General features: G+C 37.3%; 1 long non-coding RNA gene across 3 annotated transcripts; it reads left to right on the forward strand.

Annotated features, from left to right (window-relative positions):
* The first annotated feature begins 29547 nt into the window (after window positions 1-29547).
* On the forward strand, window positions 29548-59111 carry LOC127950698 (uncharacterized). Of its 3 annotated transcripts, XR_008152518.1 has the most exons (4): window positions 29548-29700; window positions 33426-34260; window positions 44495-44756; window positions 58816-59111. It is a non-coding gene; the product is annotated as an uncharacterized LOC127950698 (long non-coding RNA). The 3 variants fall into 3 exon arrangements; XR_008152519.1 differs by lacking the exons at window positions 44495-44756; window positions 58816-59111 and adding an exon at window positions 44757-44919 and having other exon boundaries at window positions 33426-34522; XR_008152517.1 differs by lacking the exon at window positions 58816-59111 and having other exon boundaries at window positions 44495-44919.
* The last annotated feature ends 12978 nt before the right edge of the window (window positions 59112-72089 follow it).

Genomic DNA, 72089 nt, shown 5'->3' on the forward strand with positions numbered 1-72089 from the left:
GGCAGAATCCTGCAGCTCGAGAGATACATGTTATTCTGCCAGTCGCGCTTTCAAATAGTCTTGCACACTTAAACGGGTCACAAACACCTGCATTTAGCTCGTGTTGTGTTATAATGGGTGTATTGTGTGCATTTATGACGATATTCTATTTGAAAAAGCTCTTAAACAAGAATAAATTCGTTTGTTTTGAACTTGTGACACTGTGCGCGCTGATCGGAGGCAGTGATTTCAGATAGGCAGCCGCGAATATTTCATTTTCACACAAACAGTTCAAAAACATCTGAATTTAGCTCCAAGTGTGTTCTAATTGGTGAATTGTGTAATATCGCTTTAATATTTTAATTTTAAAAGCTATAAAACAAGAATAAACTCGTTTTCTCTGAGCTCATCATTCCACACGCTCCTGCTCAGAGCGTGATTCATCTCTCGTGTTTCTCACGTATCACTGACCACACATCAATTATTAATGAGCCCTGACCTGGTAATAATCATATATGTTGGTTTAGCTTGTCAGTGTGAATTAAATCTAAGTATTTATTTGTATTTTAACCGATTTAAAAATGAAACTAAAAGAGAGTCTCCTCCCTTTCAGTCGAATTTCCCTTTCAGGAATTGCACCTGTAGGGGCGCATTTTCTCTCAGACAATGTAAGTCTCAGCACATAATACTCAAACAGATGGACAGAGTGAGATGAGATGTCTGACAGTTTTTTAATTTTCTGTTATCCATACAGTGTTGTAAAGTCGTGAAACTATCCATATTTACTCAGAATGACTTTTTTTCTGTATGAAAAAAGGTTTTGAAGTGTTTGGAATTTAAAAATGCAGGACAATTAATAATTTCATTTTTACTGTCATTTAAAAAAATCACCACGACAAAACCGTTCAAGCTATCCAAAATCCTTTGGCAATTTAAGTTGTTTAAAATGTTTTGGCATCATGTAGACAAAGTTTGGTGTGTATAGTGTTACTCTCCTCTGAGCAGTATGCATTAATTCACAGCTAAATGTAAAAAAAAATCCACATTCAAATCAAAATAGCTGACTTCCTGTTGATCGTAGCTGATGACTGTGAATTAGAAAGTTGTCCGTCTTGATAAGAACAATTTTTGTACCGAGTTTGGTGTCTGTAGCTAAAACTAACCCCCCCACTTTTGACAAAAGGTGGCGCTATAGAGTGCCTCTTCCACGCCCTCTTATGAACTTTTGCCAGTGTCTAGTTATCATAAATACTGATATGTGTTCTGAATTTCATTAAATTCTAAGTATGTTATATGCCTTAAAATCACCTGAGAAGTATTCAAGTTTGACATGTTGCCACGGCAACAATATTTTTAGATATCAATATCCCCCTAGCAGATTAATATAGGCTGTGTTTTAACATTATTCTGATGAAGTTTGAAGCAAATCGAGTAAAAATAAGATGCTGAATACAAAGCATTTTGAAAATGACACACTTCCTGCTGCCAGTTGGTGGCGCTATAACTTTGACTCCTAATAGTCACATATATGCGATCGACATCATACAAAGAATAATCTGATGAAGTTTGATTAAAATCAGGAAATGTATGTGGATGGTATTAGACACTTCCTGTTTCTCATTTCTCGCCATAATTTCAACGCCTCGCCACGAGCAAACCGTTTGAGATATCAAAAATCCCCTGGCAATTTTTCATCCCCAGTGTCTTGAGATCATGTTGACCGAGTTTGGCGGCAATCGAGTAAAAAACCTATGACAAGTATTTCAAATTCCAGAGCATGCGCTTTTTACATAACTCTAAATAGCTGACTTCCTGTTGGGCGGAGCCTATGACATGCAATACGCAAGTTGTTCGGCACGATGAGATCTATATGTGTACTGAGTTTCATATTAATACGTGCAAGTATGTGTGAGCTATACATCAACATTTATGACTGTGTTCCAGGGGGCGCTGTAGAGCCCCTGTGCCACGCCCGTGTCCCAGCCTCTGCAGGCTCCTAAAGGCCACAGATTCCAAAGTGTGCGCAAACTTTCAAGAGTTTTTGAGTATGTTAAGGACCCCAAAAGCCCCCACAACTTTGACGACAAATATGAATAATAAACCCCAAATAGCCAACTTCCTGTTGGGCGGAGCCTATGATATGCAATACGAAAGTTGTTTGTATTGATGAGTTCTATATGTGTACCGAGTTTCGTACGTCTACGTGCAAGTATGTATGATATATGGCCCTCCATATTCCAGGGGGCGCTGTAGAGCCCCTGTGCCACGCCCGTGTATCAGTCTCTGCCCGGCCCTAATGGCCGCAGGTTCCAATGTGTGTGCCAATTTTCAAGACTTTTTAAGCATGTTAAGGGCCCCAAAAGCCCCCGAAACCTTGAAGAAAAATAATAATAATAAATAATAATAATAAATATAGCTGCAAGCAGCGATGGCGGGCTCAAGCCACCAATGCCATCGCCACCCCGGTGGCATCAGGTAAACTGTGCCCAGCGGGCACATGCATTCACAATATCCCTCTGGCAGTGAGGTTTTAAAGGATAGAGGGGAGCGTAGAGGGGAGCGTGCATTTGCAGTGGCTGGGCCACGACTCTGGAATACCCTGCCTTTAGAGATCAGACTGGCCCCTTCCTTGTCTATTTTTAAATCTTTGCTAAAAACTTTTTTATTTTCCTTAGTGTACTGACTACTGTGTTATGCTACATTTTGAAATGGGTGGTTTTAAATTTTTTGTCTGGTCTATTTTTATGTATGTGTAATATTCTTGCTCTTATGTTAAAGCACTTTGGTCAGCCAGGAGGCTGTTGTAAATGCGCTATACAAATAAATTGAACTTGAACTAGAACTTGAACTTGATATGGCAGTTAAAGGGTTAATCCGAATCATCTAGACTTTAAAATCACATTCACAGAACAATATATATATATATATATATATATATAACTTTAGTAACACTTTACAATAAGATTTCATTTATAAACATTATGTTAACATGAACAATATTTATATAGCATTCATTCATGTCAGTTAATATTCCAAACTTAAACATTAAAACATTGTTTTATTGTGATTTTTTTCCAAGCACATTTTACCAATTCCAAACCATATCAATCTTAATAACTACCATTATTTTTTATTTAATCATTTATGAGTGCTATACAATAGTCCAGGAAAGCTGGAAGAGAAAAACAGGTCAAGAAGAACTGACAAAAGAATTGCAAAAGAATTAGGAATTAATGTGAAGATTAATTTTTAGTCAATTCTGCAAGACAGACTTTCAGGAAAGGAGGTGGAATAAAAATGAGCTCCTAAATCTTAATCCCAGATTCTGGAAGATATATTCCTCAAACCATCGGACAAGAGAAGGTGGTGCTGGTCCTTCACGAGTCACTCTAATCTGTTCATTAAGCCTATATATAAAGTCTTAATATATAGTATTTCACAATACTTCATGGTATTCTAATTAAATAATTTTTTGGAATCTTAGATCTCTCAGAACCTGACACATTGTAATTCTGAGACTCCAGGAAAGTGGCAGTTCTGTAAAATGTTGGCGCTGGAGACTAAATGCTCACTGATAGTTTCACACCTAATTCACTTAAAACACACACAAACACACACACACACAGTGACAGAGGGACAGAGTGACATCAGATGTATGTTTTTTAATTTTCTGTCATCCATATAATGTTGTATAGTCATGAAACTATGCATATTTCCTCAGAATGACTTGTCTTCTATGTGTACATTTTTTTGAAGTGTTTAGAAGCTGCACTTTTTTTTACTGGTTCCTTTTTTACTATTATTTCAAAAAATCACCACGACAAAACCATTCAAGCTATCCAAAATTCATTCACACCTGTTCTGTAAGATTAATTCTTTAAACAGTGGTAAAAGAGGATGTGGTGCTGAACCTTCAAGAGTCACTTAAAACGTATCTGTCCATAAAGCCTATTAAGAATTATTCTTAATATACAGTTCACAATACTTCAGCTTGTTATTCTAATTAAGTGAGGGTCATTTTATCAGTAAAATTCCTAAAATACATATTATTTTATTTGAAAGATTTCTATAAATTATTTAAATCATACTCGTTTCTCCAATAATTATTTAAAAGTAATCCTATAGCTCCCTCTGGTGGCCATTATAGGTACTAAGAATTGCAAGCTTGATTTATAAGTTATGATAGTTTTAATTTTATGCTGGCTCTTGAAAATGATAAAGCTATGAAACTTACTGTGCTTCCTTCAAATGAGGACTTCTACTTATATAAAAAATTATGAAGAGTTAGAATGAAAAATTTTAAAGATATAGTAAAATAACTATTGTATTTTTTATGTTACTTTAATAAATCTCTATGGCAACACCATTTAAGCTATCCTAAACCCATTCACAATTTAACATCTCAGTATATTGGCATCATGTTGAAAAAGGAGTATGGAGTAGTATGAGGAGGAGTATGAATTCATTTACAGGCTGATTTTATCATAAATCCACAATAAAATTTCTGAGTTCTGTATCAATCTGTGTTGTTGTTTGTTTATTTTTATCTTTTATTTTTCATAGGAAGATAACTGACCCTTTACTCTCCTTTTTAATAAATGTGCTTATAAACCAAGGACAAGCTATTTATAGCTGTATTTATAAACTGCTTACTACTGACTATTAATATTGGGACAAGGCTTTATAAAGCATGAATTGACTATTTACTAATGAGTGCAGTTATTATAAAGTGTTATCAATGAATTTGCTAATGTTAACAAATTAGACATTATTTTACAGTGTTATCAAATCCTTAAATGACTCATAAGCATTTGTGAAAGTTCTGCTTGCATTACAGCTTAGTATTGATCTGTGAGCTGAACAGATTTACTGTTACATCTATGAGATTATGTAAATTCAAATAAATATAATGTCACAGGATGTCATAGGTCAGTATCAAATGAGTTTGAAATTATTATTTGCAGCACAAATAAGTTTTTTTTAGGATTTTTAAAAATCCCTAAAACTGACAGAAAAAGGTTAAGGCCTAAGCTATTTCTATGTGAGTGGCTAAATTTATTTTTGTTTTCATAATTGTAATACACAAACTATGAAATTATACAAAATGTATAAAAAGGTAAATAAATAAATACGCACACATTAAAAAAGCAGCCAAGTCGAATGAGTTTCCTTTTTTATATAGATTAAAATTGAAGACAGAAGCAAGTGGTACATGTGGTCACTTTAATATTCAAATCCAGTAGATCCAGTTTATGTTCACGTGGCTGTTTTCGTTTATATTCGCCAAGCTATTATGTATTTTGAAATAATCTTGTCCGTGATGTGTTCGTTCGTACGACGAAAGACAGAAACCTGCAGCTCGAGAGATACATGTTATTCTGCCAGTCGCGCTTTCAAATAGTCTTGCACACTTAAACAGGTCACAAACACCTGCATTTAGCTCTTGTTGTGTTACAATGGGTTTATTGTGTGCATTTGTGGTAATATTTTATTTAAAAAAGCTCTTAAACAAGAATAAATTCGTTTGTTTTGAGCTCGACACTGTACGCGCTGATCGGAGGCGGTGATTTCAGATAGGCAGCCACAAATATTTCATTTTCACACAAACAGTTCAAAAACATCTTAATTTAGCTCTTGGTGTGTTCTAATTGGTTGATTGTGTGATATCGCTGTAATAATTTATTTTTAAAAGCTTTAAAACAGGAATAAATTCGTTTTCTCTGAGCTCTTTACTCCAGACGCTCGTGGTCACAGCGGTGATTCATCTCTCCTATTTCTCACGTATCTCTGGCCAGAAATAATTTATCCATGAGCCCTGAACCGGTAATAATCAGATATGTTGGTTTAGCTTGTCAGTGTGAATTAAATCTAAGTATTTGTTTGTATTTTTAACCGATTTAAAAGTGAAAGTAAAAGTTCGGGAATTGAACCTGTAGGGGCGCAATTTCTCTCAGACAATGGAAGTCTGAAGCACATATACTCAAACAGAGGGACAGAGTGAGATGAGATGTCTGACAGTTTTTTAATTTTCTGTTATCCATACAGTGTTGTAAAGTCGTTAAACTATGCATATTTCCTCAGAATGACTTTTTCATCTGTATGAAAAAATTCTTTGACGTGTTTGGAAGCTGCAATTTAAAAATACAATAATGATTCCCTTTGTAAGGTCATTTAAAAAAATCACCACGGCAAAACCATTCAAGCTATCCAAAATCCATTCACAATTTAAGTTCCTATCAGAAATACTGATGTGTGTTCAGAGTTTTGTGAAATTCTAAGTATGTTATTTGCCTCAAAATCACCTGAGAAGTATTCCAGTTTGACATGTTGCCATGGCAAAATTTTTTTAGATATCAATATCCCCCTTGCAGATTTATATCGGCTGTGTTTTAACATTATTCTGATGAAGTTTGAAGCAAATCGAGTAATAATAAGATGCTGAATTCAAATCATTTTGAAAATGACACACTTCCTTCTGCCAGTTGGTGGCGCTATAACTTTGACTCCTAATAGTCACATATATGCGATCGACATCATACAACGAATAATCTGATGAAGTTTGATTAAAATCAGGAAATGTATGTGGACGGTATTAGACACTTCCTGTTTCTCATTTCTCGCCATAATTTCAACGCCTCGCCACGAGCAAACCGTTCGAGATATCAAAAATCCCCTGGCAATTTTTCATCCCCAGTGTCTTGAGATCATGTTGACCAAGTTTGGCGGCAATCGAGAAAAAAACCTATGACAAGTATTTCAAATTCCAGAGCATGCGCTTTTTACATAACTCTAAATAGCTGACTTCCTGTTGGGTGGAGCCTATGACATGCAATACGCAAGTTTTTCGGCACAATGAGATCTATATGTGTACTGAGTTTCTTATGAATATGTGCAAGTATGTGTGAGCTATACATCAACATTTCTGACTGTGTTCCAGGGGGCGCCGTAGAGCCCCTGTGCCACGCCCGGGTCCCAGCCTCTGCAGGCTCCTAAAGGCCACAGATTCCAAAGTGTGCGCAAATTTTCAAGAGTTTTTGAGTATGTTAAGGACCCCAAAAGCACCCACAACTTTGACGAAAAATTTGAATACTAAACCCTAAATAGCCAACTTCCTGTTGGGCGGAGCCTATGATATGCAATACAAAAGTTGTTTGGATTGATGAGATTTATATGTGTACCGAGTTTCATACGTCTACGAGCAAGAGTGTATGATATATGGCCCTCCATATTCCAGGGGGCGCTGTAGAGCCCCTGTGCCACGCCCGTGTATCAGTCTCTGCCCGGCCCTAATGGCCGCAGGTTCCAATCTGTGTGCCAATTTTCAAGACTTTTTAAGCACGTTAAGGGCCCCAAAAGCCCCCGAGACGTTGGAAAAAAATAATAATAATAATAATAATAATAAATATAGCTGCAAGCAGCGATGGCGGGCTCAAGCCACCAATGCCATCGCCACCCCGGTGGCATCAGGTAAACTGTGCCCAGCGGGCACATGCATTCACAATATCCCTCTGGCAGTGAGGTTTTAAATGATATGGCAGTTAAAGGGTTAATCCGAATCATCTAGACTTTAAAATCACATTCACAGAACAATATATATATATATATATATATATATATATAACTTTAGTAACACTTTACAATAAGATTTCATTTATAAACATTATGTTAACATGAACAATATTTATATAGCATTCATTCATGTCAGTTAATATTCCAAATTAAACATTAAAACATTGTTTTATTGTGATTTTTTTCCAAGCACATTTTACCAATTCCAAACCATATCAATCTTAATAACTACCATTATTTTTTATTTAATCATTTATGAGTGCTATACAATAGTCCAGGAAAGCTGGAAGAGAAAAACAGGTCAAGAAGAACTGACAAAAAGAATTGCAAAATAATTAGGAATTAATGTGAAGATTAATTTTTAGTCAATTCTGCAAGACAGACTTTCAGGAAAGGAGGTGGAATAAAAATGAGCTCCTAAATCTTAATCCCGGATTCTGGAAAATATATTCCTCAAACCATCGGACAAGAGGAGGTGGTGCTGGTCCTTCACGAGTCACTCTAATCTGTTAATTAAGCCTATATATAAAGTCTTAATATATAGTATTTCACAATACTTCATAGTATTCTAATTAAATAATTTTTTGGAATCTTAGATCTCTCAGAACCTGGCACATTGTAATTCTGAGACTCCAGGAAAGTGGCAGTTCTGTAAAATGTTGGCGCTGGAGACTAAATGCTCCCTGATAGTTTCACACCTAATTCACTTAACACACACACAAACACACACACACACACACACACACACATTAACCACAGTGACAGAGGGACAGAGTGACATCAGATGTATGATAGTTTTTTAATTTTCTATCATCCATATAATGTTGTATAGTCATGGAACTATGCATATTTCCTCAGAATGACTTGTCTGCTATGTGTACATTTTTTTGAAGTGTTTAGAAGCTGCACTTTAAAAAAATAAAAGACATTTACTGGTTACTTTTTTACTGTTATTTCAAAAAATCACCACGCAAAATCATTCAAGCTATCCAAAATTCATTCACACCTGTTCTGTAAGATAAATTCTTTAAACAGTGGTAAAAGAGGATGTGGTGCTGAACCTTCAAGAGTCACTCAAAACGTATCTGTCCATAAAGCTTATAAAGAATTATTCTTAATATACAGTTCACAATACTTCAGCTTGTTATTCTAATTAAGTGAGGGTCATTTTATCAGTAAAATACATAAAATACATATTATTTTTCTTTGAAAGATTTCTATAAATGATTTAAATCATACTTGTTTTACAATAATTATTTAAAAGTAATCATATAGCTCCATCTGGTGGTCATTATTGGAACTAAGAATTGCAAGCTTGATTTATAAGTTATGATAGTTTTAATTTTATGCTGGCTCTTGAAAATGATAAAGCTATGAAACTTACTGTGCTTCCTTCAAATGATGACTTCTACGTATATAAAAAATTATGAAGAGTTGGAATGAAAAATTTTAAAGATATAGTAAAATAACGATTGTATTTTTTTATGTTACTTTAATAAATCGCTATGGCCACACCATTTAAGCTATCCTAAACCCATTCGCAATTTAACATCTTCAGTATATTAGCTTCATGTTAAAAAAGTTTGCTGTGAACTTGTGTCTTCTTGGAGGAGTATGAATTCATTTACAGGCTGATTTTATCATAAATCCACAATAAAATTTCTGAGTTCTGTATCAATCTGTGTTGTTGTTTGTTTTTTTTTTTTTGTTTTTTTTTTTTTCATAGGAAGATAACTGACCCTTTACTCTTCTTTTTAATAAATGTGCTTATAACCCAAGAACAAGCTTTTTATAGCTGTATTTATAAACTGCTTACTACTGACTATTAATATTGGGACAAGGCTTTATAAAGCATGAACTGAATATTTACTGTTTGAGTTTGAAATTATTATTTGCAGCACAAATAAGGTTTTTTAGGATTTTTAAAAATCCCTAAAACTGTCAGAAAAGGATAAGGCCTATAAGATTTTATGTGAGTGGCTAAATTTATTTGTTTTTATAACTATAATGCATAAACTATGAAATTATACAAAATGTATAAAAATGTACAACAGTTATTCTTTTCCAATGTTTTTTATTTATTTATTTATTTAATTTTTTTTTATTTTATTTACATTTCAAAACATTTGCCTACTGCAATCATTCTAAACAGCTTGAATAAAACCTGTCAATATTTATTATAGACCACTGTAACTGTGTATAATCTAACAAACAAGTTTATTATGAAAATAAAAGTGTACACCAGATAAATTGGACGATAAAGAAATTGCTAACAATAGTATAATAGAGCATGTTTTAGGTTTTTAGGCGTTTAGATGCAGAAATGGACAAATCAAATGTAAAATAAAATGTAATTGATTTAATTAAATATAGATTAATTCTTGTTAGAGCAAAATAATAAATAAATAAATAAATAAATAAATAAATAAATAAATACGTACACACATTAAAAAAAGCAGCCAAGATGAATGAGTTTCATTTTTTATATGGATCAAAATTGAAGACAGAAGCAGTTGGTATATGCGGTCACTTAATATTAAAATCCAGTAGATCCATTTCAGATTTATTTCTCAACAGTTTATGTTCACGTGGCTGTTTTCGTTTATAGTCGCCAAGCTATTATGTATTTTGAAATAATCTTGTCCGTGATGTGTTCGTTCGTACGACGAAAGCCAGAATCCTGCAGCTCGAGAGATATATGTTATTCTGCCAGTCGCGCTTTCAAATAGTCTTGCACACTTAAACGGGTCACAAACACCTGCATTTAGCTCTTGTAGTGTCACAATGGGTTTATTGTGTGCATTTGTGGTAATATTTTATTTAAAAAAGCTCTTAAACAAGAATAAATTCGTTTGTTTTGAGCTCGACACTGTACGCGCTGATCGGAGGCGGTGGTTTCAGTTAGGCAGCCGCAAATAATTCATTTTCACACAAACAGTTCAAAAACATCTGAATTTAGCTCTTGGTGTGTTCTAATTGGTTGATTGTGTGATATCGCTGTAATAATTTATTTTTAAAAGCTTTAAAACAGGAATAAATTCGTTTTTTCTGAGCTCTTTACTCCAGACGCTCGTGATCACAGCGGTGATTCATCTCTCCTATTTCTCACGTATCTCTGGCCAGAAATAATTTATCCATGAGCCCTGAACCGGTAATAATCAGATATGTTGGTTTAGCTTGTCAGTGTGAATTAAATCTAAGTATTTATTTGTATTTTTAACCGATTTAAAAGTGAAAGTAAAAGTCCGGGAATTGAACCTGTAGGGGCGCTATTTCTCTCAGACAATGGAAGTCTGAAGCACATATACTCAAACAGTGGGACAGAGTGAGATGAGATGTCTGACAGTTTTTTAATTTTCTGTTATCCATACAGTGTTGTAAAGTCGTGAAACTATCCATATTTACTCAGAATGACTTTTTTTTCTGTACGAAAAAAGGTTTTGAAGTGTTTGGAATTTAAAAATGCAGGAAAATTAATAATTCCATTTTTACTGTCATTTAAAAAAATCACCACGACAAAACCGTTTAAGCTATCCAAAATCCATTGGCAATTTAAGTTGTTTAAAATGTTTTGGCATCATGTAGACAAAGTTTGGTGTGTATAGTGTTACTCTCCTCTGAGCAGTATTCATTAATTCACAGCTAAATGTAAAAAAAAAATCCACATTCAAATCAAAATAGCTGACTTCCTGTTGATCGTAGCTGATGACTGTGAATTAGAAAGTTGTCCGTCTTGATAAGAAAAATTTTTGTACCGAGTTTGGTGTCTGTAGCTAAAACTAACCCCGCCACTTTTGACAAAAGGTGGCGCTATAGAGTGCCTCTTCCACGCCCTCTTATGAACTTTTGCCAGTGTCTAGTTATCATAAATACTGATATGTGTTCTGAGTTTGATGAAATTCTAAGCATGTTATATGCCTCAAAATCACCTGAGAAGTATTCCAGTTTAACATGTTGCCACGGCAACAATATTTTTAGATATCAATATCCCCCCAGCAGATTTATATCGGCTGTGTTTTAACATTATTCTGATGAAGTTTGAAGCAAATCGAGTAAAAATAAGATGCTGAATTCAAATCATTTTGAAAATGACACACTTCCTGCTGCCAGTTGGTGGCGCTATAACTTTGACTCCTAATAGTCACATATATGCGATCGACATCATACAACGAATAATCTGATGCAGTTTGATTAAAATCAGGAAATGTATGTGGATGGTATTAGACACTTCCTGTTTCTCATTTCTCGCCATAATTTCAACACCTCGCCACGAGCAAACCGTTCGAGATATCAAAAATCCCCTGGCAATTTTTCATCCCCAATGTCTTGAGATCATGTTGACCGAATTTGGTGGCAATCGGCAAAAAAACCTATGACAAGTATTTCAAATTCCAGAGCATGCGCTTTTTACATAACTCTAAATAGCTGACTTCCTGTTGGGCGGAGCCGAATGACATGCAGTACGAAAGTTGTTCAGCACGATGAGATCTATATGTGTACTGAGTTTCATATTAATACGAGCAAGTATGTGTGAGCTATACATCAACATTTATGACTGTGTTCCAGGGGGCGCCATAGAGCCCCTGTGCCACGCCCGGGTCCCAGCCTCTGCAGGCTCCTAAAGGCCACAGATTCCAAAGTGTGCGCAAATTTTCAAGAGTTTTTGAGTATGTTAAGGACCCCAAAAGCCCCCACAACTTTGACGAAAAATATGAATACTAAACCCTAAATATCCAACTTCCTGTTGGGCGGAGCCTATGACATGCAGTACAAAAGTTGTTTGGTTTGATGAGATCTACATGTGTACCGAGTTTCGTGTGTCTACGTGCAAGTATGTATGATATATGGCCCTCAGTATTCCAGGGGGCGCTGTAGAGCCCCTGTGCCACGCCCGTGTATCAGTCTCTGCCCGGCCCTAATGGCCGCAGGTTCCAATGTGTGTGCCAATTTTCAAGACTTTTTAAGCATGTTAAGGGCCCCAAAAGCCCCCGAAACCTTGAAGAAAAATAATAATAATAACAAATAATCCTAAGGAAAACAATAGGGCTCTCGCCCTCCAGGCTTGAGCCCTAATAATAATAATAACAAATAATCCTAAGGAAAACAATAGGGCTCTCGCCCTCCAGGCTTGAGCCCTAAATATAGCTGCAAGCAGCGATGGCGGGCTCAAGCCACCAATGCCATCGCCACCCCGGTGGCATCAGGTAAACTGTGTCCAGCGGGCACATGCATTCACAATATCCCTCTGGCATTGAGGTTTTAAAGGATATGGCGGTTAAAGGGTTAATCCGAATCATCTAGACTTTAAAATCACATTCACAGAACAATATATATATATATATATATATATATATATTTAGTAACACTTTACGATAAGATTTCATTTATAAACATTATGTTAACATGAACAATATTTATATAGCATTCATTCATGTCAGTTAATATTCCAAACTTAAACATTAAAACATTGTTTTATTGTGATTTTTTTCCAAGCACATTTTACCAATTCCAAACCATATCAATCTTAATAACTACCATTATTTTTTATTTAATCATTTATGAGTGCTATACAATAGTCCAGGAAAGCTGGAAGAGAAAAACTCCTTATATTCATGTGTGCAGAATCATTAGGCATGTTTTCTTTTACAAATGAAATGCGCTAAAAAAGAGTTTTAACTCAAACTGTTTTAACTCAAAGTCGAAAATTATGAAATACCCATGAGAAATATCCAACACACATGCAATGCAGAAATGGATAAGTTAAGACTTGACCATTGTACAAAAATGCTGACTGGGTCATGAGGTCAGAAAAGAAGAAGAAAAAAAAAAAACAGGTCAAGAAGAACTGACAAAAATAATTGCAAAATAATTAGGAATTAATGTGAAGATTAATTTTTAGTCAATTTTGCAAGACAGACTTTCAGGAAAGGAGGTGGAATAAAAATGAGCTCCTAAATCTTAATCCCAGATTCTGGAAGATATATTCCTCAAACCATCGGACAAGAGAAGGTGGTGCTGGTCCTTCACGAGTCACTCTAATCTGTTCATAAAGCATATATATAAAGTCTTAATATATAGTATTTCACAATACTTCATGGTATTCTAATTAAATCATTTTTTGGAATCTTTGATTTCTCAGAACCTGACACATTGTAATTCTGAGACTCCAGGAAAGTGGCAGTTCTGTAAAATGTTGGCACTGGAGACTAAATGCTCCCTGATAGTTTCACACCTAATTCACTTAACACACACACACACACACACACACACACACATTACCCACAGTGACAGAGGGACAGAGTGACATCAGATGTATGATAGTTTTTTAATTTTCTATCATCCATATAGTGTTGTATAGTCATGAAACTATGCATATTTCCTCAGAATGACGTGTCTTCTATGTGTATATTTTTTGAAGTGTTTAGAAGCTGCACTTAAAAAAAATAAAAGACATTTACTGGTTACTTTTTTACTGCTATTTCAAAAAAATCACCATGACAAAACCATTCAAGCTATTCAAAATTAATTCGCACCTGTTCTGTAAGATAAATTCTTTAAACAGTGGTAAAAGAGGATGTGGTGCTGATCCTTCAAGAGTCACTCAAAACGTATCTGTCCATAAAGCCTATAAAGAATTATTCATAATATACGGTTCACAATACTTCAGCTTGTTATTCTAATTAAATGAGGGTCATTTTATCAGTAAAATACATAAAATACATATTATTTTTCTTTGAAAGATTTCTATAAATGATTTAAATCATACTTGTTTCTACAATAATTATTCAAAAGTAATCCTATAGCACCATCTGGTGGCCATTATTGGTACTAAGAATTGCAAGCTTGATTTATATGTTATGATAGTTTATTTTTATGCTGGCTCTTGAAAATGATAAAGCTATGAAACTTACTGTGCTTCCTTCAAATGATGACTTCTACGTATATAAAAAATTATGAAGAGTTGTAATTAAAAATTTTAAAGATATAGTAAAATAACTATTGTATTTTTTTATGTTACTTTAATAAATCACTATGGCCACACCATTTAAGGTATCTTAAACCCATTCGCAATTTAACATCTTCAGTATATGGCTTCATGTTAAAACAGTTTGGTGTGAACTACTTGTGTCTTCTTGGAGGAGAATGAATTCATTTACAGGCTGAGTTTATCATAAATCCACAATAACATTTCTGAGTTCTGTATCAATCTGTGTTGTTGTTTATTTATTTTAATTTTTTTATTTTTCATAGGAAGATAACTGACCCTTTACTCTCCTTTTTAATAAATGTGCTTATAAAACCAAGAACAAGCTATTTATAGCTGTATTTATAAACTGCTTACTACTGACTATTAATATTGGGACAAGGCTTTATAAAGCATGAACTGACTATTTACTAATGAGTGCAGTTATTATAAAGTGTTATTAATGCATTTGCTAATGTTGACAAATTAGACATTATTTTACAGTGTTATCAAATCCTTAAATGATTTGTAAGTGTTTTGTAATGATTTTATTGACCTACAAGCATTTGTGAAAGTTCTGCTTGCATTACAGCTTAGTCTTGATCTGTGAGCTGAACAGATTTACTGTTGCATCCATGAGATTATGTAAATTCAAATAAATATCATGTCACAGGATGTCAGAGGTCAGTATCAAATGAGTTTGAAATTATTATCTGCAGCACAAATAAGGTTTTTTAGGATTTAAAAAAAAAACCTAAAACTGTCAGAAAAGGATAAGGCCTAAGATTTCTATGTGAGTGGCTAAATTTATTTGTTTTTATAACTATAATGCATAAACTATGAAATTATACAAAATGTATAAAAAAGTACAACATTTATTGTTTTCCAATGTTTTTTATTTATTTAATTTATGTTTTGGGATGTACATAAAAACAAATTAGCCTACTGCAATCATTCTAAACAGCTTGAATAAAACCTGTTAATATTTATTATAGACCACTGTAACTGTGTATAATCTAAGAAACAAGTTTATTATGAAAATAAAAGTGTGTACACCATATAAATTGGACGATAAAGAAATTGCTAACAATAATAGAGCATGTTTTAGGTTTTTAGGCGTTTAGATGCAGAAATGGACAAATCAAATGTAAAATAAAATGTAATTGATTTAATTAAATATAGATTAATTCTTGTTAGAGCAAAATAATAAATAAATACGTACACACATTAAAAAAGCCGCCAAGATGAATGAGTTTAATTTTTTATATAGATTAAAATTGAAGACAGAAGCAGCTGGTATATGCGGTCACTTAATATTAAAATCCAGTAGATCCACTTCAGATTTATTTCTCAACAGTTTATGTCTACGTGGCTGTTTTCGTTTATATTCGCCAAGCTATTATGTATTTTGAAATAATCTTGTCCGTGATGTGTTCGTTCTTACGACGAAAGGCAGAATCCTGCAGCTCGAGAGATACATGTTATTCTGCCAGTCGCGCTTTCAAATAGTCTTGCACACTTAAACGGGTCACAAACACCTGCATTTAGCTCGTGTTGTGTTATAATGGGTGTATTGTGTGCATTTATGACAATATTTTATTTGAAAAAGCTCTTAAACAAGAATAAATTCGTTTGTTTTGAACTTGTGACACTGTGCGCGCTGATCGGAGGCAGTGATTTCAGATTGGCAGCCGCGAATATTTCATTTCCACACAAACAGTTCAAAAACATCTGAATTTAGCTCCTGGTGTGTTCTAATTGGTGAATTGTGTAATATCGCTTTAATATTTTAATTTTAAAAGCTATAAAACAAGAATAAACTCGTTTTTTCTGAGCTCATCATTCCACACGCTCCTGCTCAGAGCGGTGATTCATCTCTCGTGTTTCTCACGTATCACTGATCACACATCAATTATTAATGAGCCCTGACCTGGTAATAATCATATATGTTGGTTTAGCTTGTCAGTGTGAATTAAATCCAAGTATTTATTTGTATTTTAACCGATTTAAAAATGAAACTAAAAGAGAGTCTCCTCCCTTTCAGTCGAATTTCCCTTTCAGGAATTGCACCTGTAGGGGCGCATTTTCTCTCAGACAATGTAAGTCTCAGCACATAATACTCAAACAGATGGACAGAGTGAGATGAGATGTCTGACAGTTTTTTAATTTTCTGTTATCCATACAGTGTTGTAAAGTCGTGAAACTATCCATATTTACTCAGAATGACTTTTTTTCTGTATGAAAAAAGGTTTTGAAGTGTTTGGAATTTAAAAATGCAGGACAATTAATAATTCCATTTTTACTGTCATTTAAAAAAATCACCACGACAAAACCGTTCAAGCTATCCAAAATCCTTTGGCAATTTAAGTTGTTTAAAATGTTTTGGCATCATGTAGACAAAGTTTGGTGTGTATAGTGTTACTCTCCTCTGAGCAGTATGCATTAATTCACAGCTAAATGTAAAAAAAAATCCACATTCAAATCAAAATAGCTGACTTCCTGTTGATCGTAGCTGATGACTGTGAATTAGAAAGTTGTTCGTCTTGATAAGAACAATTTTTGTACCAAGTTTGGTGTCTGTAGCTAAAACTAACCCCCCCACTTTTGACAAAAGGTGGCGCTATAGAGTGCCTCTTCCACGCCCTCTTATGAACTTTTGCCAGTGTCTAGTTATCATAAATACTGATATGTGTTCTGAATTTCATGAAATTCTAAGTATGTTATATGCCTTAAAATCACCTGAGAAGTATTCAAGTTTGACATGTTGCCACGGCAACAATATTTTTAGATATCAATATCCCCCTAGCAGATTAATATAGGCTGTGTTTTAACATTATTCTGATGAAGTTTGAAGCAAATCGAGTAAAAATAAGATGCTGAATACAAAGCATTTTGAAAATGACACACTTCCTGCTGCCAGTTGGTGGCGCTATAACTTTGACTCCTAATAGTCACATATATGCGATCGACATCATACAAAGAATAATCTGATGAAGTTTGATTAAAATCAGGAAATGTATGTGGATGGTATTAGACACTTCCTGTTTCTCATTTCTCGCCATAATTTCAACGCCTCGCCACGAGCAAACCGTTTGAGATATCAAAAATCCCCTGGCAATTTTTCATCCCCAGTGTCTTGAGATCATGTTGACCGAGTTTGGCGGCAATCGAGTAAAAAGCCTATGACAAGTATTTCAAATTCCAGAGCATGCGCTTTTTACATAACTCTAAATAGCTGACTTCCTGTTGGGCGGAGCCTATGACATGCAATACGCAAGTTGTTCGGCACAATGAGATCTATATGTGTACTGAGTTTCATATTAATACGTGCAAGTATGTGTGAGCTATACATCAACATTTATGACTGTGTTCCAGGGGGCGCCATAGAGCCCCTGTGCCACGCCCGGGTCCCAGCCTCTGCAGGCTCCTTCAGGCCACAGATTCCAAAGTGTGCGCAAATTTTCAAGAGTTTTTGAGTATGTTAAGGACCCCAAAAGCCCCCACAACTTTGATGACAAATATGAATAATAAACCCCAAATAGCCAACTTCCTGTTGGGCGGAGCCTATGATATGCAATACGAAAGTTGTTTGTATTGATGAGTTCTATATGTGTACCGAGTTTCGTACGTCTACGTGCAAGTATGTATGATATATGGCCCTCCATATTCCAGGGGGCGCTGTAGAGCCCCTGTGCCACGCCCGTGTATCAGTCTCTGCCCGGCCCTAATGGCCGCAGGTTCCAATGTGTGTGCCAATTTTCAAGACTTTTTAAGCATGTTAAGGGCCCCAAAAGCCCCCGAAACCTTGAAGAAAAATAATAATAATAAATAATAATAATAACAAATAATCCTAAGGAAAACAATAGGGCTCTCGCCCTCCAGGCTTGAGCCCTAATAATAATAATAATAATAATAATAATAATAATAATAACAAATAATCCTAAGGAAAACAATAGGGCTCTCGCCCTCCAGGCTTGAGCCCTAATAATTAAAGCTGCAAGCAGCGATGAACGGGCCCTCACACCCGGGCTCACCACAAGCGAGTTGCTTTAGTAAAAAGGTGAACGGTGAGAAATATGCATTTCATGTCATAAATATAAGTGGAATATATCAAAGTATATCCCATACATGTGCCAATCTTACTGTTGCCAGCAGGTGGCGCTATCATTATAATGGAATATTGGCCTTCAGATGTGTTCAGGTCAGGACTCTTATCAAACATGTGAAGTTTGGGGAAGATTGAACATTTTATGCTTGAGTTACAACAACTTCTCTTGCTGTGGCATGACATCTAATTTCGTCATGGCGCCATGGAAACGCCCTTTAACAAAAACTCAAGATCTCCAAAAGTTAACATTGCACAGGCCTTTAGATTAGACTGACCACAAAATATATGTTAATCTCAAAAAAATTATAGGAGTAGTTTGTCGCAGCGTAAAACATGTCACTTCCTGTTGCCAATAGGTGGCGCTATGACTATAACTGAATGTGGGCATGTGGATCTGTTAAGGGCAGAAGTTTTATCTAACATGTGAAGTTTGGGGCAGATTGGACATTGTATGTCTGAGTTACAGCAACTTCCTTTTTCATGGCGAAACATCAAAATTTGTCAGGCCGCCATGGACACGCCCTTTAATGAAATCTAAAGATCTTCGCAATTTAACATCGCAAAGGGCTTAATATTACACTGACCAGGTTTGGTGTTGATCTGAATAAATCTCTAGGAGGAGTTTGTTAAAGTACAACCCCTGAAAATGGCAAAAACAACTCCAATTTTGCAGAGATATTATAAATAACTGACTTCCTGTTGGGATTCGGATTTCGTACCAAGAGACTTTTTTGTAGATATTGGAGTGTTACATGTGTGTACCGATTTTTGTACATGTACGTGAAACATAGCTCGAGGCTCACTCCGTTGAATGCGTATAGGTGGCGCTATTGAGCCATTTTGCCACACCCGATGGAATATTGGCCTTCAGATCTGTTCAGGCCAGGACTCTTATCACACATGTGAAGTTTGGGGAAGATCGGAATTTTTATGCCTGAGTTACAACATCTTTCATGCCCATGGCGAGACATCGAAATTCGTCATGGCGTCATGGACACGCCCTTTAACGAAAACTCAGAATCTTCACAACTTAACATCGCACAGGCCTTTAGATTAGACTGACCACAAAAAAGACATTGATGTCAAAAATTTCTAGGAGTAGTTTGTTGCAGCGTAAAATATGTCACTTCCTGTAGCCAATAGGTGGCGCTATGATTATAACTGAATATGGGCATGTCAATCTGTTTAGGTCAGGAGTCTTATCCAACATGTGAAGTTTGGGGCAGATTGGAGATTGTATGTCTGAGTTATAGCAACTTCCTGTTTCATGGCGAATCATCGAAATTCGCCAGGCCGCCACACACACGGCCTTCAACGAAATCTCAAAATCTTCTCAATTTAACATCGCGAAGGCCTTTAGATTAGGCATACCAAATTTAGTATTGATCTGAATAAACCTCTAGGAGGAGTTCGTTAAAATACAAAGCCTGGAAATGACAAAAATGACACAAAATTTGCTCATAATATTAAAAATAACTGACTTCCTGTTGGGTTTCGGATTTTGCTCCAAGAGACTTTTTTGTAGGTATTGGAGAGTTACATGTGTATACCGATTTTCATACATGTACATGAAACGTAGCTCGAGGCGCACACCGTTGAACGTGTATAGGTGGCGCTGTTGAGCCATTTTGCCACACCCACTTCTGAAACCCATATCAGACGTAAATTTTCGCCAGTTCTGAGGTGTGTGCAAAGTTTCATGACTTTTCGAGCATGTTTAGGCCCTCAAAAATGCGATTCATTTTGGAGAAGAAGAAGAATAATAATAATTAAAGCTGCAAGCAGCGATGAACGGGCCCTCGCACACGGGCTCACCGGCAGCGAGTGGCTTTAGTAAATAGGTGAACGGTGAGAAACATGCATTTAAACTCATAGACTGACCACAAAAAAATACATGAATCTAAAAAAAATTCTAGGAGTAGTTTGTCGCAGCATAAAACATGTAACTTCCTGTTGCCAGCAGGTGGCGCTATGAGTATAACTGAATATGGGCATGTAGATCTGTTAAGGGCAGAAGTCTTATCTAACATGTGAAGTTTGGGGCCGATTGGACATTGTATGTCTGAGTTAAAGCAACTTCCTTTTTCATGGCGAAACATCAAAATTTCTCAGGCCGCCATGGACACGCCCTTTAACGAAACCTCAAAATCTTCACAATTTAACATCGCAAAGGCCTTTAGATTTAACTGACCAAGTTTGGTGTTGATCTGAATATATCTCTAGGAGTAGTTTGTTCAAGTACAACCCCTGAAAATGGCAAAAACAACGCCAATTTTGCCAAGAAAATTCTAAATAACCGACTTCCTGATGGGATTCGGATTTCGTACCAGGAGACTTTTTTGTAGGTATTGGTGTGTTACATGTGTGTACCGATTTTTGTACATGTACGTGAAAAATAGCTCGAGGCGCACTCCATTGAATGTGTATATGCACTCCGTTGAAAGTTTATAGGTGTCGCTATCGAGCCATTTTGCCACACCCAATGGAATATTGGCCTTCAGATGTGTTCAGGCCAGGACTCTTATCACACATGTGAAGTTTGGGGAAGATCGGACACTTTATGCCTGAGTAATAACATCTTTTATTCCCATGACGAGACATCGAACTTCGTCACGGCGCCATGGACATGCCTTTTAACAAAAACTCAAGATCTTCACAACTAATCATCACACAGGTCTTTAGATTAGACTGACCACAAAAAATACATTGATGTAATAAAATTTCTAGGAGTAGTTCGTCGCAGTGTAAAATATGTCACTTCCTGTTGCCAATAGGTGGCGCTATGACTATAAATGAATATGGGCATGTAGATCTGTTCAGGTCAAGATTCTCATCCAACATGTGAAGTTTGGGGCAGATTGGACATTATATGTCTGAGTTACAGCAACTTCCTTTTTCATGGCGAAACATCGAAATTTGTGAGGCCGCCATGGACACGCCCTTTAACGAAACCTCAAGTCCTTCGCAATTTAACATCGCAAATGGCTTTAGATTACACTGACCAAGTTTGGTGTTGATCTGAATAAATCTCTAGGAGGAGTTCGTTAAAGTACAACCCCTGAAAATGGCAAAAACAACACCAATTTTGAAGGGAAAATTCAAAATAACCGACTTCCTGTTGGGATCCGGATTTCGTACCAAGAGACTTTTTTGTAGGTATTGGTGTGTTACATGTGTGTACCAATTTTTGTACATGTAAGTGAAACATAACTCGAGGCGCACTCCGTTGAAAGTGTATAGGTGGCGCTATAGAGCCATTCTGCCACACCCGGTGGAATATTGGCCTGCAGATCTGTTCAGGCCAGGCCTCTCATCACATATTTGAAGTTTGGGGAAGATCGGACATTTTTTGCCTGAGTTATAACATCTTTAATTCCCATGGCGAGACATCGAAATTCATCGCGGCACCATGAACAAGCCTTTTAATGAAAACTCAAGATCTTCACAACTGAACATCGCACACGCCTTTAGATTAGACTGACCACAAAAAAGACATTGATGTCATAAAATTTCTAGGAGTAGTTCGTCGCAGCGTAAAATATGTCACTTCCTGTTGCCAATAGGTGGCGCTATGACTATAACTGAATATGGGCATGTCAATCTGTTCAGGTTCGGAGTCTCATCAAACATATGAAGTTTGGGGCAGATTGGACATTGTATGTGTGAGTTATAGCAACTTCATTTTTCATGGCGAATCATCGAAATTCGCCAGGCCGCCACGGACACGCCCTTCAACGAAAACTCAAGATCTTCGCAATTTAACATCGCAAAGGCCTTTAGATTAGGCATACCAAATTTGGTGTTGATTTGAAGAAATCTCTAGGAGGAGTTCGTTAAAATACAACACATGGAAATGACCAAAATTACACAAAATATGCTCATAATATTAAAAATAACCGACTTCCTGTTGGGTTTAGAATTTCGCTCCAAGAGTCTTTTTTGTAGGTATTGGTGTGTTACATATGTGTGCCAATTTTCGTGCATGTACGTGAAACATAGCTGGAAGGCTGTTGATTTTCTTGGCATAGGTGGCGCTGTCGAGCCATTTTGCCACACCCTCTTCTGAATCCTATATCAGACGAAAATTTTCACCAGGTTTGACGCGTGTGCAAAGTTTCATGACTTTTTGAGCATGTTAAAGCCCTCAAAAATGCGATTCATTCGGGAGAAGAAGAAGAAGAATAATAATTAAAGCTGCAAGCAGCGATGAACGGGCCCTCGCACCCGGGCTCACCGGCAGTGAGTGGCCTTAGTAAATTGGTGAACGGTGAGAAATATGCATTCAAACTCATAAATATAAGTGGAAAATATCAACATTTATTCCACATGTGCCAATCTTCCTGGTGCCAGCAGGTGGTGCTATCATTATAATGGAATATGGCCCTTCAAATGTGTTCCGGGCAGGACTCTCATCGAACATGTGAAGTTTGGGGAAGATCGAACAAATTATGCCTGAGTTACAACAACTTCTCTTGCTGTGGCGAGACATCAAAATTTGTCATGGCGCCATGGACACGCCCTTTAACAAAAACTCAAGATCTCCACAAGTTAACATTGCACAGGCCTTTAGATTAGACTGAATACAAAAAATACTTTAATCTCAAAAAAATTCTAGGAGTAGTTTGTCGCAGCCTAAAACATGTCACTTCCTGTTGCCAGCAGGTGGCGCTATGACTATAACTGAAAATGGGCATGTAGATCTGTTAAGAGCAGAAGTCTTATCTAACATGTGAAGTTTGGGACAGATTGGACATTGTATGTCTGAGTTACAGCAACTTCCTTTTTCATGGCGAAACATCGAAATTTGGCAGGCCGCCATGGACACGCCCTTTAACGAAACCTCAAGATCTTCGCAATTTAACATCACAAAGGCCTTTAGATTACACTGACCAAGTTTGGTGTTGATCTGAATAAATCTCTAGGAGGAGTTCGTTAAAGTACAACCCCTGAAAATGGCAAAAACAACGCCAATTTTGCAGAGAAAATTCTAAATAACCGACTTCCTGTTGGGATTCGGATTTCGTACCAAGATACTTTTTTGTAGGTATTGGTGTGTTACATGTGTGTACCGATTTTTGTACATGTACGTGAAACATAGCTCGAGGCACACTCCGTTGAAAGTGTATAGGTGGCGCTATAGAGCCATTTTGCCATACCCGATGGAATATTGGCCTTCAGATGTGTTCAGGCCAGGACTCTTATCACACATGTGAAGTTTGGGGAAGATCGGACATTTTATGCCTGACTTATAACATCTTTTATTCCCATGGCGAGACATCGAACTTTGCCATGGCGCCGTGGACACGCCTTTTAACGAAAACTCAAGATCTTCACAACTGAACATCGCACAGGCCTTTAGATTAGACTGACCACAAAAAAGACATTGATGTCAAAAAATTTCTAGGAGTAGTTCATCACAGCGTAAAATATGTCACTTCCTGTTGCCAATAGGTGGCGCTATGACTATAACTGAATATGGGCATGTCAATCTGTTCAGGTTTGGAGTCACATCAAACATGTGAAGTTTGGGGCTGATTGGACATTGTATGTCTGAGTTATAGCTACTTCATTTTTCATGGCGAATCATCAAAATTCGCCAGGCCGCCACGGACACGCCCTTCAACGAAAACTCAAGATCTTCGCAATTTAACATCTCAATGGCCTTTAGATTAGGCATACCAAATTTGGTGTTGATCTGAATTAATCTCTAGGAGGAGTTCGTTAAAATACAATGCATGGAAATGGCAAAAATGACAAAAAATTTGCTCATAATATTAAAAATAACCAACTTCCTGTTGGGTTTAGAATTTTGCTCCAAGAGTCTTTTTTGTAGGTCTTGGTGTCTTACATGTGTTTACCGATTTTCAGACATGTGCGTGAAACGTTGCTCGAGGCGCACACCGCTGAACATGTATAGGTGGCGCTGTCGAGCCATTTTGCCACGCCCACTTCTGAAACCCATATCAGACGTAAATTTTCACCAGTTCGGAGGTGTGTGCAAATTTTCCTGACTTTTTGAGTATGTTTAGGCCTTCAAAAACGCGATTCATTGGGGAGAAGAATAATAATAATAATAATAATAAACGGAGCAGATACAATAGGGTCCTCACACCTTCGGTGCTCGGGCCCTAATAATAATAATAAACAAAGCAGATACAAGAGGGTCCTCGCACCTCGGTGCTCGGGCCCTAAATATAGCTGCCAGCAGCGATGGCGGGCTCAAGCCATCAGTGCAACGCCACCCCGGTGGCATCGGGAAAACTGTGCCCAGCGGGCATAAGCATTTACAGTAACCCTCTGGCAATCAAATTTTAAGGGATATGGCAGTTAAAGGGTTAATCCGACCCATCTAGACTTTGAAATCACATACACAGAACGATATATATAACTTTAGTAACACTTTATTTTAATATATATAAAAAATGTATAAGGTGTGCATCGTAGCTGACACCTAAATGAACACATTACAATTGTTTTATGACTGCAAGTCTTTTTCCTCAAATGCTATTGAGCTTCAAATTTGCGTTTGAGCCCATGTGAAAAAGTAGCATAATTTACATATGACTTACAGTTTGTTTTAATAAATATCAAACATTCAATTTAATGGTGCATTATAGCTGTCACCTAGATGGACAATTACAGTTGTTTTATGACTGTAAGTCATTCTCTTCAAATGCTACTGACGTTAGAAAAGTGTATAACAATATCACATGTAACTTTAGAGAAGGTCCCTAAATTTGAGACTCTCGAATGTCCAATGTCAAGCCAACTTTATGCCTGTTTTTGTTTTGTTTTTTACTTTATTTTTCTTTTCTCTGTGCCGCATTGCTGATGTCTTTTACCCGGGCATAGATGTCCATCCATCAATTACGAACATTCATCCGCAAATGTCCGAGCGGTCGCGAGCGCGGATGGGAGAATGGCGCATGTTTTATTTATTTTGAGCTACTGGGATGGTGCCCCCTCTGGGAGTTGGTGCCCTACGAAGACTGCGTATTCTGCATATAGGGAGCGGCGGTACTATCTGGAAGATATATTCCTCAAGCCGTCGTACAAGAGGAGGTGATGCTAGTACTTCAAGAATCTCTCAAAACCTATCTGTTCATAAAGCCTATATATAAAGTCTTAATATAGTATTCCACAATATGTTGTGCTATTCTAATATTATTGCGTTTTTTTATTGACATTGTTCTTTGCTGTTATTTTTGACTTGATAAAAAAAAAATTAAATATAAACTTATGCAATTGTATATATATATATATATATATATATATATATATATATATATATATATATATATATATATATATATATATATATATATATTAGTGTACAGTTTTCTTTTATTGCATCTAGAAATAAGTGTTTCTGAGTTCTGTGTTTATTTTTTTTATTTTTTTTAGGAAGATTACAGCATTTAATCTCCTCAAAATAAATGTGCATATAAACCATGAACAATTTAATTATAGCTGTATTTATAAAATGCTTACTAATGACTATTAATTTTGGGAGAAGGCTATATGAAGCAGCAACAGTTGATATTGAGGCCTAAGATATTTCTTAAGCTGTAATGATGAAAAAAACAACAACAACAACAACACAAAATTGCTTTTTTTTTTTTCTGCTGGTGATTAAAGAGATGATTAAGTCTCCCTCCCTCTCTCTCTCTCTCTCTCTCTCTCTCTGACACCAAGCCCATCCCCTCTCTCACACATTCACACAAACTCAGCACACACACTTAACACACACACACTTAACACACAAACACACACACACATTACCCACAGTGACAGAGGGACAGAGTGACATCAGATGTATGGTAGTTTTTTAATTTTCTCTCATCCATATAGTGTTGTATAGTCATGAAACTATGCATATTTCCTCAGCATGACTTGTCTTCTATGTGTACATTTTGTTGAAGTGTTTAGAAGCTGCACTTAAAAAAATAAAAGACATTTACTGGTTCCTTTTTTACTGTTATTTCAAAAAATCACCATGACAAAACCATTCAAGCTATCCAAAATTCATTCGCACCTGTTCTGTAAGATAAATTCTTTAAACAGTGGTAAAAGAGGATGTGGTGCTGATCCTTCAAGAGTCACTCCAAACTTATCTGTCCATAAAGCCTATAAATAATTATTCTTAATAGACAGTATTTCACAATACTTCAGCATATTATTCTAATTAAGTGAGGGTCATTTTATCAGTAAAATACATATTTTTCTTTGAAAGATTTCTATAAATGATTTAAATCATTCTAGTTTCTACAATAATTATTTAAAAGTAATCCTATAGCTCCATCTGGTGGCCATTATTGGTACTAAGAATTGCAAGCTTGATTTATAAGTTATGATAGTTTAAATTTTATGCTGGCTCCTGGACATGATAAAGCTATGAAACTTACTGTGCTTCTTTCAAATGATGACTTCTACGTATATAAAAAATTATGAAGAGTTGGAATGAAGAATGTTAAAGATATAGTAAAATAACTATTGTATTTTTTTATGTTACTTTAATAAATCGGTATGGCCACACAATTTAAGGTATCTTAAACCCATTCGCAATTTAACATCTTCAGTATACTGGCATCATGTTGAAAAGGTTTGGTGTGAACTACTTGTGTCTTCTTGGAGGAGTATGATTCATTTACAGGCTGATTTGATCATAAATCCACAATAAAATTTCTGAGTTCTGTATCAATCTGTGTTTTTGTTTGTTTATTTTCATTTTTTTATTTTTCATAGGAAGATAACTGACCCTTTACTCTCCTTTTTAATAAATGTGCTTATAAACCAAGATCAAGCTATTTATAGCTGTATTTATAAGCTGCTTATTAATGACTATTTAAGTTGGGACAAGACTTTATAAAGCATGAACTGACTATTTACTAATGAGTGCAGTTATTATAAAGTGTTACCAATGCATTTACTAATGTTAACAAATTAGACATTATTTTACAGTGTTATAAAATCCTTTAATGACTTATAAGCATTTGTGAAAGTTCTGCTTGCATTACAGCTTAGTCTTCATCTGTGAGCTGAACAGTTTTACTGTTACATCCATGAGATTATGTAAATTAAGATAAATGTAATGTCACAGGATGGAATAGGTCAGTATCAAATGAGTTTGAAATTATTATTTGCAGCACAAATAAGTATTTTTAGAATTTTGTTTTTAATTCCTGAAACTGTCAGAAAAGGATAAGGCCTAAGAGATTTCTTAAGCTGTAATGAAAACAGCAATGTTAGCAACAGCAACAAAAAATAACAATTTAAAATAAATTTTTTTTCTGGTGATTAAAGAGATGATTAAGTCTCTCTCTCTCTCTCTTTCTCTCTCTCTCTCTTTCTGTCTCTCATTGTGTCTGCCACTCAGCTCATGCCCATCCCCCACTCACAGACACACACACACATGCACACACTCAGTCAGCACACATACATTCCTCAAACAGAGGGACAGAGTGAGTTGAGATGTCTGACAGTTTTTTAATTTTCTTTTAATCATACAGTGTTGTAAAGTCATGAAACTATGCATATGTCCTCAGAATGATTTGATCTCTGTATGAATTTTTTTTTAAGTGTTTGGAAGCTGCAATTTAAAAATACAAGACAATTAATGATTCCCTTTTTACTATCATTTCAAAAAATCACCACGACAAAACCGTTCAAGCTAACCAAAATCTGTTCGCAATTTAAGTTCCTCAATGTTTTTTCAACATGTAGACAAAGTTTGGTGAGTATAGTGAACATTTCCTGTGAGGAGTATGCATTAAATCAGAGCTCAATTTAAATATTCAAATCAAAATAGCCGACTTCCTGTTGGTCGTAGCTGATGACTGTGAATTAGAAAGTTGTCCGTCTTGAAAAGAACAATTTATGTACCAAGTTTGGTGTCTGTAGCTAAAACTAACCCCCCCACTTTTGACAAAAGGTGGCGCTATAGAGTGCCTCCTTCACGCCCTTTTAAAAGCTTTTGCCATTGTCTAGCTGTCACTAATACTGATATGTGTTTTGAGTTTCATGTAAATCTGAGCTTGTTGTCTGCCTCAAACTCACCATAACAGAACATTCAAGTTTGACACGTTACCATGGCAACACTATATCAGATATCAATATCCCCACAACAGATTTACATTGGCCGTGTTTTGTCATTATTCTGATGAAGTTTTAAGTAAATAGAGTAAAAATAAGATGCTGAATTCAAAGCATTTGGAAAATGACTCACTTCCTGCTGCCAGTTGGTGGCGCTATAATGTTGACTCTTAATAGTCACATATATACGATCGGTATCATACAACGAACAAACCAATGAAGTTTGATCAAATTCAGGAAATGTATGTGGATGTTATTAGACATTTCCTGTTTCTCATTTCTAGCCATAATTTCCACGCCTCGCCACGGGCAAACCCTTCGAGATATCAAAAATCCCCTCGCAATTTTTCATCCCCAATGTCTTGAGATCATGTTCACAGAGTTTCGTGGCGAACGGGTTGAAAACCTCAGAGGAGTATTTCAAATTCCAGAGCATGCTTTTTTTAAACAGCCCTGAATAGCTGACTTCCTGTTGGGCGGAGCCTGTGACATAAAGTGTGAAAGTTGTTCGGCTCAATGAGATCTATAAGTGTACCGAGTTTCATATAAATACATGCTAGTGTGTGTGAGCTATGGTTCAAGATTTCTGACTGTGTTCCAGGGGGCGCTGTAGAGCCCCTGTGCCACGCCCGGGTCCCAGTCTCTGTGGCGTCCTGATGGCCACAGATTCCAATGTGTGTGCCAATTTTCAAGAGTTTTTGAGCATGTTAAGGCCCCCAAAAACCCCCGGAAGGTTTAATAAAAAATAAAAAAAATAATAAGAAGAAGAATAATCCTTAGAAGAACAATAGGGCTCTTCGCCCCTTCGGGTTGAGCCCTAATTAAAGCTGCAAGCAGCGATGAACGGGCCCTCGCACCCGGGCTCACTGCCATCGTGTGGCTTTAGTAAAAAGGTGAACGTTGAGAAATATGCATTTAAACTCATAAATATAAGTGCAATATATCAAAGTTTATTCCATATGTGTGCCAATCTTCCTGTTGCCAGCAGGTGGCGCTATCGTTATAATGGATTAACAGTTATAACATCTTTTATTCCCATGGCGAGACATCGAACTTAATCATGGCGCCATGGACACGCCTTTTAACAAAAACTCAAGATCTTCACAACTAAACATCACACAGGTCTTTAGATTAGACTGACCACAAAAAAGACACTGATGTCATTAAATTTCTAGGAGTAGTTTGTCACAGTGTGAAATATGTCACTTCCTGTTGCCAATAGGTGGCGGTATGACTATAACTGAATATTGGCATGTAGATCTGTTCAGGTTAAGAGTCTTATCAAACATGTGAAGTTTGGGGCAGATTGGACATTGTATGTGTGAGTTATAGCACCATAATTTTTCATGGCGAATCATCGAAATTTGTCAGGCCGCCATGGACACGCCCTTTAACGAAACCTCAATTCCTTCGCAATTTAACATCACAAAGGGCTTTAGATTACACTGACCAAGTTTACTGTTGATCTGAATAAATCTCTAGGAGGAGTTCGTTAAAATACAACCCCTGAAAATGACAAAAACAACACCAATTTTGCAGGGAAAATTAAAAATAACCGACTTCATGTTGGGATTCGGATTTCGTACCAAGAGACTTTTTTGTAGCTATTGGTGTGTTACATATGTTTGCCGATTTTCGTACATGTACATGACATGTAGCTTGAGGCGCACTCAATTGAAAATGTATAGGTGGCGCTAGAGTTGGGTCCGAGTCCACCTTTGTCGAGTACGAGTCAAGACCAAGTCCACAAACATCGAGTCCAAGTCCGAGTCCGAGTCCAAAAGGGGCCGAGTTGGACTCAAGTCCGAGTTCTTAAAGGCCGAGTCCGAGTCGAGTCCGCCCGAGTCCAGAAAGTAATTAAATTAAAAAAAGATTATAAATTGGTATTGTACATTTTTACATTCTATTAATATTTTAACCTTTCAACCCATTAAACCAATGGCAATATAAAAATGTAATAAAAAAATACCACTGTTACATCTAGTCATTGCCATTGAACATTTTTATTTTATGTCAACAGAACTAGTTTCCTATCAAAAAAGTTTTCAAAGGTTTTATTGTATTACAAGTGCATGAAAATACAAACGAACCTGTTTTATTATTGTATCACACTATATTGTCCTCCAGTTAAAGATGACATTTCAGTTATTTAATGCCTCTCCCCCACATTTGACAGAGGTAAAGTGCAGCCAATGAGGAGATCCTTAATGATGACATTATGAATTTCTTGTTGTCTTGGAGAACTTGCATCATAAAGTTGCATTGCTTGTTTGGTCAGTTCTGGTCTTGCAAATCCTGCAATGCTGAGCTGTGCAGCATCTGTTGGTTGCTGCTGCTGTCTTTGGTACTCGGTTGCATCGGTTTTCGGATCACCAGTACACTGAACCGAAAACCGTTTCTTTCGGAGGCGTCCGATTTGAGAACAGATGAACTGATGATACTGCGCATGCGTGTAATTTTTCAAGTATTTTGTTAAACATCGGAAAGTGTGATAAAACTATAAAAAAAATATGTATATATATATATATATATATATATATATATATATATATATATATATATATATACGTTTTTTTTTTTTAAGATAGGGGCTGCATGTTTCTAATCTGTATATTGTAGATTATGTATGGGCCAAAGGGATTTTCAGGGAAGTTGGACAATAATTAAGACTCTAAAGACTCCATTTTTAATATGAATAAGGGATGATTTATGAAATATCTGTACTGTATTTATAGTTAATGATGACAGATTCACAAACTGAGTTTGTAGTAAACAGAACATGAACAGGAGTAGAGCAGCTGATGATACTTAACTGCAGCATGTGCCGGTGTCCTGACATTTTATCCTACCCTGTCAGATTTTCCTACCCAGGATTTTGAGCGATTCTCGTTCTCGAGTCAAGAACCGGTTGTATCTGTTTTCAGATCATCAGTAAACTGAACCGAAAACCGTTTCTTTCGGACGCGTCCGATTCGAGAACCGAGGAGCTGATGATAATGCGCATGCGTGATTCAGCATGAAGCCGAATGACTCACAGCGCGTCTGAACCGAACTGATTCTTTTGGTGATTGATTCTGAACTGATTTTGTGCTAATGTAATGAGTGCGGGTAAACCGAGGGCTTGAATGAAGGGCAATCTGACGAAACGTAAATTCATTTAATAACAAATACATCGCAATGGATTATGTATCCGGTGAACTGTTTTTTTTTCTTCAACCGGTTTATTGAATCAAACCGTCCGAAAGAACCGGTTCGCGGAAAAGAATCGAACTTCCCATCACTAATCCACACTGATATCCAGTGAGTGGTGCGTGTGTTTCGTCTGCAAGCATGAGACTTCTGCTTGTTGGTGTGGTGCAGTAAAATGACAGAAGGGGAGACATTCATTAATTTATCATTTCAATTTTATGCTGGTTTTATTGTTACACATGACGTGGACTCGACTGTACTCGGAATATTTTCCGAGTCCAAAATGTTCAAGTCCGTGTCAAGTCCGAGTACAAATTCACCCGAGTGCGTGACAAGTCCGAGTTCATTCAAAATTGGACTCGAGTCCGGACTCGAGTCCGAGTCCAAGTTCGAGTACCCCAACTCTAGGTGGCGCTATCGAGCCATTTTGCCACACCCAATGGAATATTAGCCTCCAGATGTGTGCAGGTCAGTACTCTTATCACACATGTGAAGTTTGGGCAAGATCTGATATTTTATGACTGACTTACAACAACTTCTACTCTCATGGCGAGACATCGAACTTTGACATGGCGCCATGGACACGCCCTTTAACGAAAACTCAAGATCTTCTCAATTTAACATCGTACAGGCCTTTAGATTAGACTGACCACAAAAAAAACATTGATGTCATAACATTTCTAGGAGTAGTTCTTCGCAGCGTAAAATATGTCACTTCCTGTTGCCAATAGGTGGCTCTATGACTATAACTGAATATGGGCATGTCAATATGTTCAGGTTCGGAGTCTCATTAAACATGTGAAGTATTGGGCACATTGGACATTGTATATCTGAGTTATAGCAACTTAATTTTTCATGGCAAATCAACGAAATTCGCCAGGCTGCCACGGACACGTCCATTAACGAAAACTCAAAAGCTTCGCAATTTAACATCGCAAAGGCCTTTAGATTAGGCATACCAAATTTGGTGTTGATCTGAATAAATTTCTAGGAGGAGTTCGTTAAAATACAACGCATGGAAATGACAAAAATGACACAAAATTTGCTCATAAAATTAAAAATAACCGACTTCCTGTTGGGTTTAGAATTTTGGTCCAAGAGTCTTTTTTGTAGGTATTGGTGTGGTACATGTGTGTGCCAATTTTCGTGCATGTACGTGAAACGTAGCTCGAGGCGCACACCGCTGAACGTGTATAGGTGGCGCTGTCGAGCCATTTTGCCACGCCCACTTCTGAAACCCAAATCAGACATAAATTTTCGCCAGTTCGGAGGTGTGTGCAAAGTTTCATGACTTTTTGAGCATGTTTAGGCCCTCAAAAATGTGATTCATTTCGGAGAAGCGGAATAATAATAATAATTAAAGCTGCAAGCAGCGATGAACGGGCCCTCGCACCCGGGCTCACCGCCATCGTGTGGCTTTAGTAAAAAGGTGAACGTTGAGAAATATGCATTTAAACTCATAAATATAAGTGCAATATATCAAAGTTTATTTCATATGTGTGCCAATCTTCCTGTTGCCAGCAGGTGGCGCTATCGTTATAATGGAATATTGGCCTTCAGATGTGTTCAAGCCAGGACCCTTATCACACATGTGAAGTTTGGCCAAGATCGGACATTTTATGCCTGAGTTATAACATCTTTTATTCCCATGGCGAGACATCGAACTTCGTCATGGCGACATGGACATGCCTTTTAACAAAAATTCAAGATCTTCACAACTAAACATCACACAGGTCTTTAGATTAGACTGACCACAAAAAAGACATTGATGTCATAAAATTTCTAGGAGTAGTTTGTCACAGTGTAAAATATGTCACTTCCAGTTGCCAATAGGTGGCGCTATGACTATAACTGAATATTGGCATGTAGATCTGTTCAGGTGAAGAGTCTTAACAAAAATGTGAAGTTTGGGGCGGATTGGACATTGTATGTCTGAGTTATAGCACCATCATTTTTCACGGCGAATCATCTAAATTTGTCAGGCCGCCATGGACACGCCCTTTAACGAAACCTCAATTCCTTCGCAATTTAACATGGCAAAGGGCTTTAGATTACACTGACCAAGTTTGGTGTTGATCTGAATAAATCTCTAGGAGGAGTTCGTTAAAATACAACCCCTGAAAATGACAAAAACAACACCAATTTTGCAGGGAAAATTAAAAATAACCGACTTCCTGTTGGGATTCGGATTTCGTACCAAGAGACTTTTTTGTAGCTATTGGTGTGTTACATATGTTTACCGATTTTCGTACATGTATATGACATGTAGCTCGAGGCGCACTCCATTGAAAATGTATAGGTGGCGCTATCGAGCCATTTTGCCACACCCAATGGAATATTAGCCTCCAGATGTGTTCAGGTCAGTACTCTTATCAAACATTTGAAGTCTGGGCAAGATCTGATATTTTATGACTGAGTTACAGCAACTTCTACTCCCATGGCGAGACATTGAACTTTGACATGGCGCCATGGACACGCCCTTTAACGAAAACTCAAGATCTTCTCAATTTAACATCGTACAGGCCTTTAGATTAGACTGACGACAAAAAAGACATTGATGTCAAAAATTTCTAGGAGTAGTTTGTCGCAGCGTAAAATATGTCACTTCCTGTTGCCAATAGGTGGCGCTATGACTATAACTGAATATTGTCGTGTCAAACTGTTCAGGACAGGAGTCTCAATCCAACATGTGAAGTTTGGGGCAGATTGGTCATTGTATGTCTGAGTTATAGGAACTTCCTGTTTCATGGCGAATCATCGAAATTCACCAGGCCGCCACACACAGGCCCTTCAACGAAAACTCAAAAGCTTCGCAATTTAACATCGCAAAGGCCTTTAGATTAGGCATACCAAATTTGGTGTTGATCTGAATTAATCTCTAGGAGGAGTTCGTTAAAATACAACGCATGGAAATGACAAAAATGACACAAAATTTGCTCATAATATTAGAAATAACCGACTTCCTGTTGTTTTTCGGATTTTGCTCCAAGAGACTTTTTTGTAGGTATTGGAGAGTTACATGTGTATACCGATTTTCATACATGTACATGAAACGTAGCTCGAGGCGCACACCGTTGAACGTGTATAGGTGGCGCTGTTGAGCCATTTTGGCACACCCACTTCTGAAACCCATATCAGACGTAAATTTTCGCCAGTTCTGAGGTGTGTGCAAAGTTTCATGACTTTTCGAGCATGTTTAGGCCCTCAAAAATGCGATTCATCTTAGAGAAGAATAATAATAATAATAATAATAATAATAATAATTAAAGCTGCAAGCAGCGATGAACGGGCCCTCGCACCCGGGCTCACCGCCATCGTGTGGCTTTAGTAAAAAGGTGAACGTTGAGAAATATGCATTTAAACTCATAAATATAAGTGCAATATATCAAAGATTATTCCATATGTGTGCCAATCTTCCTGTTGCCAGCAGGTGGCGCTATCATTATAATGGAATATTGTCCTTCAGATGTGTTCAAGCCAGGACCCTTATCACACATGTGAAGTTTGGGCAAGATCGGACATTTTATGCCTGAGTTATAACATCTTTTATTCCCATGGCGAGACATCGAACTTCGTCATGGCGACATGGACATGCCTTTTAACAAAAACTCAAGATCTTCACAACTAAACATCACACAGGTCTTTAGATTAGACTGACCACAAAAAAGGCATTGATGTCATAAAATTTCTAGGAGTAGTTTGTCACAGTGTAAAATATGTCACTTCCAGTTGCCAATAGGTGGCGCTATGACTATAACTGAATATTGGCATGTAGATCTGTTAAGGTGAAGAGTCTTATCAAAAATGTGAAGTTTGGGGCGGATTGGACATTGTATGTGTGAGTTATGGCACCATCATTTTTCATGGCGAATCATCGAAATTTGTCAGGCCGCCATGGACACGCCCTTTAACGAAACCTCAATTCCTTCGCAATTTAACATGGCAAAGGGCTTTAGATTACACTGACCAAGTTTGGTGTTGATCTGAATAAATCTCTAGGAGGAGTTCGTTAAAATACAACCCCTGAAAATGACAAAAACAACACCAATTTTGCAGGGAAAATTAAAAATAACCGACTTCCTGTTGGGATTCGGATTTCGTACCAAGAGACTTTTTTGTAGCTATTGGTGTGTTACATATGTTTACCGATTTTCGTACATGTATATGACATGTAGCTCGAGGCGCACTCCATTGAAAATGTATAGGTGGCGCTATCGAGCCATTTTGCCACACCCAATGGAATATTAGCCTCCAGATGTGTTCAGGTCAGTACTCTTATCAAACATTTGAAGTTTGGGCAAGATCTGATATTTTATGACTGAGTTACAACAACAACTACTCCCATGGCGAGACATCGAACTTTGACATGGCGCCATGGACACGCCCTTTAACGAAAACTCAAGATCTTCTCAATTTAACATCGTACAGGCCTTTAGATTAGACTGACGACAAAAAAGACATTGATGTCAAAAATTTCTAGGAGTAGTTTGTCGCAGCGTAAAATATGTCACTTCCTGTTGCCAATAGGTGGCGCTATGACTATAACTGAATATGGTCGTGTCAAACTGTTCAGGACAGGAGACTCAGCAAACATGTGAAGTTTGGGGCAGATTGGTCATTGTATGTCTGAGTTATAGCAACTTCCTGTTTCATGGCGAATCATCGAAATTCGCCAGGCCGCCACACACAGGCCCTTCAACGAAAACTCAAAAGCTTCGCAATTTAACATCGCAATGGCCTTTAGATTAGGCATACCAAATTTGGTGTTGATCTGAATTAATCTCTAGGAGGAGTTCGTTAAAATACAACGCATGGAAATGACAAAAATGACACAAAATTTGCTCATAATATTAGAAATAACCGACTTCCTGTTGGGTTTTGGATTTTGCTCCAAGAGACTTTTTTGTAGGTATTGGAGAGTTACATGTGTATACCGATTTTCATACATGTACATGAAACGTAGCTCGAGGCGCACACCGTTGAACGTGTATAGGTGGCGCTGTTGAGCAATTTTGCCACACCCACTTCTGAAACCCATATCAGACGTAAATTTTCGCCAGTTCTGAGGTGTGTGCAAAGTTTCATGACTTTTCGAGCATGTTTAGGCCCTCAAAAATGCGATTCATCTTAGAGAATAATAATAATAATAATAAAAATAATAATTAAAGCTGCAAGCAGCGATGAACGGGCCCTCGCACCCGGGCTCACCGGCAGCGAGTGGCTTTAGTTAATAGGTGTACGGTGAGAAATATGCGTTTAAACTCATAAATATAAGTAGAATATATCAATGTTTATTCCATATATGTGACAATCTTCCTGTTGCCAGCAGGTGGCGCTATCATTATAGTGGAATATTGGCCTTCAGATGTGTTCAGGGCAGGACTTTTGTCGAACATGTGAAGTTTGGGGAGGATTGGACATTTTATGCCTGAGTTACAACAACATCCTATTTCATGGCGAAACATCGAAATTTGTCAGGCCGCCATGGACACGCCCTTTAACGAAACCTCAAGATCTTTGCAATTTAAGATCGCAAAAGCCTTTAGATTACACTGACCAAGTTTGGTGTTGATCTGAATAAATCTCTAGGAGGAGTTTGTTAAAGTACGACCCCTGAAAATGGCCAAAACAACACTAATTTTGCAGAGAAAATTCTAAATAACTGACTTCCTGTTGGGATTCGGATTTCGTACCAAGAGACTTTTTCGTAGATATTGGTGAGTTACATGTGTGTACCGATTTTTGTACATGTACGTGAAACATAGCTCGAGGCGCACTCCGTTTAAAGTGTATACGCACTCTGTTGAAAGTGTATAGGTGGCGCTATCGAGCCATTTTGTCACACTCGATGGAATATTGGCCTTCAGATCTGTTTAGGCCAGGTCCCTTATCACACAAGTGAAGTTTGGGCAAGATCGGACATTTTATGCCTGAGTTATAACATCTTTTATTCCCATGGCGAGACATCGAACTTCAACACGGCGCCATGGACACACCTTTTAACAAAAACTCAAGATCTTCACAACTAAACATCACACAGGTCTTTAGATTAGACTGACCACAAAAAAGACATTGATGTCATACAATTTCTAGAAATAGTCTGTCACAGTGTAAAATATGTCACTTCCTGTTGCCAATAGGTGGCGCTATGACTATAACTGAATATGGGCATGTAGATCTGTTCAGGTCAAGAGTCTCATCCAACATGTGAAGTTTGGGGCAGATTGGACATTGTATGTCTGAGTTACAGCAACTTCCTTTTTCATGGTGAAACATCGAAATTTGTCAGACCGCCATGGACACGCCCTTTAACGAAACCTCAGGTCCTTCGCAATTTAACATCACTAATGGCTTTAGATTACACTGACCAAGTTTGGTATTGATCTGAATAAATCTCTAGGAGGAGTTCGTTAAAGTACAACCCCTGAAAATGGCAAAAACAACACCAATTTTGAAGGGAAAATTCAAAATAACCGACTTCCTGTTGGGATCCGGATTTTGTACCAAGAGACTTTTTTGTAGGTATTGGAGTGTTACATGTGTGTACCAATTTTTGTACATGTACGTGAAACATAGCTCGAGGCGCACTCCGTTGAATGTGTATAGGTGGCGCTATAGAGCCATTCTGCCACACCCGGTGGAATATTGGCCTGCAGATCTGTTCAGGCCAGGACTCTTATCACACGTGTGAAGTTTGGGGAAGATCGGACATTTTATGCCTGAGTTATAACATCTTTTATTCCCATGGCGAGACATCGAACTTCGTTGCGGCGCCATGAGCAAGCCTTTTAACGAAAACTCAAGATCTTCACAACTGAACATCGCACAGGCCTTTAGATTAGACTGAACACAAAAAAGACATTGATGTCATAAAATTTCTAGGAGTAGTTCGTCGCAGCGTAAAATATGTCACTTCCTGTTGCCAATAGGTGGCGCTATGACTATAACTGAATATGGGCATGTCAATCTGTTCAGGTTCGGAGTCTCATCAAACATGTGAAGTTTGGGGCAGATTGGACATTGTATGTGTGAGTTATAGCAACTTCATTTTTCATGGCGAATCATCGAAATTCGCCAGGACGCCACGGACACGCCCTTCAACGAAAACTCAAGATCTTCGCAATTTAACATCGCAAAGGCCTTTAGATTAGGCATACCAAATTTGGTGTTGATTTGAAGAACTCTCTAGGAGGAGTTCGTTAAAATACAACACATGGAAATGACCAAAATTACACAAAATATGCTCATAATATTAAAAATAACCGACTTCCTGTTGGGTTTAGAATTTCGCTCCAAGAGTCTTTTTTGTAGGTATTGGTGTGTTACATATGTGTGCCAATTTTCGTGCATGTAGGTGAAACATAGCTGGAAGGCTGTTGATTTTCTTGGTATAGGTGGCGCTGTCGAGCCATTTTGCCACACCCTCTTCTGAATCCTATATCAGACGAAAATTTTCACCAGGTTTGACGCGTGTGCAAAGTTTCATGACTTTTTGAGCATGTTAAAGCCCTCAAAAATGCGATTCATTCGGGAGAAGAAGAAGAAGAATAATAATAATTAAAGCTGCAAGCAGCGATGAACGGGCCCTCGCACCCGGGCTCACCGCCATCGTGTGTCTTTAGTAAAAAGGGGAACGTTGAGAAATATGCATTTAAACTCATAAATATAAGTGCAATATATCAAAGTTTATTCCATATGTGTGCCAATCTTCCTGTTGCCAGCAGGTGGCGCTATCGTTATAATGGAATATTGGCCTTCAGATGTGTTCAAGCCAGGACCCTTATCACACATGTGAAGTTTGGGCAAGATCGGACATTTTATGCCTGAGTTATAACATCTTTTATTCCCATGGCGAGACATCGAACTTCGTCATGGCGACATGGACATGCCTTTTAACAAAAACTCAAGATCTTCACAACTAAACATCACACAGGTCTTTAGATTAGACTGACCACAAAAAAGTCATTGATGTCATAAAATTTTTAGGAGTAGTTTGTCACAGTGTAAAATATGTCACTTCCAGTTGCCAATAGGTGGCGCTATGACTATAACTGAATATTGGCATGTAGATCTGTTCAGGTGAAGAGTCTTATCAAAAATGTGAAGTTTGGGGCGGATTGGACATTGTATGTGTGAGTTATAGCACCATCATTTTTCATGGCGAATCATCGAAATTTGTCAGGCCGCCATGGACACGCCCTTTAACGAAACCTCAATTCCTTCGCAATTTAACATGGCAAAGGGCTTTAGATTTCACTGACCAAGTTTGGTGTTGATCTGAATAAATCTCTAGGAGGAGTTCGTTAAAATACAACCCCTGAAAATGACAAAAACAACACCAATTTTGCAGGGAAAATTAAAAATAACCGACTTCCTGTTGGGATTCGGGTTTCGTACCAAGAGACTTTTTTGTAGCTATTGGTGTGTTACATATGTTTACCGATTTTCGTACATGTATATGACATGTAGCTCGAGGCGCACTCCATTGAAAATGTATAGGTGGCGCTATCGAGCCATTTTGCCACACCCAATGGAATATTAGCCTCCAGATGTGTTCAGGTCAGTACTCTTATCAAACATTTGAAGTTTGGGCAAGATCTGATATTTTATGACTGAGTTACAACAACTTCTACTCCCATGGCGAGACATCGAACTTTGACATGGCGCCATGGACACGCCCTTTAACGAAAACTCAAGATCTTCTCAATTTAACATCGTACAGGCCTTTAGATTAGACTGACGACAAAAAAGACATTGATGTCAAAAATTTCTAGGAGTAGTTTGTCGCAGCGTAAAATATGTCACTTCCTGTTGCCAATAGGTGGCGCTATGACTATAACTGAATATGGTCATGTCAAACTGTTCAGGACAGGAGTCTCATCAAACATGTGAAGTTTGGGGCAGATTGGTCATTGTATGTCTGAGTTATAGCAACTTCCTGTTTCATGGCGAATCATCGAAATTCGCCAGGCCGCCACACACAGGCCCTTCAACGAAAACTCAAAAGCTTCGCAATTTAACATCGCAAAGGCCTTTAGATTAGGCATACCAAATTTGGTGTTGATCTGAATTAATCTCTAGGAGGAGTTCGTTAAAATACAACGCATGGAAATGACAAAAATGACACAAAATTTGCTCATAATATTAGAAATAACCGACTTCCTGTTGGGTTTCGGTTTTTGCTCCAAGAGACTTTTTTGTAGGTATTGGAGAGTTACATGTGTATACCGATTTTCATACATGTACATGAAACGTAGCTCGAGGCGCACACCGTTGAACGTGTATAGGTGGCGCTGTTGAGCCATTTTGCCACACCCACTTCTGAAACCCATATCAGACGTAAATTTTCGCCAGTTCTGAGGTGTGTGCAAAGTTTCATGACTTTTCGAGCATGTTTAGGCCCTCAAAAATGCGATTCATCTTAGAGAAGAAGAATAATAATAATAATTAAAGCTGCAAGCAGCGATGAACGGGCCCTCGCACCCGGGCTCCCCGCCAGCGAGTGGCATTAGTAAAAAGGTGAACGGCGAGAAATATGCATTTAAAGTCATAAATATAATTGGAATATATCAAATTATATTCCATATATGTTCCAATCTTCCTGTTGCCAGCAGGTGGTGCTATCATTTTAATGGAATATTGGCCTTCAGATGTGTTTAGGGAAGGACTCTTATCGAATATGTGAAGTTTTGGGAAGATCGAACATTTTATGCCTGAGTTACAACAACTTCTCTTGCTGTGGCGAGACATCAAATTGTGCCAAGGCGTTATGGACACGCCCTTTAACAAAAACTCAAGATCTCCATAATTTAACATTGCACAGGTCTTTAGATTAGACTGACCACAAAAAAATTACATTTCTGTCAAAAGATTTCTAGGAGTAGCTTGTGGCAGCATAAAACATGTCACTTCCTGTTGCCAGCAGGTGGCGCTATGACTATAACTGAATATGGGCATGTAGATCTGTTAAGGGCAGAAGTCTTATCTAACATGTGAAGTTTGGGGCAGATTGGACATTGTATGTCTGAGTTACAGCAACTTCCTTTTTCATGGTGAAACATCGTAATTTGTCAGGCCGCCATGGACACGCCCTTTATCGAAACCTCAAGATCTTCGCAATTTAACATTGCAAAGGTCTTTAGATTTAACTGACCAAGTTTGGTGTTGATCGGAATAAATTTCTAGGAGGAGTTCGTTAAAGTACAACCCCTGAAAATGGCAAAAAAAACGCCAATTTTGCAGAGAAAATTCTAAATAACCGACTTCCTGTTGGGATTCGGATTTCGTACCAAGAGACTTTTTTGTAGGTATTGGTGTGTTACATGTGTGTACTGATTTTTGTAAATGCACGTGAAACATAGCTCGAGGTGCACTCCGTTGAAAATGTATAGGTGGCGCTATGGAGCCATTTCGCCACACCCAATGGAATATTGGCCTTCAGTTGTGTTCAGGCCAGGACTCTTATCAAACATGTGAAGTTTGGGGAAGATCAGACATTTTATGCCTGAGTTACAAATTTTATTCTCATGGCGAGACATCAAACTTTGTCACGTCGCCAAGGACACACCCTTTATCGAAAACTCAAGATAATCACAATTCACTATCGCAAAGGCCTTTAGATTAAACTGACCATAACACAATTTAGATTTTATTAGATTTCTAGGAGTAGTTCATTGCAGCATAAGGCATTCACTTCCTGTTGCCAGCAGGTGGCGCTATGACTATAACTAAATTTGGGAATGTTGATCTGTTCAGGTCAGGAGTCTTATCAAACATGTGAAGTTTGGTGCAGATTGGACATTTTATGTCTAAGTTATAGCAACTTCATTTTTCATGGCGAAACATCGAAATTCGCCAAGCCGCCACAGACACGCCCTCAAACGAAAACTCTAGATCTTCGCAATTTAACATCGCAAAGGCCTTTAGATTACACTGACAAACTTTGGTGTTGATCTGAATAAATCTCTAGGAGGAGTTCGTTAAAGTACAACCTCCGGAAATGGCAAAAATGACAAAATTTTGGATGAGAAAAAAAATAATAACTGACTTCCTGTTGGAATTTGGATTTCGTACCAAGAGACTTTTTTGCAGATATTGGTGTGTTACATGTGTGTACCGATTTTCATACAAGTACGTGAAACGTAGCTCAAGATGCACTTCGTTGAAAATTTATAGGTGGCGCTGTCGAGCCATTTTGCCACACCCACCTTAGCAAACCATTGCATACCTAATATTTTTCCAGCTCTGACGTGTGTGCCAAGTTTCATGACTTTTCGAGAAAGTTTCAGAAAAATAATAATAATAATAATAATAATAAACAACACAGAAACAAGAGGGTCCTCACACCATCGGTGCTCGGGCCCTAATAATAATAATAATAAACGGAGCAATTCCAAGAGGGTCCTCACACCATCGGTGCTCGGGCCCTAATAATAAAAAACAAAGCAGATACAAGAGGGTCCTCGCACCTCGGTGCTCGGGCCCTAATAAACGGAGCAATTCCAAGAGGGTCCTCACACCATCGGTGCTCGGGCCCTAATAAATGGAGCAATTCCAAGAGGGTCCTCACACCATCGGTGCTCGGGCCCTAATTAAAGCTGCAAGCAGCGATGAACGGGCCCTCGCACCCGGGCTCACCGCCATCGTCTGGCTTTAGTAAAAAGGTGAACGTTGAGAAATATGCATTTAAACTCATAAATATAAGTGCAATATATCAAAGTTTATTCCATATGTGTGCCAATCTTCCTGTTGCCAGCAGGTGGCGCTTTCGTTATAATGGAATATTGGCCTTCAGATGTGTTCAAGCCAGGACCCTTATCACACATGTGAAGTTTGGGCAAGATCGGACATTTTATGCCTGAGTTATAACATCTTTTATTCCCATGGCGAGACATCGAACTTCGTCATGGCGACATGGACATGCCTTTTAACAAAAATTCAAGATCTTCACAACTAAACATCACACAGGTCTTTAGATTAGACTGACCACAAAAAAGACATTGATGTCATAAAATTTCTAGGAGTAGTTTGTCACAGTGTAAAATATGTCACTTCCAGTTGCCAATAGGTGGCGCTATGAGTATAACTGAATATTGGCATGTAGATCTGTTCAGGTGAAGAGTCTTAACAAAAATGTGAAGTTTGGGGCGGATTGGACATTGTATGTGTGAGTTATAGCACCATCATTTTTCACGGCGAATCATCGAAATTTGTCAGGCCGCCATGGACACGCCCTTTAACGAAACCTCAATTCCTTCGCAATTTAAAATGGCAAAGGGCTTTAGATTACACTGACCAAGTTTGGTGTTGATCTGAATAAATCTCTAGGAGGAGTTCGTTAAAATACAACCCCTGAAAATGACAAAAACAACACCAATTTTGCAGGGAAAATTAAAAATAACCGACTTCCTGTTGGGATTCGGATTTCGTACCAAGAGACTTTTTTGTAGCTATTGGTGTGTTACATATGTTTACCGATTTTCGTACATGTATATGACATGTAGCTCGAGGCGCACTCCATTGAAAATGTATAGGTGGCGCTATCGAGCCATTTTGCCACACCAAATGGAATATTAGCCTCCAGATGTGTTCAGGTCAGTACTTTTATCAAACATTTGAAGTTTGGGCAAGATCTGATATTTTATGACTGAGTTACAGCAACTTCTACTCCCATGGCGAGACATCGAACTTTGACATGGCGCCATGGACACGCCCTTTAACGAAAACTCAAGATCTTCTCAATTTAACATCGTATAGGCCTTTAGATTAGACTGACGACAAAAAAGACATTGATGTCAAAAATTTCTAGGAGTAGTTTGTCGCAGCGTAAAATATGTCACTTCCTGTTGCCAATAGGTGGCGCTATGACTATAACTGAATATGGTCGTGTCAAACTGTTCAGGACAGGAGTCTCATCCAACATGTGAAGTTTGGGGCAGATTGGTCATTGTATGTCTGAGTTATAGCAACTTCCTGTTTCATGGCGAATCATCAAAATTCGCCAGGCCACCACACACAGGCCCTTCAACGAAAACTCAAAAGCTTCGCAATTTAACATCGCAAAGGCCTTTAGATTAGGCAAACCAAATTTGGTGTTGATCTGAATTAATCTCTAGGAGGAGTTTGTTAAAATACAACGCATGGAAATGACAAAAATGACACAAAATTTGCTCATAATATTAGAAATAACCGACTTCCTGTTGGGTTTTGGATTTTGCTCCAAGAGACTTTTTTGTAGGTATTGGAGAGATACATGTGTATACCGATTTTCATACATGTACATGAAACGTAGCTCGAGGCGCACACCGTTGAACGAGTATAGGTGGCGCTGTTGAGCCATTTTGGCACACCCACTTCTGAAACCCATATCAGACGTAAATTTTCGCCAGTTCTGAGGTGTGTGCAAAGTTTCATGACTTTTCGAGCATGTTTAGGCCCTCAAAAATGCGATTCATCTTAGAGAATAATAATAATAATAATAATAATAATAATTAAAGCTGCAAGCAGCGATGAACGGGCCCTCGCACCCGGGCTCACTGCCATCGTGTTGCTTTAGTAAAAAGGTGAACGTTAAGAAATATGCATTTAATGTCCTAAATATAAGTGGAATATATCAAAGTATATCCCATATATGTGCCAATCTTACCGTTGCCAGCAGGTGGCGCTATCATTATAATGGAATATTGGCCTTCAGATGTGTTCAGGCCAGGACTCTTATCAAACATGTGAAGTTTGGGGAAGATTGAACATTTTATGCTTAAGTTACAACAACTTCTCTTGTTGTGGCAAGACATCAAATTTTGTCATGGCGCCATGGAAACGCCCTTTAACAAAAACTCAAGATCTCCAAAAGTTAACATTGCACAGGCCTTTAGATTAGACTGACCACAAAATGTATGTTAATCTCAAAAAAATTAAAGGAGTAGTTTTTCGCAGCGTAAAACATGTCACTTCCTGTTGCCAATAGGTGGCGCTATGACTATAACTGAATGTGGGCATGTAGATCTGTTAAGGGCAGAAGTTTTATCTAACATGTGAAGTTTGGGGCAGATTGGACATTGTATATCTGAGTTACAGCAACTTCCTTTTTCATGGCGAAACATCGAAATTTGTCAGGCCGCTATGGACACGCCCTTTAACGAAATCTAAAGATCTTCGCAATTTAACATCGCAAAGGGCTTAAGATTACACTGACCAGGTTTGGTGTTGATCTGAATAAATCTCTAGGAGGAGTTCGTTAAAGTACAACCCCTGAAAATGGCAAAAACAACGCCAATTTTGCAGAGAAAATTCTAAATAACCGACTTCCTGTTGGGATTCGGATTTCGTGCCAAGAGACTTTTTTGTAGGTATTGGTGTGTTACATGTGTATAACGATTTTTGTACATGTACGTGAAACATAGCTCGAGGCGCACTCTGTTGAAAGTGTATAGGTGGCGCTATTGAGCCATTTTGCCACACCTGATGGAATGTTGGCCTTCAGATGTGTTCAGGCCAGGACTCTTATCACACATGTGCAGTTTGGGGAAGATCGGACATTTTATGCCTGAGTTATAACATCTTCTATTCCTATGGCGAGACATCGAACTTCGTGACGGCGCCATGGACACGCCTTTTAATGAAAACTCAAGATCTTCACAACTAAACATCACACAGGCCTTTATATTAGACTGACCACAAAAAATACATTGATGTCATAAAATTTCTAGGAGTAGTTAATCGCAGTGTAAAATATGTCACTTCCTGTTGCCAGTAGGTGGCGCTATGACTATAACTGAATATGGGCATGTCAATCTGTTCAGGTCAGGAGTCTCATCAAACATGTGAAGTTTGGGGCAGATTGGACATTGTATGTGTGAGTTATAGCAACTTCCTGTTTCATGGCGAATCATCGAAAATCGCCAGGCCACCACGGACACGCCCATTAACGAAAACTCAAAAGCTTCGCAATTTAACATCGCAAAGGCCTTCAGATTAGGCATACCAAATTTGGTGTTGATCTGAATGAATCTCTAGGAGGAGTTCATTAAAATACAACGCATGGAAATGACAAAAATGACACAAAATTTGCTCATAATATTAGTAATAACCGACTTCCTGTTGGGTTTCGGATTTTGCTCCAAGAGACTTTTTTGTAGGTATTGGAGAGTTACATGTGTATACCGATTTTCATACATGTACATGAAACGTAGCTCGAGGCGCACACCGTTGAACGTGTATAGGTGGCGCTGTTGAGTCATTTTGCCACACCCACTTCTGAAACCCATATCAGACGTAAATTTTCGCCAGTTCTGAGGTGTGTGCAAAGTTTCATGACTTTTCGAGCATGTTTAGGCCCTCAAAAATGCGATTCATTTTGGAGAAGAAGAATAATAATAATAAATATAGCTGCAAGCAGCGATGGCGGGCTCAAGCCACCAATGCCATCGCCACCCCGGTGGCATCAGGTAAACTGTGCCCAGCGGGCACATGCATTCACAATATCCCTCTGGCAGTGAGGTTTTAAAGGATATGGCAGTTAAAGGGTTAATCCGAATCATCAAGACTTTAAAATCACATTCACAGAACAATATATATAACTTTAGTGACACTTTACAATAATATTTCATTTCTAAACATTATGTTAACATGAACAATATTTATATAGCATTCATTCATGTCAGTTAATATTCCAAACTTAAACATTAAAACATTGTTTTATTGTGATTTTTTTCCAAGCACATTTTACCAATTCCAAACCATATCAATCTTAATAACTACCATTATTTTTTATTTAATCATTTATGAGTGCTATACAATAGTCCAGGAAAGCTGGAAGAGAAAAACTCCTTATTTTCATGTGTGCAGAATTATTGGGCATGTTTTCTTTTACAGATGAAATGCGCTAAAAAAAGAGTTTTAACTCTGTAAAGCCTGTGAGAAATATCAAACACAAATGCAATACAGAAATTGATAAGTTAAGACTTGGCCATTGTACAAAAAATGCTGACTGGGTCATGAGGTCAGAAAAGAAGAAGAAAAAAACAGGTCAAGAAGAACTGACAAAAAGAATTGCAAAATAATTAGGAATTAATGTGAAGATTAATTTTTAGTCAATTCTGCAAGACAGGAGGTGGAATAAAAAAGAGCTCCTAAATCTTAATCCCGGATTCTGGAAGATATATTCCTCAAACCATCGGACAAGAGGAGGTGGTGCTGGTCCTTCACGAGTCACTCTAATCTGTTCATAAAGCCTATATATAAAGTCTTAATATATAGTATTTCACAATACTTCATGGTATTCTAATTAAATCATTTTTTTGAATCTTAGATCTCTCAGAACCTGACACAGAGTAATTCTGAGACTCCAGGAAAGTGGCAGTTCTGTAAAATGTTGGCACTGGAGACTAAATGCTCCCTGATAGTTTCACACCTAATTCACTTAACACACACACACACACACACACACACACAAACACACACACACACACACACACACACACATTACCCACAGTGACAGAGGGACAGAGTTACATCAGATGTTTGATAGTTTTTTAATTTTCTATCATCCATATAGTGTTGTATAGTCATGAAACTATGCATATTTCCTCAGAATGACTTGTCTTCTATGTGTACATTTTTTTGAAGTGTTTAGAAGCTGCACTTTAAAAAAATAAAAAGACATTTACTGGTTACTTTTTTACTGTTATTTCAATAAATCACCAAGACAAAACCATTCAAGCTATCCAAAATTCATTCGCACCTGTTCTGTAAGATAAATTCTTTAAACAGTGGTAAAAGACGATGTGGGGCTGAACCTTCAAGAGTCACTCAAAACTTATCTGTCCATAAAGCCTATAAAGAATTATTTCTTAATATACAGTTCACAATACTTCAGCTTGTTTTTCTAATTAAGTGAGGGTCATTTTATCAGTAAATACATAAAATTCATATTATTTTTCTTTGAAAGATTTCTATAAATGATTTAAATTATACTCGTTTCTACAATAATTATTTAAAAGTAATCCTATATCTCCATCTGGTGGCCATTATTGGTACTAAGAATTGCAAGCTTGATTTATAAGTTATGATAGTTTTAATTTTATGCTGGCTCTTGAAAATGATAAAGCTATGAAACTTACTGTGCTTCCTTCAAATGATGACTTCTACATATATAAAAAATTATGAAGAGTTGAAATTAAAAATTTTAAAGATATCGTAAAATAACTATTGTATTTTTTTATGTTACTTTAATAAATCGCTATGGCCACACCATTTAAGGTATCCTAAACCCATTCGCAATTTAACATCTTCAGTATATTAGCATCATGTTGAAAAAGTTTGGTGTGAACTACTTATGTCTTCTCGGAGGAGTATGAATTCATTTTTACATGCTGATTTTATCATAAATCCACAATAAAATTTCTGAGTTCTGTATCAATCTGTGTTGTTGTTTGTTTATTTATTTATTATTTATTTTTCATAGGAAGATAACTGAAAAGATTACTCTCCTTTTTAATAAATGTGCTTATAAACCAAGAACAAGCTATTTATAGCTGTATTTATAAACTGCTTACTACTGACTATTAATATTGGGACAAGGCTTTATAAAGCATAAACTGACTATTTACTAATGAGTGCAGTTATTATAAAGTGTTACCAATGCATTTACTAATGTTAACAAATTAGACATTATTTTACAGTGTTATTAAATCCTTTAATGACTTATAAGCATTTGTGAAAGAAGCTTAGTCTTGATCTGTGAACTGAACAGTTTTACTGTTACATCCATGAGATTTTAAAAATGTAGATACATGTCATGTCACAGGATGGAATAGGTCAGTATCAAATGAGTTGAAATTATTATTTGCAGCACAAATAAGTATTTTTAGAATTTTGTTTTTAATTCCTGAAACTGTCAGAAAAGGATAAGGCCTAAGAGATTTCTTAAGCTGTAATGAAAACAGCAATGTTAACAACAGCAACAAAAAATAACAATTTAAAATACATTTTTTTTCTGGTGATTAAAGAGATGATTAAGTCTCTCTCTCTCTCTCTCTCATTGTGTCTGCCACTCAGCTCATGCCCATCCCCCACTCACACACACACACTCACACACACACATGCACTCAGTCAGCACACATACATTGCTCAAACAGAGGGACAGAGTGAGTTGAGATGTCTGACAGTTTTTTTTTTATTTTCTTTTAATCATACAGTGTTGTAAGGTCATGAAACTATGCATATTTCCTCAGAATGATTTGATCTTTGTATGAATTTTTTTTTTAAGTGTTTGGAAGCTGCAATTTAAAAATACAAGACAATTAATGATTCCCTTTTTACTGTCATTTCAAAAAATCACCACGACAAAACGGTTCAAGCTAACCAAAATCCGTTCGCAATTTAAGTTCCTCAATGTTTTTTCAACATGTAGACAAAGTTTGGTGAGTATAGTGAACATTTCCTCTGAGGAGAATGCATTAAATCAGAGCTCAATTTAAATATTCAAATCAAAATAGCCGACTTCCTGTTGGTCGTAGCTGATGACTGTGAATTAGAAAGTTGTCCGTCTTGATAAGAACAATTTATGTACCAAGTTTGGTGTCTGTAGCTAAAACTAAACCCCCCACTTTTGACAAAAGGTGGCGCTATAGCATGCCTCCTTCACGCCCTTTTAAAAGCTTTTCCCATTGTCTAGCTATCACTAATACTGATATGTGTTTTTAGTTTCATGTAAATCTGAGGTTGGTGTCTGCCTCAAACTCATCATAACAGAACATTCAAGTTTGACACGTTGCCATGGCAACGCCATATCAGATATCGATATCCCCACAACAGATTTACATCGGCCGTGTTTTGTCATTATTCTGATGAAGTTTTAAGTAAATCGAGTAAAAATAAGATGCTGAATTCAAAACATTTTGAAAATGACTCACTTCCTGCTGCCAGTTGGTGGCGCTATAACGTTGACTCTTAATAGTCACATATATACGATCGGTATCATACAACGAACAAACCAATGAAGTTTGATAAAATTCAGGAAATGTATGTGGATGTTATTAGACATTTCCTGTTTCTCATTTCTCGCCATAATTTCCACGCCTCGCTACGGGCAAACCGTTCAAGATATCAAAAATCCCCTCGCAATTTTTCGTCCCCAATGTCTTGAGATCATGTTCACCGAGTTTCGTGGCGAACGGGTTGAAAACCTCAGAGGAGTATTTCAAATTCCAGAGCATGCTTTTTTTAAACAGCCCTGAATAGCTGACTTCCTGTTGGGCGGAGCCTATGACATAAAGTGTGAAAGTTGTTCGGCTCAATGAGATCTATAAGTGTACCGAGTTTCATATAAATACATGCAAGTCTGTGTGAGCTATGGTTCAAGATTTCTGAAGGTGTTCCAGGGGGCGCTGTAGAGTCCCTGTGCCACGCCCGGGTCCCAGCCTCTGCGGCCTCCTGATGGCCGCAGATTCCAATGTGTGTGCCAATTTTCAAGAGTTTTTGAGCATGTTAAGGCCCCTAAAAACCCCCGGAAGGTTAAATAAAAAATAAAAAAAATAATAAGAATAATCCTTAGAAGAACAATAGGGCTCTTCGCCCCTTCGGGCTTGAGCCCTAATAATAATAATAATAATAATAATAATAATAAACGGAGCAATTCCAAGAGGGTCCTCACACCATCGGTGCTCGGGCCCTAATAATAAACGGAGCAATTCCAAGAGGGTCCTCACACCATCGGTGCTCGGGCCCTAATTAAAGCTGCAAGCAGCGATGAACGCGCCCTCGCACCCGGGCTCACCGCCATCATGTGGCTTTAGTAAAAAGGTGAACGTTGAGAAATATGCATTTAATGTCCTAAATATAAGTGGAATATATCAAAGTATATCCCATATATGTGCCAATCTTACCGTTGCCAGCAGGTGGCGCTATCATTATAATGGAATATTGGCCTTCAGAGGTGTTCAGGCCAGGACTCTTATCAAACATGTGAAGTTTGGGGAAGATTGAACATTTTATGCCTGAGTTACAACAACTTCTCTTGCTGTGGCGAAACTTCAAATTTTGTCTTGGCGTTATGGACACGCCCTTTAACAAAAACTGAAGATCTCCACAATTTAACATTGCACAGGCCTTTAGATTAGATTTACCACAAAATATATGTTAATCTCAAGTAGTTTGTCGCAGCGTAAAACATGTCACTTCCTGTTGCCAATAGGTGGCGCTATGACTATAACTGAATATGGTCATGTCAAACTGTTCAGGACAGGAGTCTCATCAAACATGTGAAGTTTGGGGCAGATTGGTCATCGTATGTCTGAGTTATAGCAACATCCTGTTTCATGGCGAATCATCGAAATTCGCTAGGCCGCCACACACAGGACCTTCAACGAAAACTCAAAAGCTTCGCAATTTAACATCGCAAAGGCCTTTAGATTAGGCATACCAAATTTGGTGTTGATCTGAATTAATCTCTAGGAGGAGTTCGTTAAAATACAACGCATGGAAATGACAAAAATGACACAAAATTTGCTCATAATATTAGAAATAACCGACTTCCTGTTGGGTTTCGGATTTTGCTCCAAGAGACTTTTTTGTAGGTATTGGAGAGTTACATGTGTATACCGATTTTCATACATGTACATGAAACGTAGCTCGAGGCGCACACCGTTGAACGTGTATAGGTGGCGCTGTTGAGCCATTTTGCCACACCCACTTCTGAAACCCATATCAGACGTAAATTTTCGCCAGTTCTGAGGTGTGTGCAAAGTTTCATGACTTTTCGAGCATGTTTAGGCCCTCAAAAATGCGATTCATCTTAGAGAATAATAATAATAATAATAATAATAATAATAATAATAATAATAATAAACGGAGCAATTCCAAGAGGGTCCTCACACCATCGGTGCTCGGGCCCTAATTAAAGCTGCAAGCAGCGATGAACGGGCCCTCGCACCCGGGCTCACCGCCATCGTGTGGCTTTAGTAAAAAGGTGAACGTTGAGAAATATGCATTTAATGTCCTAAATATAAGTGGAATATATCAAAGTATATCCCATATATGTGCTAATCTTACCGTTGCCAGCAGGTGGCGCTATCATTATAATGGAATATTGGCCTTCAGATGTGTTCAGGGCAGGACTTTTATCGAACATGTGAGGTTTGGGGAGGATTGGACATTTTATGCTTGAGTTACAACAACTTCTCTTGCTGTGGCAAGACATCAAATTTTGTCATGGCGCCATGGAAACGGCCTTTAACAAAAACTCAAGATCTCCAAAAGTTAGCATTGCACAGGCCTTTAGATTAGATTTACCACAAAATATATGTTAATCTCAAGTAGTTTGTCGCAGCGTAAAACATGTCACTTCCTGTTGCCAATAGGTGGCGCTATGACTATAACTGAATGTGGGCATGTAGATCTGTTAAGGGCAGAAGTTTTATCTAACATGTGAAGTTTGGGGCAGATTGGACATTGTATGTCTGAGTTACAGCAACTTCCTTTTTCATGGCGAAACATCGAAATTTGTCAGGCCGCCATGGACACGCCCTTTAACGAAATCTAAAGATCTTCGCAATTTAACATCGCAAAGGGCTTAAGATTACACTGACCAGGTTTGGTGTTGATCTGAATAAATCTTTAGGAGGAGTTCTTTAAAGTACAACCCCTGAAAATGGCAAAAACAACGCCAATTTTGCAGAGAAAATTCTAAATAATCGACTTCCTGTTGGGATTCGGATTTCGTACCAAGAGACTTTTTTGTAGGTATTGGTGTGTTACATGTGTATACCGATTTTTGTATATGTACATGAAACATAGCTCGAGGCGCACTCTGTTGAAAGTGTATAGGTGGCGCTATAGAGCCATTTTGCCACACCTGATGGAATTTTGGCCTTCAGATGTGTTCAGGCCAGGACTCTTATCACACATGTGCAGTTTGGGGAAGATCGGACATTTTATGCCTGAGTTATAACATCTTTTATTCCCATGGCGAGACATCGAACTTCGTGATGGCGCCATGGACACGCCTTTTAACGAAAACTCAAGATCTTCACAACTAAACATCGCACAGGCCTTTAGATTAGACTGACCACAAAAAATACATTGATGTCATAAAATTTCTAGGAGTAGTTCATCGCAGTGTAAAATATGTCACTTCCTGTTGCCAGTAGGTGGCGCTATGACTATAACTGAATATGGGCATGTCAATCTGTTCAGGTCAGGAGTCTCATCAAACATGTGAAGTTTGGGGCAGATTGGTCATTGTATGTCTGAGTTATAGCAACTTCATTTTTCATGGCGAATCATCGAAATTCGCCAGGCCGCCACGGACACGCCCATTAACGAAAACTCAAAAGCTTCGCAATTTAACATCGCAAAGGCCTTCAGATTAGGCATACCAAATTTGGTGTTGATCTGAATGAATCTCTAGGAGGAGTTCGTTAAAATACAACGCATGGAAATGACAAAAATGACACAAAATTTGCTCATAATATTAGTAATAACCGACTTCCTGTTGGGTTTCGGATTTTGCTCCAAGAGACTTTTTTGTAGGTGTTGGAGAGTTACATGTGTATACCGATTTTCATACATGTACATGAAACGTAGCTCGAGGCGCACACCGTTGAACGTGTATAGGTGGCGCTGTTGAGCCATTTTGCCACACCCACTTCTGAAACCCATATCAGACGTAAATTTTCGCCAGTTCTGAGGTGTGTGCAAAGTTTCATGACTTTTCGAGCATGTTTAGGCCCTCAAAAATGCAATTCATTTTGGAGAATAATAATAATAATAATAATAATAATAATAATAATAATAATAATAATAATAATAATAATAATAAACGGAGCAATTCCAAGAGGGTCCTCACACCATCGGTGCTCGGGCCCTAATAATAATAATAATAATAAACGGAGCAATTCCAAGAGGGTCCTCGCACCATCGGTGCTCGGGCCCTAATTAAAGCTGCAAGCAGCGATGAACGGGCCCTCGCACCCGGGCTCCCCGCCAACGAGTGGCATTAGTAAAAAGGTGAACGGTGAGAAATATGCATTTAAAGTCATAAATATAAGTGGAATATATCAAAGTATATTCCATATACACTGTTCCAATCTTCCTGTTCCAGCAGGTGGCGCAATCATTATTATGGAATATTGGCCTTCAGATGTGTTCAGGCCAGGACTCTTATCGAACATGTGAAGTTTGGGGAAGATCAAATATTTTATGCCTGAGTTACAACAACTTCTCTTGCTGTGGTGAGACATCAAATTTTGTCATGGCGTCATGGACACGCTCTTTGACAAAAAATCAAGATTACCACAATTAAACATTGGACAGGCCTTTAAATTAGACTGACCACAATAAAAATACATTAATGTCAAAAAATCTCTAGGAGTAGTTTGTCTCAGCGTAAAATATGTCACTTCCTGTTGCCAGCAGGTGGCGCTATGGCTATAACTGAATATCGGCATGTAGATCTGTTAAGGGCAGGACTCTTATCTAACATGTGAAGTTTGGTGCAGATTGGACATTGTATGTCTGAGTTACAGCAACTTCCTTTTTCATGGCGAAACATCGAAATTTGTCAGGCCGCCATGGACACGCCCTTTAACGAAACCTCAAGATAGTCGCAATTTAACTTCGCAAAGGCCTTTAGATTACACTGACCAAGTGTGGTGTTGATCTGAATAAATCTCTAGGAGGAGTTCGTTAAAGTACAACCCCTGAAAATGGCAAAAACAACACCAATTTTGCAGAGAAAATTCTAAATAACTGACATCCTGCTGGGATTCGGATTTCGTACCAAGAGACTTTTTTGTAGATATTGGTGTGTTACATGTGTGTACCGATTTTTGTACATGTACGTAAAACATAGCTCCAGGCGCACTCCGTTGAAAGTGTATACTCACGCCGTTGAAAGTGTATAGGTGGCGCTATCGAGCCTTTTTGACTCACCCAATGGAATATTGGCCTTCAGATCTGTTCAAGCCAGGACCCTTATCACACATGTGAAGTTTGGGCAAGATCGGACATTTTATGCTTGAGTTATAACATCTTTTATGCACATGGCGAGACATCGAACTTCGTCATGGCGCCATGGACTCGCCTTTTAACAAAAACTCAAGATCTTCACAACTAAACATCACACAGGTCTTTAGATTAGACTGACCACAAAAAAGACATTGATGTCATAAAATTTCTAGGAGTAGTTTGTCGCAGCGTAAAACATGTCACTTCCTGTTGCCAACAGGTGGCGCTATGACTATAACTGAATATGGGCATGTAGATCTGTTAAGGGCAGAAGTCTTATCTAACATGTGAAGTTTGGGGCAGATTGGACATTGTATGTCTGAGTTACAGCAACTTCCTTTTTCATGGCGAAACATCGAAATTTGTCGGGCCGCCATGGACACGCCCTTTAACGAAACCTCAAGATCTTCGCAATTTAACATCGCAAAGGCCTTAAGGTTTAACTGACCAAGTTTGGTGTTGATCTGAATAAATCTCTAGGAGGAGATCGTTAAAGTACAACCCCTGAAAATGGCAGAAACAACGCCAATTTTGCAGAGAAAATTCTAAATAACTGACTTCCTGTTGGGATTCGGATTTCGTACCAAGAGACTTTTTTGTAGGTATTGGTGTGTTACATGTGTATACCGATTTTTATACATGTACGTGAAACATAGCTTGAAGCACACTCCGTTGAAAGTGTATAGGTGGCGCTATCGAGCCATTTTGCCACACCTGATGGAATATTGGCCTTCAGATGTGTTCAGGCCAGGACTCTTGTCACACATGTGAAGTTTGGGGAATATTGGACATTTTATGCCTGAGTTATAACATCTTTTATTCCCATGGCGAGACATCGAACTTCGTGACGGCGCCATGGACACACCTTTTAACGAAAACTCAAGATCTTCACAACTTAACATCGCACAGGCCTTTAGATTAGACTGACCACAAAAAGACATTGATGTCATAAAATTTCTAGGAGTAGTTCATAGCAGTGTAAAATATATCACTTCCTGTTGCCAATAGGTGGCGCTATGACTATAACTGAATATGCGCATGTCAATATGTTCAGGTTCAGAGTCTCATCAAACATGTGAAGTTTGGGGCAGATTGGACATTGTATGTCTGAGTTATAGCAACTTCATTTTTCATGGCGAATCATTGAAATTCGCCAGGCCGCCACGGACACGCCCTTCGACGAAAACTCAAGATCTTCGCAATTTAACATCGCTAAGGCCTTTAGATTAGGCATACCAAATTTGGTGTTGATTTGAAGAAATCTCTAGGAGGAGTTCGTTAAAATACAACACATGGAAATGACCAAAATTACACAAAATTTGCTCATAATATTAAAAATAACCGACTTCCTGTTGGGTTTAGAATTTTGCTCCAAGAGTCTTTTTTGTAGGTATTGGTGTGTTACATATGTGTGCCAATTTTCGTACATGTACATGAAACATAGCCGGAAGGCTGTTGATTTTCTTAGTATAGGTGGCGCTGTCGAGCCATTTTGCCACACCCTCTTCTGAATCCTATATCAGACGAAAATTTTCACCAGGTTTGACGCGTGTGCAAAGTTTCATGACTTTTTGAGCATGTTAAAGCCCTCAAAAATGCGATTCATTCGGGAAAAGAAGAAGAAGAAGAAGAAGAAGAATAATAATTAAAGCTGCAAGCAGCGATGAACGGGCCCTCGCACCCGGGCTCACCGCCAGCGAGTGGCTTTAGTAAATAGGTGAGCGGTGAGAAATATGCATTTAAACTCAGAAATATGAGTGGAATATATCAAAGTTATTCCATATATGTGCCAATCTTCCTGTTGCCAGCAGGTGGTGCTATCATTATAATGGAATATTGGCCTTCAGTTGTGTTCAGGGCAGGACTCTTATCGAACATGTGAAGTTTGGGGAAGATCGAACATTTTATGCCTGAGTTACAACAACTTCCTTTACTGTGGCGAGACAGCAAATTTTGTCATGACGCCATGGACACGCTCTTTAAAATAAAACAAGATCTCCATAATTTAGCATTTCACAGGCCTTTAGATTAGACTGACAACAAAAAAAACATTAATGTAATACTATTTCTAGGAGTAGTTTGTCGCAGCGTAAAACATGTCACTTACTGTTGCCAGCAGGTGGCGCTATGACTATAACTGAATATGGGCATGTAGATCTGTTAAGGGCAGAAGTCTTATCTATCATGTGAAGTTTGGGGCAGATTGGACATTGTATGACTGAGTTACAGCAACTTCCTTTTTCATGGCAAAACATCGACATTTGTAAGGCCGCCATGGACACGCCCTTTAACGAAACCTCAAGATCTTCACAATTTAACATCATAAAGGCCTTGAGATTTAACTGACCAAGTTTGCTGTTGATCTGAATAAATCTCTAGGAGGAGTTCGTTAAAGTACAACCCCTGAAAATGGCAAAAAGAGTGCAAGTTTTGCAGAGAAAATTCTAAATAACCGACTTCCTGTTGGGATTCGGATTTCGTACCAAAATACTTTTTTTGTAGGTATTGGAGTGTTACATATATGTACCGATTTTTGTACATGTACGTGGAACATAGCTCGAGGCACACTCCGTTGAATGTGTATAGGTGGCGCTATTGAGCCATTTTGCCACACCCGTTGGAATAATGGCCTTCAGATGTGTTCAGGCCAGGACTCTTATCACACATGTGAAGTTTGGGGAAGATCGGACATTTTATGTCTGAAATATAACATATTTTATTCCCATGGCAAGACATCGAACTTTGTCACGCCGTCATGGACACGCCCTTTAACGAAAACTCAAGATCTTCACAATTTAACATCACACAGGCCTTTAGATTAGACTGACCACAAAAAAGACGTTGATGTCAAAAATTTCTAGGAGTAGTTTGTCGCAGTGTAAAATATGTCACTTCCTGTTGCCAATAGGTGGCGCTATGACTATAACTGAATATGGTCGTGTCAAACTGTTCAGGACAGGAGTCTCATCAAACATGTGAAGTTTGGGGCAGATTGGTCATTGTATGTCTGAGTTATAGCAACTTCCTGTTTCATGGCGAATCATCGAAATTCGCCAGGCCGCCACACACAGGCCCTTCAACAAAAACTCAAAAGCTTCGCAATTTAACATCGCAAAGGCCTTTAGATTAGGCATACCAAATTTGGTGTTGATCTGAATGAATCTCTAGGAGGAGTTTGTTAAAATACAAGGCATGGAAATGACAAAAATGACACAAAATTTGCTCATAATATTAAAAATAACCGACTTCCTGTTGGGTTTCGGATTTTGCTCCAAGAGACTTTTTTGTAGGTATTGGAGAGTTACATGTGTATACCAATTTTCATACATGTACATGAAACCTAGCTCGAGGCGCACACCGTTGAACGTGTATAGGTGGCGCTGTTGAGCCATTTTGCCACACCCACTTCTGAAACCCATATCAGACGTAAATTTTCGCCAGTTTGGAGGTGTGTGCAAAGTTTCATGACTTTTCGAGCATGTTTAGGCCCTCAAAAATGCGATTCATTTTGGAGAAGAATAATAATAATAATAAATATAGCTGCAAGCAGCGATGGCGGGCTCAAGCCACCAATGCCATCACCACCCCGGTGGCATCAGGTAAACTGTGCCCAGCGGGCACATGCATTCACAATATCCCTCAGGCAGTGAGGTTTTAAAGGATAGAGGGGAGCGTAGAGGGGAGCGTGCATTTGCAGTGGCTGGGCCACGACTCTGGAATACCCTGCCTTTAGAGATCAGACTGGCCCCTTCCTTGTCTATTTTTAAATCTTTGCTAAAAACTTTTTTATTTTCCTTAGTGTACTGACTACTGTGTTATGCTACATTTTGAAATGGGTGGTTTTAATTTTTTTGTCTGGTCTATTTTTATGTATGTGTAATATTCTTGCTCTTATGTTAAAGCACTTTGGTCAGCCAGGAGGCTGTTGTAAATGCGCTATACAAATAAATTGAACTTGAACTTGAACTTGAACTTGATATGGCAGTTAAAGGGTTAATCCGAATCATCTAGACTTTAAAATCACATTCACAGAACAATATATATATATATATATATAACTTTAGTAACACTTTACAATAAGATTTCATTTATAAACATTATGTTAACATGAACAATATTTATATAGCATTCATTCATGTCAGTTAATATTCCAAATTAAACATTAAAACATTGTTTTATTGTGATTTTTTTCCAAGCACATTTTACCAATTCCAAACCATATCAATCTTTATAACTACCATTATTTTTTATTTAATCATTTATGAGTGCTATACAATAGTCCAGGAAAGCTGGAAGAGAAAAACAGGTCAAGAAGAACTGACAAAAAGAATTGCAAAATAATTAGGAATTAATGTGAAGATTAATTTTTAGTCAATTCTGCAAGACAGACTTTCAGGAAAGGAGGTGGAATAAAAATGAGCTCCTAAATCTTAATCCCGGATTCTGGAAGATATATTCCTCAAACCATCGGACAAGAGGAGGTGGTGCTGGTCCTTCACGAGTCACTCTAATCTGTTCATAAAGCCTATATATAAAGTCTTAATATATAGTATTTCACAATACTTCATGGTATTCTAATTAAATAATTTTTTGGAATCTTAGATCTCTCAGAACCTGACACATTGTAATTCTGAGACTCCAGGAAAGTGGCAGTTCTGTAAAATGTTGGCGCTGGAGACTAAATGCTCCCTGATAGTTTCACACCTAATTCACTTAACACACACACAAACACACACACACACACACACACATTAACCACAGTGACAGAGGGACAGAGTGACATCAGATGTATGATAGTTTTTTTAATTTTCTATCATCCATATAATGTTGTATAGTCATGAAACTATGCATATTTCCCCAGAATGACTTGTCTGCTATGTGTACATTTTTTTGAAGTGTTTAGAAGCTGCACTTTAAAAAAATAAAAGACATTTACTGGTTACTTTTTTACTGTTATTTCAAAAAATCACCACGCAAAATCATTCAAGCTATCCAAAATTCATTCACACCTGTTCTGTAAGATAAATTCTTTAAACAGTGGTAAAAGAGGATGTGGTGCTGAACCTTCAAGAGTCACTCAAAACGTATCTGTCCATAAAGCTTATAAAGAATTATTCTTAATATACAGTTCACAATACTTCAGCTTGTTATTCTAATTAAGTGAGGGTCATTTTATCAGTAAAATACATAAAATACATATTATTTTTCTTTGAAAGATTTCTATAAATGATTTAAATCATACTTGTTTTACAATAATTATTTAAAAGTAATCCTATAGCTCCATCTGGTGGTCATTATTGGAACTAAGAATTGCAAGCTTGATTTATAAGTTATGATAGTTTTAATTTTATGCTGGCTCATTTTCAGTATATTAGCTTCATGTTAAAAAAGTTTGCTGTGAACTTGTGTCTTCTTGGAGGAGTATGAATTCATTTACAGGCTGATTTTATCATAAATCCACAATAAAATTTCTGAGTTCTGTATCAATCTGTGTTGTTGTTTGTTTATTTTTATTTTTTTATTTTTCATAGGAAGATAACTGACCCTTTACTCTCCTTTTTAATAAATGTGCTTATAAACCAAGAACAAGTTTTTTATAGCTGTATTTATAAACTGCTTACTACTGACTATTAATATTGGGACAAGGCTTTATAAAGCATGAACTGAATATTTACTTTTTGAGTTTGAAATTATGATTTGCAGCACAAATAAGGTTTTTTAGGATTTTTAAAAATCCCTAAAACTGTCAGAAAAGGATAAGGCCTATAAGATTTCTATGTGAGTGGCTAAATTTATTTGTTTTTATAACTATAATGCATAAACTATGAAATTATACAAAATGTATAAAAATGTACAACAGTTATTGTTTTCCAATGTTTTTTATTTATTTATTTTTATTATTTTTTTTTATTTACATTTCAAAAAATTAGCCTACTGCAATCATTCTAAACAGCTTGAATAAAACCTGTCAATATTTATTATAGACCACTGTAACTGTGTATAATCTAACAAACAAGTTTATTATGAAAATAAAAGTGTGTACACCAGATAAATTGGACGATAAAGAAATTGCTAACAATAGTATAATAGAGCATGTTTTAGGTTTTTAGGCGTTTAGATGCAGAAATGGACAAATAAAATGTAAAATAAAATGTAATTGATTTAATTAAATATAGATTAATTCTTGTTAGAGCAAAATAATAAATAAATAAATACGTACACACATTAAAAAAAGCAGCCAAGATGAATGAGTTTCATTTTTTATATAGATTAAAATTGAAGACAGAAGCAGCTGGTATATGCGGTCACTTAATATTAAAATCCAGTAGATCCACTTCAGATATATTTCTCAACAGTTTATGTTCACGTGGCTGTTTTCGTTTATATTCGCCAAGCTATTATGTATTTTGAAATAATCTTGTCCGTGATGTGTTCGTTCGTACGACGAAAGCCAGAATCCTGCAGCTCAAGAAATATATGTTATTCTGCCAATCGCGCTTTCAAATAGTCTTTCACACTTAAACGGGTCACAAACACCTGCATTTAGCTCTTGTTGTGTTACAAATGGCTTATTGTGTGCATTTGTGGTAATGTTTTATTTAAAAAAGCTCTTAAACAAGAATAAATTCGTTTGTTTTGAGCTCGACACTGTAAGCGCTGATCGGAGGCGTGATTTCAGATAGGCAGCCACAAATATTTCATTTTCACACAAACAGTTCAAAAACATCTTAATTTAGCTCTTGGTGTGTTCTAATTGGTTGATTGTGTGATATCGCTGTAATAATTTATTTTTAAAAGCTTTAAAACAGGAATAAATTAGTTTTTTCTGAGCTCTTTACTCCAGACGCTCGTGATCACAGCGGTGATTCATCTCTCCTATTTCTCACGTATCTCTGGCCAGAAATAATTTATCCATGAGCCCTGAGCCGGTAATAATCAGATATGTTGGTTTAGCTTGTCAGTGTGAATTAAATCTTAGTATTTATGTTTATTTTTAACCGATTTAAAAATGAAAGTAAAAGTCCGGGAATTGAACCTGTAGGGGCGCAATTTCTCTCAGACAATGGAAGTCTAAGCACATATACTCAAACAGAGGGACAGAGTGAGATGAGATGTCTGACAGTTTTTTAATTTTCTGTTATCCATACAGTGTTGTAAAGTTGTGAAACTATCCATATTTACTCAGAATGACTTTTTTTCTGTATGAAAAAAGGTTTTGAAGTGTTTGGAATTTAAAAATGCAGGACAATTAATAATTCCATTTTTACAGTCATTTAAAAAAATCACCACGACAAAACCATTCAAGCTATCCAAAATCCATTGGCAATTTAAGTTGTTTAAAATGTTTTGGCATCATGTAGACAAAGTTTGGTGTGTATAGTGTTACTCTCCTCTGAGCAGTATGCATTAATTCACAGCTAAATGTAAAAAAAAATCCACATTCAAATCAAAATAGCTGACTTCCTGTTGATCGTAGCTGATGACTGTGAATTAGAAAGTTGTCCGTCTTGATAAGAACAATTTTTGTACCGAGTTTGGTGTCTGTAGCTGAAACTAACCCCCCCACTTTTGACAAAAGGTGGCGCTATAGAGTGCCTCTTCCACGCCCTCTTATGAACTTTTGCCAGTGTCTAGTTATCATAAATACTGATATGTGTTCTGAGTTTGATGACATTCTAAGCATGTTATATGCCTCAAAATCACCTGAGAAGTATTCCAGTTTAGCATGTTGCCACGGCAACAATATTTTTAGATATCAATATCCCCCCAGCAGATTTATATCGGCTGTGTTTTAACATTATTCTGATGAAGTTTGAAGCAAATCGAGTAAAAATAAGATGCTGAATTCAAAGCATTTTGAAAATGACACACTTCCTGCTGCCAGTTGGTGGCGCTATAACTTTGACTCCTAATAGTCACATATATGCGATCGACATTATACAACGAATAATCTGATTAAGTTTGATTATAATCAGGAAATGTATGTGGATGGTATTAGACACTTCCTGTCTCTTAATTCTCGCCATAATTTCAACGCCTCGCCACGAGCAAACCGTTCGAGATATCAAAAATCCCCTGGCAATTTTTCATCCCCAATGTCTTGAGATCATGTTGACCTAGTTTGGTGGCAATCGAGTAAAAAACCTATGACAAGTATATCAAATTCCAGAGCATGCGCTTTTTACATAACTCTAAATAGCTGACTTCCTGTTGGGCGGAGCCTATGACATGCAAAACGCAAGTTTTTTGGCACAATGAGATCTATATGTGTACTGAGTTTCATATTAATACGTGCAAGTATGTGTGAGCTATACATCAACATTTATGACTGTGTTCCAGGGGGCGCCATAGAGCCCCTGTGCCACGCCCGGGTCCCAGCCTCTGCAGGCTCCTTCAGGCCACAGATTCCAAAGTGTGCGCAAATTTTCAAGAGTTTTTGAGTATGTTAAGGACCCCAAAAGCCCCCACAACTTTGACGACAAATATGAATAATAAACCCCAAATAGCCAACTTCCTGTTGGGCGGAGCCTATGATATGCAATACGAAAGTTGTTTGTATTGATGAGTTCTATATGTGTACCGAGTTTCGTATGTCTATGTGCAAGTATGTATGATATATGGCCCTCCATATTCCAGGGGGCGCTGTAGAGCCCCTGTGCCACGCCCGTGTATCAGTCTCTGCCCGGCCCTAATGGCCGCAGGTTCCAATGTGTGTGCCAATTTTCAAGACTTTTTAAGCATGTTAAGGGCCCCAAAAGCCCCCGAAACCTTGAAGAAAAATAATAATAATAAATAATAATAATAACAAATAATCCTAAGGAAAACAATAGGGCTCTCGCCCTCCAGGCTTGAGCCCTAATAATAATAATAATAATAAACGGAGCAATTACAAAAGGGTCCTCACACCATCGGTGCTCGGGCCCTAATAATAATAAACAGAGCAGATACAATAGAGTCCTCACACCATCGGTGCTCGGGCCCTAATAATTAAAGCTGCAAGCAGCGATGAACGGGCCCTCGCACCCGGGCTCACCGGCAGCGAGTGGCTTTAGGTAATTGGTGAACGGTGAGAAATATGCAATCAAACTCATAAATATAAGTGGAAAATATCAACATTTATTCCACATATGTGCCAATCTTCCTGGTGCCAGCAGGTGGTGCTATCATTATAATGGAATATTGGCCTTCAAATGTGTTCCGGGCAGGACTCTCATCGAACATGTGAAGTTTGGGGAAGATCGAACAAATTATGCCTGAGTTACAACAACTTCTCTTGCTGTGGCGAGACATCAAAATTTGTCATGGCGTCATGGACACGCCCTTTAACAAAAACTCAAGATCTCCACAAGTTAACATTGCACAGGCCTTTAGATTAGACTGAATACAAAAAATACTTTAATCTCAAAAAAATTCTAGGAGTAGTTTGTCGCAGCCTGAAACATGTCACTTCCTGTTGCCAGCAGGTGGCGCTATGACTGTAACTGAAAATGGGCATGTAGATCTGTTAAGGGCAGAAGTCTTATCTAACATGTGAAGTGTGGGGCAGATTGGACATTGTATGTCTGAGTTACAACAACTTCCTTTTTCATGGCGAAATATCGAAATTTGGCAGGCCGCCATGGACACGCCCTTTAACGAAACCTCAAGATCTTCGCAATTTAACACCACAAAGGCCTTTAGATTACACTGACCAAGTTTGGTGTTGATCTGAATAAATCTCTAGGAGGAGTTCGTTGAAGTACAACCCCTGAAAATGGCAAAAACAACGCCAATTTTGCAGAGAAAATTCTAAATAACCGACTTCCTGTTGGGATTCGGATTTCGTACCAAGATACTTTTTTGTAGGTATTGGTGTGTTACATGTGTGTACCGATTTTTGTACATGTACGTGAAACATAGCTCGAGGCACACTCCGTTGAAAGTGTATAGGTGGCGCTATCGAGCCATTTTGCCACACCCGATGGAATATTGGCCTTCAGATGTGTTCAGGCCAGGACTCTTATCACACATGTGAAGTTTGGGGAAGATCGGACATTTTATGCCTGAGTTATAACATCTTTTATTCCCATGGCGGGACATCGAACTTTGCCATGGCGCCGTGGACACGCCTTTTAACGAAAACTCAAGATCTTCACAACTTAACATCGCACAGGCCTTTAGATTAGACTGACCACAAAAAAGACATTGATGTCAAAAAATTTCTAGGAGTAGTTCATCACAGCATAAAATATGTCACTTCCTGTTGCCAATAGGTGGCGCTGTGACTATAACTGAATATGGGCATGTCAATCTGTTCAGGTTTGGAGTCACATCAAACATGTGAAGTTTGGGGCTGATTGGACATTGTATGTCTGAGTTATAGCTACTTCATTTTTCATGGCGAATCATCGAAATTCGCCAGGCCGCCACGGACACGCCCTTCAACGAAAACTTAAGATCTTCGCAATTTAACATCTCAATGGCCTTTAGATTAGGCATACCAAATTTGGTGTTGATCTGAATTAATCTCTAGGACGAGTTCGTTAAAATACAATGCATGGAAATGGCAAAAATGACAAAAAATTTGCTCATAATATTAAAAATAACCAACTTCCTGTTGGGTTTAGAATTTTGCTCCAAGAGTCTTTTTTGTAGGTCTTGGTGTCTTACATGTATTTACCGATTTTCAGACATGTGCGTGAAACGTAGCTCGAGGCGCACACCGCTGAACGTGTATAGGTGGCGCTATCGAGCCATTTTGCCACGCCCACTTCTGAAACCCATATCAGACGTAAATTTTCGCCAGTTCGGAGGTGTGTGCAAATTTTCCTGACTTTTTGAGTATGTTTAGGCCTTCAAAAACGCGATTCATTGGGGAGAATAATAATAATAAATATAGCTGCAAGCAGCGATGGCGGGCTCAAGCCGTCAGTGCAACACCACCCCGGTGGCATCGGGAAAACTGTGCCCAGCGGGCATAAGCATTTACAGTAACCCTCTGGCAATCAAATTTTAAGGGATATGGCAGTTAAATGGTTAATCCGACCCGTCTAGACTTTGAAATCACATACACAGAACAATATATATAACTTTAGTAACACTTTATTTTAATATATATAAAAAATTTATAAGTTGTGCATCGTAGCTGACACCTAAATGAACACATTACAATTGGTTTATGACTGCAAGTCTTTCTCCTCAAATGCTATTGAGCTTCAAATTTGCTTTTGAGCCCATGTGAAAAAGTAGCATAATTTACATATGACTTACAGTTTGTTTTAATAAATATCAAACATTCAATTTAATGGTGCATTATAGCTGTCACCTAGATGAACAATTACAGTTGTTTTTATGACTGTAAGTCATTCTCTTCAAATGCTACTGACGTTAGAAAAGTGTATAACAATATTACATGAAACTTTAGAGACGGCCCCTAAATTTGAGACTCTCGAATGTCCAATGCCAAGCCAACTTTATGCCTGTTTTTGTTTTGTTTTTTACTTTATTTTTCTTTTCTCTGTGCCAGATTGCTGATATCTTTTACCCGGGCATAGATGTCCATCCATCAATTACGAACATTCATCCGCAAATGTCCGAGCGGTCGCGAGCGCGGATGGGAGAATGGCGCATGTTTTATTTTTTTTTAGCTACTGGGATGGTGCCCCCTCTGGGAGTTGGTGCCCTACGAAGACTGCGTATTCTGCATATAGGGAGCGGCGGTACTATCTGGAAAATATATTCCTCAAACCGTCGTACAAGAGGAGGTGATGCTAGTACTTCAAGAATCTCTCAAAACCTATCTGTTCATAAAGCCTATATATAAAGTCTTAATATAGTATTCCACAATATGTTGTGCTATTCTAATATTATTGTGGTTTTTTACTGACATTGTTATTTGCTGTTATTTTTTGTTTTAATATTGTTACTGTTGTTGCTTGTTGTACGGTGACCTTGAGTGGTTTGAAAGGCGCCTTAAATAAAATGCATTATTATTATTATTATTATTATTAGCTGTACACTTGATAAAAAAAAAATAAATATAAACTTATGCAATTGTGTGTATATATATATATATATATATATATATATATATATATATATATATATATATATAGTGTACAGTTTTCTTTTATTGCATCTTGAAATAAATGTTTCTGAGTTCTGTGTTTGTTTGTTTTTTTTTTGTTGTTTTTTTCTTGTTTTTTTTTTAGGAAGATTACAGCCTTTAATCTCCTCAAAATAAATGTGCATATAAACCATGAACAATTTAATTATAGTTGTATTTATAAAATGCTTACTAATGACTATTAATTTTGGGAGTAGGCTAGCAACAGTTGATGTTGAGGCCTAAGATATTTCTTAAGCTGTAATGATGAAAAAACAACAACAACACAAAATTGCTTTTTTTTCTGCTGGTGATTAAAGAGATGATTAAGTCTCCCTCCCTCTCTCTCTCTCTCTCTCTCTCTCTCTGACACCAAGCCCATCCCCTCTCCCACACATTCACACAAACTCAGCACACACACTTAACACACACACACTTAACACACAAAAACACACACACACACACACACACACATTATCCAGAGGGACAGAGTGACATCAGATGTATGGTAGTTTTTTTAATTTTCTATCATCCATATAGTGTTGTATAGTCATGAAACTATGCATATTTCCTCAGAATGACTTGTCTTCTATGTGTACATTTTGTTGAAGTGTTTAGAAGCTGCACTTAAAAAAATAAAAGACATTTACTGGTTCCTTTTTTACTGTTATTTCAAAAAATCACCATGACAAAACCATTCAAGCTATCCAAAATTCATTCGCACCTGTTCTGTAAGATAAATCCTTTAAACAGTGGTAAAAGAGGATGTGGTGCTGATCCTTCAAGAGTCACTCCAAACTTATCTGTCCATAAAGCCTATAAATAATTATTCTTAATACACAGTATTTCACAATACTTCAGCATATTATTCTAATTAAGTGAGGGTCATTTTATCAGTAAAATACATATTATTTTTCTTTGAAAGATTTCTATAAATGATTTAAATCATACTTGTTTCTACAATAATTATTTAAAAGTAATCCTATAGCACCATCTGGTGGCCATTATTGGTACTAAGAATTGCAAGCTTGATTTATATGTTATGATAGTTTTAATTTTATGCTGGCTCTTGAAAATGATAAAGCTATGAAACTTACTGTGCTTCCTTCAAATGATGACTTCTACGTATATAAAAAATTATGAAGAGTTGGAATTAAAAATTTTAAAGATATAGTAAAATAACTATTTTTTTATGTTACTTTAATAAATCGCTATGGCCACACCATTTAAGGTATCCTAAACCCATTCGCAATTTAACATCTTCAGTATATGACTTCATGTTAAAACAGTTTGGTGTGAACTACTTGTGTCTTCTTGGAGGAGAATGAATTCATTTACAGGCTGAGTTTATCATAAATCCACAATAACATTCCTGAGTTCTGTATCAATCTGTGTTGTTGTTTGTTTATTTTAATTTTTTTATTTTTCATAGGAAGATAACTGACCCTTTACTCTCCTTTTTAATAAATGTGCTTATAAAACCAAGAACAAGCTATTTATAGCTGTATTTATAAACTGCTTACTAATGACTATTAATATTGGGACAAGGCTTTATAAAGCATGAACTGACTATTTACTAATGAGTGCAGTTATTATAAAGTGTTATTAATGCATTTGCTAATCTTAACAAATTAGACATTATTTTACAGTGTTATCAAATCCTTAAATGATTTGTAAGTGTTTTGTAATGATTTTATTGACCTACAAGCATTTGTGAAAGTTCTGCTTGCATTACAGCTTAGTCTTGATCTGTGAGCTGAACAGATTTACTGTTACATCCATGAGATTATGTAAATTCAAATAAATATCATGTCACAGGATGTCAGAGGTCAGTATCAAATGAGTTTGAAATTATTATCTGCAGCACAAATAAGGTTTTTTAGGATTTAAAAAAAAAAAACCTAAAACTGTCAGAAAAGGATAAGGCCTAAGATTTCTATGTGAGTGGCTAAATTTATTTGTTTTTATAACTATAATGCATAAACTATGAAATTATACAAAATGTATAAAAAAGTACAACAGTTATTGTTTTCCAATGTTTTTTATTTAATTTATTTTTTGGGATTTACATAAAAACAAATTAGCCTACTGCAATCATTCTAAACAGCTTGAATAAAACCTGTTAATATTTATTATAGACCACTGTAACTGTGTATAATCTAAGAAACAAGTTAATTATGAAAATAAAAGTGTGTACACCAGATAAACTGGACGATAAAGAAATTGCTAACAATAGTATAATAGAGCATGTTTTAGGTTTTTAGGCGTTTAGATGCAGAAATGGACAAATCAAATGTAAAATAAAATGTAATTGATTTAATTAAATATAGATTAATTCTTGTTAGAGCAAAATAATAAATAAATATGTACACACATTAAAAAAGCCGCCAAGATGAATGAGTTTCCTTTTTTATATGTAGATTAAAATTGAAGACAGAAGCAGCTGGTATATGCGGTCACTTAATATTCAAATCCAGTAGATCCACTTCAGATTTATTTCTCAACAGTTTATGTCTACGTGGCTGTTTTCGTTTATATTCGCCAAGCTATTATGTATTTTGAAATAATCTTGTCCGTGATGTGTTCGTTCTTACGACGAAAGGCAGAATCCTGCAGCTCCAGAGATACATGTTATTCTGCCAGTCTCGCTTTCAAATAGTCTTGCACACATAAACGGGTCACAAACACCTGCATTTAGCTCGTGTTGTGTTATAATGGGTGTATTGTGTGCATTTATATTTCATTTGAAAAAGCTCTTAAACAAGAATAAATTCATTAGTTTTGAACTTGTGACACTGTGCGCGCTGATCGGAGGCAGTGATTTCAGATAGGCAGCCGCGAATATTTCATTTTCACACAAACAGTTCAAAAACATCTGAATTTAGCTCCTGGTGTGTTCTAATTGGTGAATTGTGTAATATCGCTTTAATATTTTAATTTTAAAAGCTATAAAACAAGAATAAACTCGTTTTTTCTGAGCTCATCATTCCACACGCTCCTGCTCAGAGCGTGATTCATCTCTCGTGTTTCTCACGTATCACTGACCACACATCAATTATTAATGAGCCCTGACCTGATAATAATCATATATGTTGGTTTAGCTTGTCAGTGTGAATTAAATCTAAGTATTTATTAGTATTTTAACCGATTTAAAAATGAAACTAAAAGAGAGTCTCCTCCCTTTCAGTCGAATTTCCCTTTCAGGAATTGCACCTTTAGGGGCGCATTTTCTCTCAGACAATGTAAGTCTCAGCACATAATACTCAAACAGAGGGACAGAGTGAGATGAGATGTCTGACAGTTTTTTAATTTTCTGTTATCCATACAGTGTTGTAAAGTCGTGAAACTATCCATATTTACTCAGAATGACTTTTTTTCTGTATGAAAAAAGGTTTTGAAGTGTTTGGAATTTAAAAATGCAGGACAATTAATAATTCCATTTTTACTGTCATTTAAAAAAATCACCACGACAAAACCGTTCAAGCTATCCAAAATCCTTTGGCAATTTAAGTTGTTTAAAATGTTTTGGCATCATGTAGACAAAGTTTGGTGTGTATAGTGTTACTCTCCTCTGAGCAGTATGCATTAATTCACAGCTAAATGTAAAAAAAAATCCACATTCAAATCAAAATAGCTGACTTCCTGTTGATCGTAGCTGATGACTGTGAATTAGAAAGTTGTCCGTCTTGATAAGAACAATTTTTGTACCGAGTTTGGTGTCTGTAGCTAAAACTAACCCCCCCACTTTTGACAAAAGGTGGCGCTATATAGTGCCTCTTCCACGCCCTCTTATGAACTTTCGCCAGTGTCTAGCTGTCACTAATACTGATATGTGTTCTGAATTTCATGAAATTCTAAGTATGTTATATGCCTTAAAATCACCTGAGAAGTATTTGTTTGACAAGAAGTTTGACATGTTGCCACGGCAACAATATTTTTAAATATCAATATCCCCCTAGCAGATTAATATAGGCTGTGTTTTAACATTATTCTGATGAAGTTTGAAGCAAATAGAGTAAAAATAAGATGCTGAATACAAAGCATTTTGAAAATGACACACTTCCTGCTGCCAGTTGGTGGCGCTATAACTTTGACTC

This window comes from Carassius gibelio, chromosome B2 (genome assembly GCF_023724105.1).
Source record: "Carassius gibelio isolate Cgi1373 ecotype wild population from Czech Republic chromosome B2, carGib1.2-hapl.c, whole genome shotgun sequence".
Classification (NCBI taxonomy): Eukaryota; Metazoa; Chordata; class Actinopteri; order Cypriniformes; family Cyprinidae; genus Carassius; species Carassius gibelio.